The sequence below is a fragment of the Gymnoscopelus microlampas genome (genome assembly GCF_963454915.1).
Source record: "Gymnoscopelus microlampas genome assembly, chromosome: 22".
NCBI classification, from domain to species: Eukaryota; Metazoa; Chordata; class Actinopteri; order Myctophiformes; family Myctophidae; genus Gymnoscopelus; species Gymnoscopelus microlampas.
The window spans coordinates 26,049,673-26,121,761 of record NC_139959.1 but is presented as its reverse complement, the minus strand read 5'-3'; the positions used below and the strand labels follow the sequence as shown (position 1 = coordinate 26,121,761).

The 72,089-nt window shown below is 42.3% G+C and overlaps 1 protein-coding gene across 2 annotated transcripts; it reads right to left on the bottom strand.

Annotated features, from left to right (window-relative positions):
* Positions 1 to 20,658: 20,658 nt before the first annotated feature.
* Positions 20,659 to 55,558, bottom strand: LOC311038503 (enhancer of polycomb homolog 1-like). 2 transcript variants are annotated; one of them, XM_084048067.1, is made up of 14 exons: positions 55,458 to 55,558; positions 42,966 to 43,125; positions 39,942 to 40,087; positions 39,383 to 39,589; positions 39,116 to 39,264; positions 37,498 to 37,651; positions 35,540 to 35,698; positions 34,544 to 34,633; positions 33,906 to 34,057; positions 32,755 to 33,188; positions 28,120 to 28,238; positions 26,280 to 26,421; positions 25,486 to 25,918; positions 20,659 to 24,496 (listed from the first exon to the last, which is right to left on the bottom strand). In XM_084048067.1, the coding sequence occupies exons 2-14, from the start codon at positions 43,063 to 43,065 to the stop codon at positions 24,424 to 24,426; spliced, it is 2,358 nt and encodes a 785-aa protein (XP_083904193.1). In that variant the 5' UTR covers positions 43,066 to 43,125; positions 55,458 to 55,558; the 3' UTR covers positions 20,659 to 24,423. The 2 variants fall into 2 exon arrangements, with proteins under 2 accessions (XP_083904193.1, XP_083904192.1); XM_084048066.1 differs by lacking the exon at positions 55,458 to 55,558 and adding an exon at positions 51,912 to 52,377.
* Between the last annotated feature and the right edge of the window lie 16,531 nt (positions 55,559 to 72,089).

Sequence of the window (72,089 nt, the reverse complement as noted above, 5' to 3'; positions counted from 1 at the left end):
AAAGTTGTAGCATGCTTGTGTGCTTGTAGAACTTGTTAAATGTGCGTGCGCGCGTGTGCGTGCGTGTGCGTGTGCGTGTGTGTGTGTGTGTGTGTATGCTTGCGTGCTTGCACACAAATTAACCCTCTTTCTTTCAGTCCTAATCATCCACCCACTAACTGTGGTGTAATCTGTTAGGAGGTCACAAGAGTTTGTGTTAAACCTTTTAGAAGCTCAGCCATTGGGTGACCAAGCTGACCTAGAGTTCGTGCCAGGACATGATTAGCCTTTAGGCTGAGACTAGCTTAATAGCGTTGGCAGAGTGGAGTTCAAGGTTATAGCGTTACGCAGTTTGTGGTGCATGCTCCTCTTTGTTCCATTGTAGCCTGCACGAAAGTACAGCCCTTTATGCTTCGTTGGTACTGCGGTCTCAATGGCCGAAACATTTTGAAACCATGCTTTCTTGTGTAGCCTGCCAGACCTTCCTCCTGTCAAGGACCCCCAAACCTTATGTATAGTAGATCTAAGCTCGTAGCGCGGCACTCGGTGCCGCGCTATGAGCTTGTATATCTGCTATTTTTGAATAGCCAAAGTGTAAAATAATGCTTTTTTTAAAATCTCAAATCAAAAAGTGACACAGATGCGTTCCAGGTCTTAATGGGTTAAGGAGAATGAAAGCCAAAATGGCCAAAAATGTTGAAACCAGGCTTTCTTGTGTAGCCTGCCAGACCTTCCTCCTGCCCTGTCCCACTGTTGTGTCAGTCTTACGGCCTGTCTCAATAAAGAAAAAAGACCCTAGAAGGACTCGACTGCCGCCAGGGTCGCAGGGGCACAAAGCAAAGATGCAGGGTTAATGGAGAGAGGGGAGATCAAGCCCTATGGAGTCTACACCCCTTGAGAAGGAAGTTGAATGGAAGGGGCGGGGTGACAAATTGAATGGTGTGTGTGTGTGTGTGTGTGTGTGTGTGTGTGTGTGTGTGTGTGTGTGTGTGTGTGTGTGTGTGTGTGTGTGTGTGTGTGTGTGTGTGTGTGTGTGTGTGCGTGCGTGTGCACGCATGTGTGTGAAATGTGTGTGTGAGTGTGTCTGTGTGTGTGTGTGTGTGTGTGTGTGGGTTTGTGTGTGTGTGTGTGTGTGTGTGTGTGTGTGTGTGTGTGTGTGTGTGTGTGTGTGTGTGTGTGTGTGTGTGTGTGTGTGTGTGTCTGTGTGCACACGCGTGGGTGGGTGGGGCTCAATAAGGGGGTTTGGGGAGGATTAAGTATTTGTGAGGAACACCAGCTGGTTCAATTCCAAATCCAATCTCAACAGAGGCTGTGTGTGTGTGTGTGTGTGTGTGTGTGTGTGTGTGTGTGTGTGTGTGTGTGTGTGTGTGTGCGTGTGTGCGTGTGTGCGTGTGCGTGTGCGTGTGTGTGCGTGCGTGCGTGTGTGTGTGTCTGTGTCTTTGTCTGTGAGTGCGTGTGCATGCACTGTACGGTATGCGTGTGCGTGTGCGTGTGCGTGTGCGTGTGCGTGTGCGTGTGCGCGTGTGTGCGTGTGTGCGTGTGTCTGTGTGTCTGTGAGTGTGTGCGCATGCATACTGTACGTGTGAGTTCTGCCCACATAAACAATAACTATCCTGTAAGCAAAGATCTTTATATTGCTCATGACAGTGAGACTGACTAATGAGTTTTAGTAGCCTTCAGCATAAGATGTCCTTATGGAAAAGACACATTCACTACCAGCAGAGGCCTACTGCAGCACATACTGTACAGTAGTGGCATATCTGCACACTGTGGAACGCACATTTCATTTAAGGGCAATGGATGTTGCCTGGCATGGATGCCAAGCAACATCTATTTCTAGTTTACAGTTTAATCACTTAAACCCCAGAATCTATATTCTGAGATAACTTGCGCAGAAAATAGCAGATCGACATGCTCACAGCGCATTGCAACGCAACACTTTGTGAGCTTGTCGATCGGCTATTTTCAGTGAAGATATTTAATGTAGAGCGCAAACCGAAAAAGGCACTAGTATAGAGTCCTGAGGGACCCCGCTAGACACCGTGTGGGCTTTATGTGGTTAACCGCTTCGTTGACTGGGGACCCCCTCCTTTTCCCCCTCTACACCAGATCTCTTTGCCAAAAATAGCAGACCTTGAAGCTCAAAACGCATCATGTTGCAAACTTGCGACGCTTTGTGAGCTTGTATAACTGCTTTTTTCTTCGAATGTTCACTTATCTCCTTCCAACGTTCACCTATTATGACATGGCCAGAAACGGGACACCAGAGTCATGTGGTTAAATTCCAAAGCGCTTAAGGATTAGATTTTTTATTTGATGACTGCCTTTGTTGAATCCGTTTTTGTGTAACTGCTGCAGCTGTTGGAGGAATCAAAGCGGGACATTTTTACTTTAATTTCTGTATCGTTAAAACAGCACACCTGCAGTACATTTAATCGAATCCCTGCGGACACCCTTTTGGAGCTGCTGATATAGCATACTGATTGTCTTTTGGCAGCTATGTTTCATTATGTCGGTTGAATATTACTTTGATCTCAACTTTAGGGAGGGTCTCTCCTTTTAGTCTTTTAAGATAACACGATGAAAGTCTGTGTACGGAAACATCGTTCTCTTGTTCCCAACAAATATCTTTTATTAATGGCAAGTGATAAAAGCATACACAAAATGGCATGTTGTATATTCCCAAACTTTTTAGCTCAAGACCCAAAAGAGAAATGAGTTGTGATTTCTTTGTTCTTTTGTAATAATATATATATTTTAGGAAACGAAGAACAGGGAATATTTACTCGCGAGTCGCGACCCATAAAAAGTGGTCCACAACCCAAACATGGGTCCCGACCCACTGTTTGGGAAACAGCGCTGTATATGATTTGTATCTGGCAAGAATGGACACACATAAGGTGTTTTATCTATACTGTTGTGTTGGATAGCATGTGGTTGGTGTGACTTGTACATCACACATTGGCTATTGCCATAACAGTCTGGTTCCACACTCTGTAGTGGTTGATTAGCCTGGATACCGTGATGAGTCTGGTCATGCCAGGCTAGTGGTCGATATTACATGGTGTGAGGTTGACCTCCTGGATTCAAACCCTGAACATCTACCACTCATCCAAAGGGCCAAGGGATATGTTAGGCTTTAGGAGGGCTAGTCTGAAGCCTAATGTCTCATACTCATAAACTCACTACAATCAAACGCCATTGATCATTACATCAACTGTTATATAAGTTATAAATAACCTAATAATTTCATACAAATGTCTAAAAAACTATAACAGTGTTACCCAGTAGTCTTGATCGACTGATTGAATACTTTATTGGCAGTTTGCAAAGAAAAGCACATGAAAGTACAGTTCAATACAAGGTCTGATATTAAGAGGATTTTAAACCCAAGAAAGCCTATGGCTTGTTTCCATTGGGGTCCTTTGTACTCAATTCATCGAAACATTAATGACAGACAAATATACACTACTATGCAAAACATCATATAAACAGTTTGAAAACAAAAGGGGGGGGGGGCTACACAATAACATCCAGAGTATTAATTAAACTCTAAAGGTCTTTACCTTTAGAGTAATCTCTCAAGAACAGATTCTGCTCTGCGTTTGAATCTGTCGGTAGCCGTGTTGACAACCCGCGCACATTGGCTACAAGTGGGCGTGCCATCAGATCAGGAAGCAGGCCGCGCTTTACCCAATCAAATGTAGTGGGCGGGATTTACGTGTGTGCCGTTCGTTCCCCACTGGAAACAAACCGAAACTCATTTAACGATAGCGTCCTCGAAGCCGACAAAACCACGGAAAGTTAGTAACATTTTAAATTGCTCTTTCATCATAGAAACAAGTGGGCTTACAACCAAAACGATCCATGTTCTTTGGGAGAAATGGTGTTAGTGTTCCGTGGAGAAATAGTTTTAGTGGGAATGAAAACATAGTCGCACCACCGGAAGTGAAAGGCTGAAGGCAGACCAAAACCCCGGCTCGGCTCGGCACAGCACGTCTCTACCCTCATTTTTGGTTAAAGGCAAGTTGAGAGTAGAGACAAGTAACGACGAGGTGAGCTGAAGTGCATGGATCTATATAAAAAGTATGAAAAACCAATCCATGTTATATCAGCCTCAATTATCTTCAAGGACAGCATCTCAAGACACTGTTGCCCATTGATTGAACATGGACTGGCAGCCAGTTGCCCTTGTGGCAAATTGCTTTTCAAAAACCCTCTTGCTTTCCACTCTCACTGATTTCCACGGGAAAATGAGGGAGTCAATAGCAGTTCTATAGTTGTCTTTTCTAAAAGGAGGTGAAACCAGTGGAGGGGAGGCCGGCATTCCTTTTCAAATTGCCACCTAAAATGGCCATTTGTCCAAAAAAGGTTATTTTTGGCAGTCACTTTTCAAAGTGACAACCTGTCCTTGACACTTAATGGATTCTGCGTTTAGGAGTGAAAGTCCTTTCTAAAGAAGCAGTGAGTGTCCCTGCGAAAGTAGACTTGACTGCTTTTTAGACACTGATAGCAGGTGATCTTTGGCGGATAGAAGTCACATTTTACAGGCATCGAGCCGCTACAGGAGGTAGTTTAATTAGAACACTAGAAGTCCTTCAGAAAAGCTGAAAAGGTGCTCAGTCAGTGTGAATACGTGTGATAACGGTTCTCTTTGGTATTAGGGAATGGTTACGAAAGTTCAACAAAGAAAAAAAAGGTCCAAGGCACTCTTCTGGCAAAAAGTTTATATTTCAATTATTTTATGCCAGGACCCCATTTTATGGGGGAAATTGTTTGGTGACCCCAAACTTGACTTATCATAATTTCAATGTTGAAATAAAGCATACATTGGTAGCCTTGAATAGGAATATTTATTAGATTATTAAAATACATTTACAACACTGTGATTCCTGCTGATTGTGTGTCTTATCAACATAGTTTAAAAGCTACAGAAAAGTGTTTCTGTACATTTCTGTAAATGGTAGCATACTGTATATATTCTAGATCTGTTGCGAGAACCAAATAAAACAGACTTTTAATAGAAAGAATATGTTCACTTCCCGTTGTTCCCGTAGTAGTAGTCCCATAGTTTGAGAACCGCACGCACGCACGCACGCACGCACGCACGCACGCACGCACGCACGCACGCACGCACGCACGCACGCACGCACGCACGCACGCACGCACGCCCAACCCCCCCTCTTGAAACGCTCCTTGTGGCAGCTCTAAGAGGGAGGTCTGTTTGAGGAGGGGGAGGGAGGCAGAGATGCAGGTGCTGCCTGCGAACACTGGAACTGTTGTGGCTCATCTGATTCTGAGCACATCTCTCTCCACTCGTCCTCTCCTCTCCCCTCCCCTCCTTTCCACTCCTTTCCACTCCACTCCACTCCACTCCACTCCACTCCACTCCTCTCCTCTCCTCTCCTTCCGCAAACTTAAAGAAGTCCTTATTCTTCACAGTTTTTCACCATTGTTAACACACGTTTCTAAAAACAATAACAGCTTTCTCAAAACTGAAAACCTCACACACAAAATGCTAAACCCTGACACTGCCTTTGCAGGATGACTCTTTGTCATCAAATCTCTTTACTGTTCACAAAATGGAACTTGTGTTTGCATTTGGTACACACAGACATATTTTCAAATGACACACACATACCATTCATTGAGTAGCCTACACACAACAACTAAGCAATTGCTGCACACTACCAAGCATTTACAGCACACTGAAGTGCAACATTGACAACACAATCATAGAAATGGAACACGCCATATGAATGACAATGACTCTGGAGAATGAGACATTTCTCCTTTTGTAAAATGACTCAGTGTAGCCCTTCCACCTCCAAGCTGAAAAGAACTCCTCAGTGGGATTCAGGAAAGGAGAATAAGACGGAAGGTAGGCTATACAACAGAAAAATGTGGGTGGTCCTGGAACCACTCACACACTTGAGCAGCCCAGTGGAAGCTCACATTGTCCCAGATGACAACGTAATCGATTCACTGTGGGTCATCAAGACCTGAATGTTTAGAGATTTGAATATTCGTTTGTTGTGGGTTGATGCTTTGAGATTGTATGTGAGAAGTGTGTGCAACAACTGAACAGTGTGTGTAGTGTAGGAAATAGTGAAGGAAATTCAGTTCAATGCAGACAAGGGAGTGTGAAGTGGTGTCAAATTGGCTCGAGCAATTAAGTACATGAAGTGAAGGGTGTGCAAATTGTGCCAAAATGTTGCTTTTTGTGTGTTAAGAATGGTGAAAAACTGTAACTTCAGCAGAAGCTGATTTTAAAGCTAAAAATAATATGTTCCACTTCTTGAGCTGAATCAACTCAGCAGCACTAAAAGGCCTTTCATACAGTATGCATCATAGGCAGGTATAGTGCTACAGTATGTTTAACTTGAGTGACAGGATGATCACAGCTGGGTAAGATGTAATAATGTCCATACCTGCGTCACACCTCCGTTTCCGTTACCACAGACTGCTGGGTTAGTCATCCACGTTGAGAGCGCTAAATATGGTTGAAAGCGGGTAGCCTACTGTGAGTGGCTTGAATTCCTCCTGTGAGGAAACCAACCTGAGGCCAATCACGTTTCAGAAAATACAATAAAGTCAATTGCTGACTTTAAAGCAATACAAGCAAGTGGGCTAACGACAATCTTCATAGAAATGTATTAGAGGAGACAATCACAGCCACAATACTAGAGCGTGGAGGGAGTGACAACGATCTGGTACAATCCAAATATAGAACAAACATGGGAGAATTATCATTCTAATACTCTGCCTCCAAAATGTGGAATGCCCTGACACTGACACCATCCATTAAAACATGTAAATCACTGGCTTCTTTCGAATCTGGCCTGAATATCAAGAGACTACATGGGGAGATAAATGCAATTTCCCAAAGAAAGGCGGTGTCATTCACTGCCGCTGTTTTTCCTTTTTCTCCTTTGTACATATAGCGTTTTGTAATTGTTGATGACATGTATTATTACGTTATGTTTATGCTATGTTGATTTAGGAGGAGACACTTGTCCATTGTCTGTCCTGATGAAGGTCTAACCGATTGAAACGTCGAACAAAGAGCTACATTTTTGCAAGATTCAGACGGTGTGCGGGTCCTATTATTTGGTTTAACCATCAGAGATCTCCATTTTTTTTTCTTACGCACCTGTCGCCAACCCTTGAGGTGTGCATCGGCCTCCTCCACAAAAATATGCTATGTTGATGAATGGAATACAGAGGACCACAATGTTCAATCTTTTTAGCCCATATTTTTAGACTGTACCTCGTGCTGCTAGCATTTCTGCCTCATAAAGTATTCAATCAATCAATCAAATCAAAATAACAACATTTGTCTTTGAAATGTAGTGGAGAAAAGTCACATGTAAAATGACTTTCATCATGACCCATGATGATGGGTCATGATTATTTGTTGTTTTCTGTACAGCTGTCAGATTGTGTGAAGACTTGTGTTCAGGTGTCAGATGTGTGGCACTCATTCACACTGACACGCACACATAGACACAGACATATCAATACATGCGCACACATTTAATATGATCGATTGTGAGGATTTTCCATTGAGCTCCAAGGACTGCTTGTTCATGACCCAAACCTTGATTCCAATTATAACCATCTATGTTGTATACATAACTTAAGTCATTTATATGCTTGTCACAAATAAAAGCTCCTTGAAAAGTCCGCAAACATGTACTTCACCGGAGTGTCCTTATACCACTCTTATGAGGGCATCTCATCCTTCAGAATCAATGCCTATATTGAAGCAAGATTTTCTTTTCTTTTTTTTGACCAAACCATTGAGAAGCATTCAAGAAACAAGGATGCTATGACCATAAAGGTATAACAAATCAAGGGTATGTTCGAAAAGTATAAAAGGACTTTTTAATTCAATGGGCCAGATACATTAAAATACACTAACACGTGTTGGCTTGTGTCTTCTTCAGGGTGTAGGGAGACATAGACACATATACTAATACACAGTGGGTGCAGTCCTCACAGGGGGGTTACTGTGAGGACATGCAGTATTTATTCTGGCCCCCTGGGGGCATCATACAATAAAAATATGACGAAATACAAAAGATGGTATGAAAATAATGGCCTTCCCCGAGGCTGTTCAAATCTTTGCCTTGCTTAGGATGGTGTAAGCAAAGGGAAATACACAAGTGCATCTCAATTCCTAAAATGAGCAACATTGGCCATTCAAGTATACTGCCTTAAAAGATCCTATTCAAGACAACCCAATTCAGTACATTTCAGAGATTTCTTTAGAACTTCACTCTGAGGGTGAGAGAGAGTGAGAGAGTGTGTGTGTGTGTGTGTGTGTGTGTGGGTGTGTGTGTGTGTGTGTGTGTGTGTGTGTGTGTGTGTGTGTGTGTGTGTGTGTGTGTGTGTGTGTGTGTGTGTGTGTGTGTGTGTGTGTGTGTGTGTGTGTGTGTGTGTGTGTGTGTGGTGTGTGTGTGTGTGTGTGTGTGTGTGTGTGTGTGTGTGTGTGTGTGTGTGTGTGTGTGTGTGTGTGTGTGTGTCTGTCTGTCAGTCTCTGTGTATTTGATTTTTTTCCCCCAACCCTGGCATCAGAGCCGATGACTTCGATACTAGACACTCCGAGGCTTGTATCACTTCCATGTTGGAGTGAATTATACAACTCTTCGGCCATTGAGTAGCATGTTTTTTCCTCACTTTTAAGTCAAACGAACAAAGACTGCTTTGAATGGTCTAGCAACAGGACAAAATGAATGTCCTTGAAGAGTTCCATTATCAGTACTGGCCATTGTGGAGATTGGACCTGTGATATCTTATTTACAAAGCCTTTTTACTTAAGTAAAAGTATCAATACAGCCATGTAGAGATGCTCAGTTACAAGTACAAGTTCAGAATTCTGAAAAGTAAAAGTACAAAAGTATTGGCATCAAAACATATTAAAAGTACAGGTGTTCATTATGCCCTTGTCCCATTTCACAATTTTCAAATGTGTAACATGAATACAAATCCTTTGAAAATAACAGATCTACAAGCTCACAACGTGTCACAATGAGTCGAGACACGTTGTGAGCTTGTAGATCGGCTATTTTCAAATAGCCAAAATGTATATGGGGCTGACGTGGTTGATGTGTGTTTTGAAATAATAACACAAATCTACAAAGTAGCTAGTAACTTAAGTTTTCAAATAATATTAGTGGAGTAAAAAGTACAATATTTGCCTCTGAGATGTAGTGGTGGAGTAGTATAAGTATTGAATATTGGACATACTCCAGTAAAGTAAAAAATACCTCACAATTGTGCTTAAGTACTGTACTTGAGTACATGTTTTACACCACTGCTAACTACAGGAAAAAAGGAATGTCCTTGAAGAGTTGCATTATCAGTACTGGCCATGGTGGAGATCAGACCTGTGATATCTTATGTACAATGCCGACCAGCCCACCACTCACTCGCCTGCTATCTAAAAGCATCATCTGACCAGCGGCTGTTGATTCACAAGGTCCCATGGCAACAGTGCCAAGGGTAGTTGTTTTCCAATATCGGGCATTGAAACGACACTAAAGAGCAATCAAACTCCCATTTAGTTTGCCATTGTCTGAACACCTCATCACAGGGTAATTATTGCCATGACTTTGAGCTAATTGCGCCACTGAGGGTCATTACATTGCTCAATAAGCAAACGCATTCTGTCAGGGACGCACATTGCACACACAACTCTTCATTTTACAGCCGAGGTCAGCCGTATAATAAGCTTTTGATAGATCATTACTTACAAACAAAGGGTAAGGTTTACACGGGTCAGATAACGTTCTTGTGCTCCTAGAATAATAACGCAAAAAAACAGAAACACAAGGGTGTGAGATAGTGGATGACTCATATAGCATGGAGGTTCTGTTAGAAGTGTGTTTGGACCGTATAATTTAAAGGTGTAGTAAGTTATGTATTCTATATATTCTGATATTCATTCCTATAGGGTGTTGGCTCTCCAGCTCTTTATTTACCAGAAAATGCATATTCAGGTGGGGATACCAATTTTATCCAATCAGGAGAGAGAAGTCACACAGGACACAGAATAAACAAGTGGAATTGGAAGTGATGACAAAGAAATGAGCAGACAAAATTGGAACTGGAACACTATCAAATTGAAGTTGGGTACTCTCTCCTGAAAAATATTTTCTGTTTATTAAAGAGCTGGAGAGATTGGGAGACCCCTGTTACTGAACAAACACTTTATTATAGCAATGATTACTATCAGAATATGTGCTTTAACCTTTTTAAAAAAATATATTTTGCCACAGGGTCCAGATGAGATTAAAATATATTTACTTTTTGACAAAACAAGAGAGAAGCCAAGACAACATAAATGTTGAAATGAACGAAACACAACAATTTACAATAGCAAAATACATTAAATAGTTCACCAAACAGGAGAAATAGCAGTAGTGCAAAAGCATGAACCAAGACTATGTACAGATGTAGGTTAAAATAACGGCAGGGAGGTGTTATTTGTGTAAAAGAACAGAGCAGTGGGCTTGAGATTGGATGTTTGCTAGTTCAATTTCCTGGATGCAGAAATATAATGAGAAATACTCTCCTCTTCCTTACAGTTGAGGTGTTGCTTCAGTTGAATGACTCATCTGTAAGCATTGGAGTCACCAATCTGTCACGGACAAAAGTGTCTGTGTGGCAAGACTTGTTCATGTCCATGGCAAATTCTCGATAAAGAAGTAAAGAAAAAAACATGATGTCCTTATTTTGTAATGTCATGTGTGATGAAAGCACGGACTGTACTGATAATAAGAATAGGGTGTACTGTAATTGAAATCCAAACACAGAATGGACTTGCTTCATTGATGCCTGTATACAGCTAAGCCAGTATACAGTGGTTGACTTGCCAGTTTCCAGGTTTTCTTCAGAATGGGTATAGCAATATAGACACTGCGTTTAATTAATGCAGAAATACATCATTTAAGAATGTGTAGCCCATTGAAATAGACACTATGGCACATTATCTAGTATACAATTAAGGATAGTTCTCCTTGTCTGGTAATATTGAATATAGCCCTGTGTTTGCAGACCTATGTCGTGTGAGTTCTGTGTTTTTCCTGCTTATTTTATAATAAACCCTTTGATTTGAACACACCTGCCTTGCTTGTCTGCCTTTGGGTCCTGCCCGACATTCGCACCTAACAACCGCTCAAAAATACAGTTAAATGGGATTTTTCATGAAGCATGGAATTAAAACATTTCCTTTGCAAACTTTGGTAAATGTTTCATTTGGAATGAAATTTACATTTTAATCAATGAATGTACCCAAAATGCACTTCAGCTGCAATTTCAGACCTTTTAATGAATGTGATTTTCTTTCATTTTATGTGGCTCAATTATGACAGCATTTCCCCCATCTTCTCTCATGATGGCTCTCTGCCAGTGAGCCATGTGCATGTGTCCTTGACCTCAACCCTCCTCTTTGCTAAACATTCTAAAGTGACGGTTGTAAAGCACAATGAAGCACAATGAATTGCCTTGTTGCTGAAATGTGCTATACTAATCACCTTGCCTTGCCTTGCCTTGTATGTAACTTGTCTGAAACTTTGTTACAGTGTATAGTTTCAGTTTAATTCAAAAGTGCACATTTCGGTGCTCTCTCGAATAATTAGTTACATGTGTTGCGATCATTTGTGCATGTGTTATGCCTTCAATGGGGCTCTAAATAGGCTTTAACCATTAAAACCGGGAAAGCATCTGTGTCATTTTAGATTTTTTTGCGTTGGATATTCAAAAATATCAGATATACAAGCTCACAGCGCGTCACTTCGTGCCGCACTGCCAGCTTGTACATCTGCTATTTTTGAACATTTAAAAAAAAAATCTTTTAAGTGTGAGAACTACTGATTTAGAAGGCATTTGTAGAATCGGCCTCAGGTCTTAATGGGTTAAGGATTGGGGCGTCTTTCTTATATCATTTGCCAATTTGGCCAATGTTTAACCAGTTTTCTTTCAGTAATGGGCGTTTTTCTTTTCTTTGTTTATTTTTTTGGTATTAAAAAGGTCTTAAAAGTCCTTCAATTGTCACTTCACTGTCATCTGGGGACCCCCCACAAATAATGTGGGGACTCCCCTGGGGGTCCCGATCCACAGGTTGAGAACCACTGCAGTAGAGATGGACACCTGTGCCCTTTTAACCTCCACTGACTAAACAAAGATCACGCGGTCCTCCACAGAGTCTAGATCATCAGGTCTGACAAACACATGTGTGCAGAAGAGACCGCTTGACTGCATCAAGAAGTCCAATCGAAAAGCACCTCGTCTTTCTCCAGTGGCCAGACCGCAAATCTATTTCTCATTCCGCTCTCATTGTTGACACAGTGCCAACTGCGAGGCCTTCGCTGCCTAGCAACCGAACGTAATTCCAATCCTCTTCTCGTCCGTCCATCTGTCATCATCTCCTCGCTGTCACTGGAGGAATGATTGAAGCATCGGCACTTCAACTCCTCAAAATGTCCTCAAATACCATCTGAACAGTGTCAGTCAGTGTGTGTGAGTGGAGTGGTTGGGAGTTGGTGGTGTGCAGTGGTGTAAAAAGTACTCAATTTATTTACTTGAGTAAATGCATCGATACCGCAATGTAGAAATAGCCTACTCCGTTACAAGTAAATTCAACATTTACTTGAGTAAAAGAAAAAACATATAGGCATCAAAATTCCAATGAGAAATACCCTCCTCTTCCTTACAGAGTATGTGTGTGTGTGTGTGTGTGTGTGTGTGTGTGTGTGTGTGTGTGTGTGTGTGTGTGTGTGTGTGTGTGTGTGTGTGTGTGTGTGTGTGTGTGTGTGTGTGTGTGTGTGTTGTGTGTGTGTGTGTGTGTGTGTGTGTGTGTGTGTGTGTGTGTGTGTGTGTGTGTGTGTGTGTGTGTGTGTGTGTGTGAATCAATGCTCTCTCCACCACGTTCCTACACACAGTCACACACGACACGACCCACTGAAGTGCTCTGTTCCAGCTGAGCTCAAAGACCCCCCCCCCCCCCCCCCGCCCAACACACACACGCACACGCACACGCACGCACGCGCACACACACACACACACACACACACACACACACACACACACACACACACACATACTCTGTAAGGAAGAGGAGGGTATTTCTCATTGGAATTTTGATGCCTATAAAAGTAAAAAATGTAGAAACAGTCCGTTACAAGTAAAAGTCCGGAATAAAAACATTACTTGAGTAAAAGTACAAAAGTATTGGTATCAAAATGTACTGAAAGTGCCAAAAGTAGAAAGTACTCATTATGCAGAATGTCCCATTTCACAAGTTTTCAATGTATAAAAATCTTTTGAAAATAGCAGATCTACAAGCTCACAATGTGTCGCATCGTGACCCATTGTGAGCTTGTGGATCAAGATTTTCAAATGGTTTTCAAATAATTGTAGTGGAGTAAAAATGTAATATTTGCCTCTGAGATGTAGTGGAGTAGAAGTAAAACTACTGAAAATTGGAAATAATCCAGTAAAGTAAAAAATACCTCAAAATTGTACTTAAATTCTGTACTTGAGTACTTAGTTACTTAACACCACTGTGCACATGCAGGCAATCATGAGAGCACATCACACATGTTATCATAATATACAACACCTCCTCTAGCTCTGAGGGATTTTCCAGACTTATTAAATAACCAAGCCTTTGTTGCAGGGTTTTGTTTTATAATGTCTGCCACCATTTGTTCTGTTGGGGCAATATTCCATAAGCTCATCTTCCCCCTCATTGCAGTTGACATAATAAAACAATACTTGATATCAACATGTTTGCAGTGCACCTGTGTCTGCTTACACAGGGTTCTTAGCCTGTAGCTCGGTTGTTAGATGCCCACACTCTTGTGTGGTTTGCATTCAATGTCATATACTCTGCCTCACAATCAGTGTCAATAAATACTCAACTTTGATTGGCTCCTACGAAGTTTCCCAGAGGAGTTGGGTTGGAACTATTTGAGAGGTGTTAGTAGACACCTTTATGAACACATTGGTGAAGTAAGCAAAGAAAAGTAAGCAATTATTTTGCAGATGGCAAATGTGATCACTTAAGAATAGTTTCATTATGATCCTTGACCCTTAAAACATAGATCTAGACACCTTATTTGTTCAGTTAAGTGCAATATTGGTTAGATAATGGCATGGGACATGGGACATTTTGACACATTGTTGACATAGCTCACCTTTTCTACAATGTTTTCCAATCTTGAAACACAGATTAGAATTATTGTATTTGCATGATACCCCCTTCTTCCCACTCTACTAAATAAGACAGACAAGAAAAATACAGTAGGCCAATCATAGCACACTTTGAGGTGCTTTTGAAGGTGCTGTGTACATGCGTCCTAGTTCTGAATATAGCTGGGTTTGTCAGTTACATCAGTGGCTCTCAACCTTTTCAGTCTGTGACCCCCCCAAAATAATCATATTTGAACTGGGGAGCCCCCACCCTGACAAGCACTTGGGCATTGTAGGAGTTTAGGCATTACATTCGTTTGACTCAGCTCCAAAGATACATATTGTGAAAATAGCAGATCTGCAAGCTCACAACGCCTCGCATTGCGAGTACTTTCAACAACCATTATAATAATGATAATAACGGAAGGTTCCACACAAGGCAAACCGTGGACCTGCTGTTTCCCAGACTGCCTCAGTCTCTACTTTTCTTTTCTAAAATGTGACCAGCCTCATGCTGTGGTCCTCACAGATGGAAACCACTCACAGAACCCACTCTCAAACACATTAGAAGCTGCATGCATACCTGACATTTTCAGATCTTACCTCACTGTATAATCATTGTGTCGCTCAAGTTAATTATGTGAAAGGCTCAAGGCTGTGCAGTTGGACTGCATCTTCAGCCCAAGAAGGATTAAATCACATAACTTCAAAAACAACTTCTGTTGAAGATAATAATATATCTAACATTGTGTGGTGTTGTTGTTCTTACGTGTGTTAAAATGACAAGTTGCCCCAGACTGTGTGTGGAGGTTATTATGACACAGGATCAGGAGGAGAGATTCTCATATTCATTCGTTCCACTAACACTTGAATTCAATCGTCCACCGAGAGCAGCAGTGGTGTAACGTAACTTAGTACATGTACTCAAATACTAAGTGCACATTTTACTTTACTGGAGTGTTTCCAATTTTCAATATTTTTACTTCAACTCCACTACATCTCAGAGGCAAACATTGTGCTTTTTCCACTAAAATTACTTACTAATAGATTTTGATTATTATTACAAAACATACATTAACCACTTCAGCCCTATGATGCATACTTTGGCTATTTGAAAATAGCCAATCTACAAGCTCACAACAGTGTAGCGACACTGTTGTGAGCTTGTAGATCGGCTATTTTCAAAGCATTTTTATAAATTTGAAAACTTGTGAAATGGGACATTCTGCCAAATGAGTGCTTTTACTTTCAGTACTTAAGTGCAAACATTGTACTTTTTCCACTAAAATTACTTGAAAACTTACTTAGTAGATTTTGATTTTGATTACAAAACATACATTAACCTTAACCTTAATCTTAAATATGTGTCTGTTTTAACTTGTATGTAATTATGGACCCCCTGTGCATCTGGAATAAAGTTTGAATTGATAACCACTTCAGCCCTATGATGCATACTTAGGCTATTTTCAAAGCATTTTTATACATTTGAAAACTTGTGAAATGGGACATTCTGCCAAATGAGTGCTTTTACTTTCAGTACTTAAGTGTATTTTAATGCATACAGTTAATTTTGAATACCAGACTTTTATTTGCGACTGAGTATTTCTACATGGTGGTATCGGTACTTTTACTTAAGTACAAAATGTGAGTACTTCTTCCACCACTGGAGAGAAGACCCAGAGCCCGTCTACAAACACAAATGGCTACAATCTAAGAAATGGGAGGACACTCACACAGCCTGTGACTCAAGGCACCAGATGTCCTTCCTCCAAAGAGCATACAAAGCTTTACCAAAGGTACGTTGTTAAAAGATTATCTTGGAGCGTTACGTCCTCTTGAAACATCATAATTCATATACTGTTATTCTAGGATCACTTTTTTTCTTTTGGCTAATTATTTTTACCCCCTTTTTCTCCCCGATTTAGTCGCCATGCCAATTAATTCCTCCCCACACACATTTCTGTGTTGACACTGCTGTTGAATCCCACTGACTCACCTGCCAGTGAGGAGCCCCCACTGGGAGGACTACTAATGTTATTTTTGAAAAATGGCAGATCTACAAGCTCACAGTGCGGCACTCAGTGCCGTGCTATATGAGCTTGTATATCTGCTATTTTTGAATAGCCAACGTATAAAAGGTTAAAGTGGTTAAAAATCGTTCTGATGCTATGTTAGCTACTTTTGCTGGGGACCCCCTGGAACCCCCCCAAGGACCCCTGGGTGTCCCCGGACCCCACTTTGAGAACCAATGCTATACAGCTCACTCCGCTTAGAGCAGGGGTAGGCAACCTTTATTATCAAAAGAGACATTTTTGGCCCAAAAGATTATTAAAAATCTGTCTCGGGCGGCTTTCTTTGTGCTTTTTCTGGTGTTTCAATATAACTTTTTTTGTTATTGTTTGCTAATTTCCCAAAGCAGATCAAGCATACCAGTAAGCCAGAAACGATGGTGGTGAAAGCAAACAAACCAAGCATTAATAAATTCTTTATTTTCCTTCAATGATTAGTTTCTTATTTTTATCTGGTGTATGGGCGGCACTTTTTTTTTTACTAATAACTTTACTTTAATAACTTAACTTTATGCATAAAGTAAAAACAAAAAACAGAAAGAAAACCTCTTATTCCTTTGCATACTTCTTTGCCCAAGCAACTGGGAGCCACGGGAGAGGGCCCAAGAGCCACATGCCGCTCTAGATCCGCAGGTTGCCTATACCCCTGGCTTAGAGCATAAGCACAGGTTCAAACACTCCCCCTTTGTACTCCTTATCGCATCCCTCCCTCTTCCTGTTTCAACCCACTGGTGTTGATCCCAGTGGTGTAAAGTAACCAAGTACATGTACTCAAGTACTGTACTTAAGTACAATTTTGAGGTGTCTTACAATTTGAGGTAACTTACGTTACTAGAGTATTTCCAATTTTCAGTACTTTTACCTCTACTCCACTACACCTCAGAGGCAAATATTGCACTTTTTTACTCCACTACAATTATTTGAAAACTTTAGTTACTACAGTAGTTACTTTGTAGATTTTGATTATTATTACAGAACCACAGTGATGCGTTGTGAGCTTGTAGATCAGCTATTTTCAAAGGATTTTTATACATTTGAAAACTTGTGAAATGGGACCTTCTGCACAATGAGAATGTTCTACTTTTGGTACTTCAAGTCCATTTTCATACCAATACTTTTATCCTTTTACTCAAGTAAACTTTGAATACCAGAGACTATTTCCACATTGCAGTAAAAAATGTGAGTACTTCCACTCAGCATCAAGTCTGAAACCTGGGGTCGACCACACCACACTGTGAAAGAAAGGACCATCTGTCTCCTGCTATGTTTCCATTCCCCATTCCCCCCCCCAAAAAAAAGAATAGCCTATGAAGAACCTCAAAATAGTAAAATCCCATCCGTAATCCAATGAAATGGAAGAGTGCAGAGGGGCCTCTCCATCACATTAACTTTATGTTGTGTCAGTGTCAAAACCACATGAATGCATGTCACCGCGACAAATAATAATGTGAATGCACTGAGATCTTTTTAAAGGAGCGCCGATCTGGACAGGAAATGGAGGCGAGCCAAGGGGCCCCGTCTCACTCATTGACATTCTCCACACTCACCTTCTATCAGCACTAGGGCAAGGCAATCAGAGAGGCAGAGATGGATTCCTCCGTTTTCTCATTTCAACATATTTCTAATTGCTCATCAACGCGGCAGCTCATTTCTGACACCGGATTGAAGCCAGAGAAAATAAATAAAGTGTGTCTGGTGGGCAGTGGTGGAAAAAGTAGCTAGAAAGCATTATTTTATACTTTGGCTTTTCAAAAATAGCAGATATACAAGCTCATAGCGTGTCACTTTGTGCCGCGCTACGAGCTTGTAGATCTGCTATTTTTGAAAAATCGTTAAAATGTGTGCAAATCTTTGAATATATACATTTTTAAAGCGAACATTTTTGACTCAAGTCTTTGCTTTTGGGGGTCCCTGAAACAAAATACATTAGAGATGGGGGTCCACGGGGGTCCACATATCATTTTGACATGAAAAAGTTTGAGAACCACTGCTATAGCAACATGCGTTTTTCAGAAAACTGTCCTCTATGGTCTTCGTGAGGTGAGGTGTACCGAGAACATAATCGTTCACTATTCCACGCAGTTCCTTATAAACCCAGTAGCACTCATACGGCACATGGCAGACCTTGCAAAATTCTGGTAAGAATGCCGCTCACAGCAGAGGGGGAAGGTTAAGTGATGAAGGAAAAGGATTGCATGCCAACTCCTGCACAGACATGCATTAAAAAACCCAGCAAAAGGTTTCTCATCTGCCCTGACAACACAGTACAAGTCATTCTACTTCGCAAGGGTGCAACCATGACTCATGATTATGGTGTCGACAATAAAACTTCACACTTGAGATAAGACTCAACCAAGGTTTTCTACTTGGCTGTACTCCCTCTGGTCTTTATCTCTCTCTCTCTGTATGAGAACTGCTGTGAGAGAGAGCATTGTCTTGCCCTGCCTCATCTGCCTCCCTATCTCGTTTTATTACACTGTTTCCATGCTCTTCCCAAGGCCTGCTGTTGCCAATACTTGGCAAGTAAAATCCTGAGAAAAAGTCACCCCCACAACATGACAGTGTTCCTCAACGTCAGGTTCGGAGACCACCAGGGGGCCAAATGGACCTTTTACAGGTCTGTAACTCTGGTGAGTGTACACCTGGAACCATGTATTTGTACACTTCCAGACTTAAATTAAAGGGATAGTTCACCCAAAATATTACTTTTTTTCCTATCAATTAGTCAACCCATGGAGACTTGAATTCATGGATATTTTTTTCCCCTAAGCCAATAATTTGATGACCGGCAGCGGTTCCGGATGGACACACAAAGGTCTCCTTTGTATCTCCTACCGGAACCGCTGCCTACCTGTCCGCTGGCTTAGGAATGCGACGGGAAAAAAAAGAATATGCATGATTTCAAGTCTCCTTGAAATCGATGCATCGACTAATCGATAGGAAAAAAGTATTTTTTGGGGTGAACTACCCCTTTAACACTGAGAATGGTACAGCGTAGATTGTGGTCCTAGAGATAAAAATATGGTAACAAACGGAGGTCCGTGGCCTATAATGCCATGCCTGGCTTAATGCACAGGCTTTAGGGTGAGCTATTATTGACATTTGACAATAGTTTTCTACGCCACACTACAAAGCATAAAAGAGGCATAGGCCTAGCTAGCGTTGGCCGCCCCATCCAATCACAACCCTGACCAGGACATTTAATCCAGTGGTGGACAACAGCTGCAGCTCGTTTAACAGGCCAGCCCACTTTCAGTCGTGCTTTTATTTCCACTCTTTGCTCTACTCTGAATGCTTTACTGAGAGAGTCTGTCACCAGAAACCAAAAGGGAGGACAGCTGAAGACTCGCCTCTGGCTGAGGTGGCGTCAGTGGAAGCCTATTGGTGTCATTTAACCATCTACATGAGCTACGAAGCGACCCTGTTGCTCAGCAGTTAAAATTGATAATTATTTTGTCTAGTACAGAATCGGACTACATTGCTAACAATTAAAGTACTAAAAGTACGTCTTACATCATGTTATACATTTGTATTCTTATTTTTTTCTCCATGGTCTCTTGTGTGAACATTTTCCTGGGTGCCTGTAGTTTTTGTTTTCTGAAATGGTTCTTCAGGAATTTTGGCTTCATTTTGACAGCACAGTGAAAGGAGATCAAAGTTCAAAGTATCTCCTGAACTGAAAGCTGAACTGTGACCTTGCGGCCATGTGGACTGGTTGAACCAGAGAGGGCAGCCCTCTCTACCCAACAGTTTGTATTAGTCTACTCATCCAAGTGGGATGTTGAACACCTCACATACAGTATACACACCTATCTATGATACATACATGCAGTAGATTCTGCTGTTCTAGCAACTACCTTGCATCTATAAATACCCAGACGATGGTAGGTACTAGGCAGAGATCTTATTGTCTAGTATCTATCTAATAACAGCACAGATACCGCTACATTCGTGGTCATGAAACAGAAGCACCTCCAGGACAAGCGCACGCACAGGAAGCTAGACCGTCATGCGTTGGCTTTTGCTTATTTCTTATTTAATTTGTATTATCATTTTATTTTCATCCATTTCCTTTGTGAAATTCTTGTTTTTGTGCATTGTTTGTGCAGCACTTTGTGACTAATGTCTAGAAAAGTGCTACATAAATTATTATAGTGTCTTTACCACTTACATTGTAATTTGCGTGGATTTCTGTATTAGCAAAATCAGTAACTTACTAATCAACAGTTTAATCCAGTACCTGAGGAGGCTATGCCATTAGTCAGTCACTTAAGACACCCCCCCCAGGTTTTCCTTCTTCAGCGGTCTTGCAATACCATTCTTCGGAACTCGCACAGAAACACTTTGATGCAAACATGTTCTGTCTCACACGCACACAGACATTAAAAAGAAACATTCAAACGGTTATCAATTCACATTTAATGCCCTGGGCTTTATTGTCATAATTTTGTGAGAGTTCGGTCACATTTTTTTCTTTTCTTTTTTTTAAAAGTCTTTTCAGCCTCCAGGTGGGACAAGTAAACGTCATCATGGATATATCCTGCCATTGGACTGGGCATTCAGATTCTGACACAGCAGTAGCCCTACTATGTAGGGCTGTCTTTGTGCCCGACTCTTCACAGAAGAGAATACATTTAATTCCCAAAGGAAGGCACCCAATAGAGGCCTGACGCGGAATATTTAACAAATGGTTACCAACACTGACAGAGTGAACTTTAGCCGACGTCATCGTTGCCTTCTACAGACCTGAACACCTGCTTGCTTGCAACGAGGGCTGCGACTATCGGATATATTCTTAGTGATCATTATATTTATTACTTATAAATAATTGAATAAAGGAGAAGCATGTATTTCTGGATATTTTCTTTTTTAAATGTTTTATAAATCAACGTATTGGGAAACACTTTCAAATATGTTTTTATAACGGACTAAATTGATTAGTCTGAATAATGGCGTAAGCCATATTTAGGAGGGTTGAGGCCAATTTACAAGCTCACTTGTGGCCAAGCCACACGTTGAGCTTGTACATCTGCTATATTAAGTATTAGTTTTGATTAACTTTTGCACCCCAACTTGCAATGCTTTTTTTTCATTTGCACAGAAATAAATATGTTTTGAGAGAGAGCAAGTTTTTCCAACATGGCGGCGTGTAGGGCTGAGCGATATGACTTCAAATCAATTTAAAGTGCTATTTTCACTATTTTTATACCTCACCATTGTACAACCAACTATAATACAGGGTGAAGTGGTTATCGGACAGATCTATTTTAGTCCATTTGTTGATATAAGAAAAAAATGAATACAAAAGCCCTTGCTTGTCGATTATAAGTGGGTTATTGGTTTTGATATATTTTCGGTGTGTCAGCCGTCATCATTGGCAACCCATTTCCAAGCATTCCGACGCAGGCCTCTATACTTGTGGTTTTTGGCCTTGCAGCCGACTGGAGAATCTTTTTTCCCAAAATGAAAAACTCAAAATAAAAAAATAAGCAAAACAAAAAAAACAAACAAGACGAAAAAGGGAAGAGGTGGAAAAACACAGCTGTTCTCCACGCTCCTCCCATCTCATTACATTTTTTTCTTTCACAAAAACTGGAATGATACACGTAAAAACAGCAATCACTGCCTCTCGCCTCCCTTTTCAACCTCTGCATGATCCAAGTAACGAAAGAATGAACATCTTTCAAACACGACAAGCTTACAATCATTTTTTAACCACAAGAACGAGAAAATACAAAAATAACTTTTTTTTTGTTTTGTTTTACAAAAAAGTGTGTTGTGTGTGGGGTTTAAAAAAATAAACAATGGCGTGCTCCCGTTGCATGAAAATTGGGGAGCTCCCCCTCCTTAAAAAGACAAACCAAAACACAATTAAAACAATAATACAAAAGCAGCATTGATATTTTATCAAAAATAAAACGAGAACAGAAAGAAATAGTGCTTTGAATCAGAAGCGACTGAGTGCTTCTGGGAGGAGACTTCATCCATGTTTTGTTGCGTTGTCTGGTCAACATTGCCCTACAAATGCAAAGAGCAGTGAATCTTAAAAAAAAAGGTGAAAAGGTCACAGCCCTAAATGCTACTATCACTTTAAACCCCATCCACCTCTGTACCACTCGTACTTCTGGTGGGATGGGAGTCAGGTTTTAAATATTGATATTATTTTCTTTTCTTTACTCTATCCATTACTTTTGGATTAACCAAATAAATTGTTTTTTGTTTTTAGATAAACAAATAGATAGGAAAAAATCAAATTGTTTAAAAGCGTAAGGTCCATTTTATACTTCATCATACACCAGTGTATCGCAAAAATAGCAAAAACTGCTGATCTACAGCTGTAAGATCTACCTTTTTCATAATTTGTTGTAATTTTATTTTTACTAAATGATCCCCCCCTTAATTAATTATTATTCTTTAAATAATGGATTAAATTGATTAGTTTGATTAACAGTTGCACCCCCAAATAGGAGATGTGAAGTGCTTACATGCTCACTTGATCCTTTGCTTTGTAGGGCAGAATGCAACAGGGTGCTACCCAGGAAGAGTGGCGTGCCCCCCCCCCTTCCACAACGCACCCTCCTCTTCCAGAGAACAAGACCACCACAGCTACCCCAATCCTGGCTCCTCTGCTCTGGAATTTGGATGGATGTCACCGCTGGTTTCTACATGATTTCATAGATGAACGTAGGCAATAGTCTCGCGTGGCCAAACAACTATTCCACAATCTCTGAATGATATAGAAAGTCTGGAACTAAACCTCCCAAAAGCAGAGAAAGGAAGCCCGTTATCCGTTTGTCATTTACGTTCACGAAAATATATATTAAAATATTTATTTATTTAATTTTCAAATTTCCATTTCTGATAAGCAGTAAGCTTAACACATTGAGTGCCAAGAACGTAGATCTACGTCTTTTATTTAGAATATTTTACAAGAGGGCGCTCTAACGCAATTTAGGAATAATCCCTAGACTCTGATGGAAGGAATCGACCGAGGTAACGTAGTCCCAAAAAACGTTGCTTTCGTCCATTTTTGTTGGTGAAAACGAGCCATTTTCAACGGGCAATAGCAACAAAATGGCTCATCGCGGTAGAAGTGTTTTTGTTCCAGTGGATAGACGAGACCCTCCCCCACCCCCACCCCCTGGACACTTTTTGTTTACAGCCGCGTGCACGTCGTGGCTTCTGCGGCTCTCCAAAGATCGTCAAAACAAGGTAAAAAAACGGATACATAGCACCTGGCACTCAATGTGTCAATAGGCTTCCGTTTATTTTGCTTTAAATCGGGACAAACTTGCACGACTGTAAAGACGAAACGGAAGCGGGGAGGATGCGTCGCATTCGCTTTATCCCCGGATAATTTTCAGCGCTTCCGTGCTCCAGGCTGTATGACGTAAGTATTTTGAAAAGTGTGGGAGGCAACAGTCTGGCACGCGAGACTACGTAGGTGATGGGTGCAGGTTTTTTCTGTGTGGTGGTGGAGGGGGGGGCCTGCATTGTATTCACCGTGTAGATGTTAACCAGGAGTCATAGCTACCAATCATTTACTACCCATGAAGGTACAGTGTACAAAGAAAACAAAACCAACAAAAATAATATGAACAAGTGTAAACACAGCACAATAAATAGATAAAAAACCAGCAGGCTCCGCACCATGCATGTGATAAAAAAGACAATTCCCTATTTAAAAAAAAAACCTCACAGCTCTCACACTCTCCATAAGTTACTGGTTTCTTTAAAGTTTGACTCCCAAGTGCAAAACATCACAAATGGACAGGTCTGGATTCAAGTAACCTATATACAAGGCGGGGCTGGGGGGGGGGGGATTACAAATATGTAGCCACTGTACAGATTCTTAGAACTTTTGCCTTTTTTTCTCATAATGTACAGATTTCAATCTTTTTTTTATTTTTTTACTTTTGAGTTATGAAAAAAAAAGAGGGAAAAAAAGACAAAACCCTCAAAATAAAAATGCGAAACAAAACAAAATGGAGAGATGAGAATTGCAACCGAGTCCCCCGTGGGCGTTAATGTCGAGACTAGCCGTTCTGTCTGTCCGTCCGTGTGTGTGTGGAGTCCTGCTGTCCCTTTTCTCTTCCTTTTTTTTGTGCATTTCTGACGGGACGACGCGCAGCACCTGAAGAGGGGAGGGGCCTCTGGGGTGCCTGCTGGGGTGTCACTACGTCACCTCCATGGCCATTGTGTTGTCTGCTATACTGTTGAGAGACGGCGTGTCTTGGTCGTGGTTATCCCTGTGGAAAAATGGGACGGGGGGGGGAATTTTAAACCCTTTGCTTACTCAGACCCATTTTGACCGATATTTTGTTTAGTTAATGAAGTATTAACTGCTTAACCACTTAATTAAAAATCTTTGAAAACTTTCCAGTATAATGACAGGCCTATAATAGGGATGCCAGGTTGACCGTGGTGAAAAATCGAGACATCCGACCGCATAAAGGCTAATACCGAAGTCATAAAAAAAACAAATTAAGAGTTAAATTATTGTTAATCATCTGCATTACTTAATTAAACAATTGTTATTTTGATTGACGTTAACGTCATCTCTCCTAGGCTACCACCAGTATGGAATTGTGTACAAAATCGTATCCAACGATAACAAAATATTCTAAGTTTTGGATCTTAGAGGCTAAATCTCATCAAATGGTGGTCCGTGGCTCAAATGCTGAATAAATAATGGACCTCGATATGAAAAGGGTCAAAAACCACTGTTCTAAGTCAGTGGTTCTCAAACTTTTTCATGTCAAGGACCCCCAAACTGACACTTATTAGCCCGCGGACCCCCATTTGGAAAGCTATGCCAGGGACCCCCATAAGAGAAGATCTTTACAGCTTGTTTAATTTCAAGGACCCCCAGTTTGACATGAATTAGGGCTACGGACCCCCATTTAATGGCATTTCTATCTCTGGGACCCAAATTTATATTGTAAAATCAATGTTAATTTAACTCTGAGAGTGTACAAATGGAACCAAATGGACCCTAACGAGTCCATTTGGTTCCATTTGTACACTCTCAGAGTTACAGACCCATAAGGGTCCATTTGGTTCCTATCCATCATTTAGCTGGGGACCCCCTGGAACCCCCTCAAGTACCCCTGGGGGTCCCCGGACCGCACTTTGAGAACCAATGTTCTAAGTCATTCCTAGACTAAGCAGAATCTCACCTTCTGCCCCGTGGATACAACCAGCAGACTAAAACCTGCCGTCAAGTCAAACATCTCACCTGGAGCCCATGTCCATGGCTGGCGCGGCAGAGACCTTGGGCATCTGCAGGCTGTTGGTGGCGGCCAGCTTTAAGGCGGAGGGCGGCACGCTGCCCAGGGCCCGTGGGAGGTGGTGGTGGCGGCCGGCGGCGACAGACGGCGGCAGGCTCAGACGGAGGTTGTTGTTCCCGATCAGGACCTGAGTGGCGGAGGCGGCCGTGCCGGAGTTGGGGTTGCTGCAGCCCAGGAGGCCCCCCAGTGCCGCCGCGCTGGAGTTGTGCGTGGCGCTAGAGAGGGACGTAGGGGTGGCGATGGTGCTGTGGAAAGGAGGAGGGGCCACGTTGGCGGAGGGCTGGAGGAAGGTCGGGGTCGCTGTGGAAGTGGTGGTGGTTGTCGATTGATTGTTGTGGTGGTGGTGGTGGTGACTGGGAAGGTGGAGGCCCTTGAAGACACCTGTGGGAGGGTTTAATTGACCATTAATGTTACCTGTGCATCATTGTAAAATATGAAAAATATGATAAACTGATTCTAAGTGTTATTATGCATAAATACTGATTAAAAAAACATTTTGTAGGACCAGAGAAACGCGGGTGATGTTTAGTAGAGTCACCTTGGCTTGTTTCTCAGCACAGAAAAGTTGTCTGCAGTCTAACTTCTGGACATCACCGTCTATCTCCATCATCACATTTATACATTAATGCTGGCAGTCAAGACTGCACGATATAAGCTTTTTGTTGACTATTTCAAGTTCTCCCTTCTATATAAAATGTGTGTTTGATGTCATTTGACTTCTGGTAGCGGTCAGTTAACTGACCTGTGGGCGGCAGGACCCCGTTAATTCCACCCGCCAACACCAGCTCCTCCTTGGACTTGAAGGCCAGCAGTTGGTCTGTGGTGACCAGCGCCGACGCGGCAAACTGGGCACTTGCCTGGTCCAACGTCTTAGACACCAGACCCTGCAGGGAAATCAAGCAAACGTGAGTAATACTGCAACCCCATTGACTGAAACTTATAAACAGAGCATTTTTTTTAATGCCAAGCCAGAATTGAGTCAGAGTCGCCCTAAAGGGTTCAGGGAGAATAAGGCAGTAGCCCATTTCCCACTGATGTGCAAACTGTGATTTCTTAAATTGACTCATCAGTACGATATAGGTCCCACGTGAGGTGGAAATTACCTCACTGCTGCTCGTGTTTTGCCTACGTGCCTGACGGCATGTTTTGAAGAAGACGGGGGAGACTGAACATGACTACATGTGCAGCCTGTTGAGCAACAGCTGAAATCTATAGGAGCCTTTACAGCCTACCTCTTTTCAATTCTCCCACTATTACTCTACTACACGGTCTCCTTTGTTCAGACACGGCTCAATCTGTGAAGTGTCACACCGAATAGTGGGAGACTAACACAGGCCATCAGCCAAATAAATGTGATTTGCGGCTGGTATATGCGTTCGCTCAGACACTGTGACAGGCCATTGATCAGTTGCTGTTCTTTTCTACAGGCCATTGATCAGTTGCTTTTCTTTTCTACAAAGGACTCCGGCTGGTTAAATAACCAACGCACTTGTTTAGCAAAAGGACAAGACTGAATGATGAACTTCAGGTAATGACTTTATTCCAAAGTGCACACTTGAGTGAGACTCTTTGTGGGCAGCAGTACAAATGCCTGCATTGGCCATTGTGGCTTTCTGACTAGTTTCTCCATCTTTAGAAGCTTTTTAGACAAAGATAATTTTGCAAAAACACATAATGCCAGTGCATACATAAAGCTCATTGTACGAGAACTCTTGGCACGTGTCCATGACTTAATAAAAAACGGTGTGTTGGGTGTCAGTGTGGGTTTATGTTCAGCATTCAAACTCTGGCTATACATGCCATGTACCATTCTGGAGCACAAGCCTTGGCATGCATCTTCTCGAACCAACCCAAACCCGTAGATGTGTACACTTGCATTCAGCAGTGTTGGCATCCATCGTTTACCATTCTGTGTGTTGTGTGTTGGGGTATTTAAATTGCACGTTCAACCTTGATGAACATTAGGGCTGTTAAATAAACGGTTTCCGATTCAGTCATACACCTCTACAAAATTGTGTAACAAAACATTATATTTCGTCAGATCCCTAATGAACGACGTTCAATAAGTCATAACTAATGTGGCATCCTCCACATCACAGTTCAATATTGTGGTCTGAATAATGGAGAATGAAATTCATTTCATAATGTCCTTTTTATCATGATCCGAGAGGAATATAGTTAAAAAAATATCCATACTCCCAATTAGAATTTCTTTGAGATCACAAGATTCCATTTTCAGAATATACTTCTAAAGTGTGGGATAGGAGTAGACAGGTGACTTCCAATAGATACATTTTTCACTTCATTTTTACTTTCTGTATTGTATGTGCAGGTATGTATCAATTTATGTAAATACTATGCTGTTTATATTCAAGTTGTATTATGAGTTGCAATGCTGGTTGGATAATACACCTGAATGTTTAACTGATGTGTCTGATAAGCCCATGTGTGAGATGGGTCAGGCAATTGTGCCGAGACAAAAATGTAATATTCAATCATTCATAAGCCTTTTTCAAGCTTCCCATGTGCAAGGGGCGTTCTCTGACACCCAGGCAAGGTGTGTGTGTCCATCTTTTACCAACCTGTGTGTTGGTTGTGTTGGCGTTGTTGGCCTGCTGTTGCTGTTGGAACTGTTCCAGCTGCTGTTTCTGCATCAGGGCCAGCTGTTCTTGGTGCTGTTGATACTGCTCTGCCGTGAACACTGTGTGGACACAAACAGGCGATGTTGTGAAACCCCTTTCTCTGGTGTTGAGACACCAGGCCTGGCATGGATCATAGTTGATATTTGATGGCAGCAGCATTAACCACATAAATCCTAGGCATTCGTTGTACAACAAATGATGAAAATAGCTGATCTACAAGCTCACATTGCGTCGCCAACTTGTAGATCTGCCATTTTCAAAATGTATCTTTTGACAATAAATATTGACCTGCTCAAAATAGGGACCCCAGGTTGAAAGTGGTCAACTATTGTCCATATCACACTAACAGACAGCATTTTATACAAGGAGTTTTTGTATTGCTTCCTTAATACAGTATTATTTATAATATATATTGTCAATATTGTACAACGCTATCAGACACTGAGCAGGCAGGATCACAGCCTAAACAAAATCCACACTACTATTCTGTAGGGTAGACGTTATGCAAAACCAGAATAATACCATAACACAACACTGACAGACCTCACCGTGTCTGATGTGAACAGTATATAGGAGACTCAAATAAAAATATTGCTCCAGGCTGAACTTGAATCTAAGATAAGAGGAAGATTCCTTTCATTACATCCTTCTGTCGCTTCAGGACTTCCCTATATTCACATCTTGATACAACTCGTTTATGCTTCTAAATCGACTTGTACTTGTAGGGATATATATACACATCAATGCATTTGTACTGTAGCCTTCTTTCTTTTCTGCTGTTTAACAGCTGATGGTGTGGTGTTGGTTGGTGGGGTAGGTGGGAGAGGGTGAGCAAGCTATCAGTGTATGAATGCAATCTGTGTACTTGTATTGTATGTATCCATGTTTGTTGTTAGTGTTTTTATGGGACCCCCTCGAAAATGGGGGCTACCCCTTCAATAAAATCTACGATCTGAACTATAAACATGGAACATGAATAAGAAACCACCAACGCAACTGCTTTGACCCCCGTTCAGTATTAGAATCAGACAGGGATGCAAATGTTTAGGAATTTCAGTATGTTAACCTTATCAAACAATCATTGATTATCGATGATTAAGAACCTGAATTTCCCTCAGGATCAATAAAGGTCTATCTATATCATACAAAGCTAAATACAGTCAAATTAGTAAGGCTGGCGTAGAAGAGTCAACTTAGACAAAACTATTATGCAACTGGAGTCCTTAAATCATGATTACATTTCACACAAACTCCTGCTGATACAACTGCAACAGAACATCTGGGCGGGGAAGTGACCAACCAACATACAGCCCTGCCTCATAACACCCATAGTGCCCTTGAGCAAGGCACCTTAGGGCAGTGGTTCCCAAACTGGGGGTCAAGACCGGCAGGGGGGTCCCCGGATGATTAACTTAATGTCTAACATTATTTTCTCACTCAACAGTAAACAAACCAACATACAGTATAAGCGTATACCTACAGGGTATCTGCACATTTCTTAAGTTACAATTCAATGACTTTTAAGACCTTTTTAATACCAAACGTGTGAAATCGTCAATTATGTACGAAAGAGGCAAACATTTTTAAAATAGCCGATCTATTATAGATCGGCTATTTATAGCTAGATTACCCACGTTCAGAGACGCAACGTCTCTCACACACCAACACACCCACTCCTCCCAACTTACAGTAAGTAGCCTACACTGTTCAGATTTTATCTTTCTTTACGCAAACTATTGTACAATAGTACAATAGTTTGCGTGTTATTGAATATGACAAGGGCTGGTATAGAAGGAAATGAGGGGTAAAAAAAAATGTATGTATTGTAAAATGTATATATATTGTTGTCGTTATGTAAACACAGGGCAAAGTTGCATAGCATACCAGTAAAGTTATCAACTGTGGCTTCCGCATGGCATTCTACGATGCCGTTCGCACTAGTCGTGAAAAGTTAAGGGTAAGTGATATTTGTGGTTAAAACTAAATGTTTTTTGTTAAAAAGGTTCAAGCACTATATTCTGATAGTAATCATTGCTATAGAATGTTTGTTCAGTAACAGGGGTTTCCCCGTCTCTCCAGCTCTTTAATACACAGAACATCCATTTTCAGGTAGGTGACAACATTTCAGCCAATCGGGAGAGAGCATACATTTATCAGCTTCATTTTTATAGTGTTCCAGTTACAACTTTGTCTGCTCATTTCTTTGTGTCATCACTTCAAATTTCACTTGTTTAATCTGTATCCTGTCTGACTTCTCAATCCTGATAGGTTAAAATTGTTATCGAGGAGAACATAGTTTAATAAAGAGCTGGAGAGACAGTGACTCCTGTTACTGAAGGACAAACACTATAGTAACGAGTACTATCAGAATATAGAGCTATTTAACACTTATTTTACCCAAAGAAAAGCACCTCAACTTGTGTTCTGATCCCTTTTTTAATCTTGGCTGCTTGTCTGCTGTGTGTCAGATATTTCTTGCACAGTCATACAATCCGAGGCACCAAGACAGGGCTGTCTAAAAATGTTAGTGGGACGATAGAAATGCACACAGACCTGCTGAATATTAGGTGCACCAGTGCGACCAATTCAAAATGTTGATAACCCCTTAAGTTTCTACACAATGCAATTTATCAGAACTAAACTTGGTCCAGACTAGAGACACATCACTGATTTTCCTTCATTTGGGTTAGTAATTATTAGAGTTTGAAGCAACTTTGACAGGAGAGGAGGTTAGGTCTGATTAATTTCATCTGACACATGTATTTAAGGAGATGAGAAAATCATCAACAGTTACAGAGGGATACCCCAAGTCTCTCTCTGGGGGCAAATGTGCCTTTACTTAGTCTCACTCACACACACATTGTTTTTTAACAACACCACTTGTGTTGTGTGGGAGTTTCCTGGTCCATTCCTCAGGGGTCACAGTATTAGTGACCCCCCCCCCCCCCCCCCCCCCCGAACTCAACAGGGCAGGAGGCCTTCAGTTTATACAATATGAAGACAACTGGTGGCTTACCAAGCTTTTTCCTACAAAGAGAATAAGGAAACCTAGCCATGTTGTTGGGACCGGTTTTATACTCATTTTCTGTAATTGATCTACTGTGTCTGGTTGCCCTTGTGTCTTCTACTAACAAATCTACAAACTACTGTTTATTTGTGAATTGGTACTAGACCTAGAATCAATTTGCCTATTTTTTTCCCCCATACAGTTTGAAAGCAATGTAGGTGGTGTAATGCGGCTACCACCTTTACACATCTACACATTGATGCCACCGGTGAGGATATACAAAATTACATCTAGAATGAATCCACCAAAATGATTCAAAGGTCCTACTCATGGGGTTTAAACGAGGCTGGACTTCGGAAACAGATTTAGAGCCTGCGCCTAGTCTCCGACATCCTGAACTGCCGCTCTCCATCCTGGATGGCGTGTTTTTTTTTAATTCAGAGCACTCCGTTAGCAGCCAGCAGTACTGACTCAGTTCTGCACCTCTCATATATCTATTTATACAAGACCGTTTCTAATCGTCTCCCTCAAGCCAAGAGAGAGAGAGAGAGAATGCAGGCATTAATGTATTCTAGTAACGAAAGTGGGTCTGCAAGCAAAGGGCTCATTTGATTTACCATGTGTGTGTGCCTCAGTCTGTAGCAGGGAAAAGCACCTTTGAAATGCCTCATCAGAATGCAATACAAAAAGGCAGACGTTGGCCAAACAACAGCAGGGGTTGGCTTTAAAGCAACTTGTTCCCCTCACACACGCACATGCCAACACCCCCCCCCCCCCCACACACACACACACACACTTGGTGAAACAATGGCACCTTAAATAATTTCATGCATGGAGACATTTTCCAATTATGTTGGTTCCTCTACACGGCATGCAGTCTATAAAGGTTACTCACTTTTTCAATTTGGCTTTCACACTAATAAGAGCTTCAGAGCAATGCCGGGGGGGGGGGGGGGGGGGGGGGGGGCAGGGGGTGCTCTAATGAACTGCCAAACTCTCACCTTAGAGGCAGTACCCTGCTGCTGCATTCATATGATTGACTGCTCAATGTCTACACACTGCTTCACAAAGCCAATACCTCAATGCCCAGTGGAACTTAAAACTTTTGGTCCAGTTTGCCTGTGGATGGTGCAGGTCTTACATGCTTCTTCATTGCAGCTATTTTAGCATGTTTTGAAACCAACTTAGGTAACGTATTTGTATGCATGGGTGATCGGGTGTCCAGGTGACATCGTTTTTCCAAAATAGTGAAATTCGTGGCATTTTGGGCAGGATTTGTGTTAGGTGTGAACAATTAATTGAAAAATAATCAAAGTTAAGATAAGTATAAGGTGGGCTTATCACTTGTAAGTGTGAGCTTTAACATATGGGACATCTGGTAATTATAAAAGAACTGTATAGTTTTAAAAAATTGCAAATTGAATAGCAATATTGGTCTTTCTAGATAGCCACTGTCATTCTTATGGTTTCCTCTGTCTCCTCCGTCTTTATGTTCTTATTTGTATTTGTGTTGCCTGTAAAAGGACATGATTCTGGATTTACACAAATGAAGATCACGATGAACTCACAGTTAACGGGGGTGGGTGGCGGTCCGGCACGACTCTGGTTATTGGCTCCTCCCGCGGCCTGAGTCCGGGCCATCCCCGACCGGCCAAAACCCCTAAATCCTCTACTCCCCGAGTCTCCTCCACCCAGGGGGTGGTGAGAGAGCGTCCGTGGTCTAAAGTGCCTCCAGCGGCATGTTTTAATGTTCAACAGAATCTGACTGAGGTCCACGGATGCCGCCGCCAAAGGGTTGGAAGAAGGACGCAGGGTGCCGGCTGGGTCCGAGGTATTTGTTTCTGAGGTACTGGCGTTGGAGTTTCCGAGCTGACAGCTTGGAGCTGGAACGGGTGACAACGAGGAGGAGGGATCGGGCAGTTGTTCGGGCTCGGGTTCCGGGTCCGAGTCTAAACTGTGAAAGACGCCATCCAGGTCTGTGTGAGCCCGGTCCAACAGGACCCTGCAAGAGAAGAACACAAGCGTCATTATAGATTAAGATGGAAATGAACGTTGTTCCTGTACTCGTGGTGGTGTATTGGATCTCACTGGATACTCTGGTCCATCTACACAGCACTTTTAGATATTGTCAATAAAGAAAAGTTACGCTAGAGTGGCCTGCCTATATCTTTTTCTATTGAGACATCGGCTGGCAGTAGCTAATGTCTGGTGGCTGTACACTTGTTTAAACGCATCTGTGAACCACTTTAACCATTACTTTATACTTACTGGCTATTAAAAAATAGCAGATCTACAAGCTCATAGCGCAGCGCTACGAGCTTGCAGATCTGCTAAGATTTGTGCAAATCTTTGAATATATAATAAACATTTTTTAAAGCGAACATTTGTAACTCAAATCCCTGGAACAACATATTTTGAGATGGGGGTCCGCGGCCAAATACATATCATTTTGGGGGCCCTTGATATGAAATGTTTTGAGAACCACTGATTATAGCAATTTTTTTTTCAAAAAACTGTTGATTGGAAACTGGATTTAGAAGACATTTGTAGAATCCCTAGAAGCTAAGATACAAATGTTGGCTTAAAAAATACATAAAAAAAAAAAAAAAAATTATATATATACATATACATATATACATATATACATATATACATATACATATACATATATATATATATATATATATCCAACGTGAGAGCTGCCACGCAACGCACTCACCTGCCCCCCCTGCCAACGCGGCGACGCGCCAGTCCCACACAGCGCCTCGGAGACATCAACGACGTCAGACAGTAGCGGAAGCGGCGGTCGCCTGTGCCGCCCTCCGACGGACAGACCCAGGGCCAGCTGCCTCCGCTCTGGTCCACACGACACTGGAGAAGAGAGGAAGGTCAACGATCCAGGGAAGAGAGGAAAGGAAAAGTGAAAGGAACACAATTGAAAAGCCAGAAGAGAGGCCAGAAATGATAGGAAAATCAGAGGAGAGTGTGAAGTGAAGAGAAATATTAAGAATTAAGATTAAGGACAGAAAGAAGGGAACAAAAAGGTAGACATTTGTTAGAAAACGGCAGGAGGATAAATAAGATAAGTGAAAATACAACAGAAAAACATAAGGTCAAGACACAAATAAACAAACAGGGAGGAATATATTGATAAAGTATTATAAGAAAAAAGGGGAAGCAAGGAAATTAGATTAAATAAATACAGGGGACGTCTCCGGCACTGCCATTGATTTGAGGATCAGAGGGTGTTGGGAGTAATGAGGCAGGCCAGCCAGACTGGCCAGGCAAGGGACCTGGGGCTCTATAAATAGACCTTTGTGTGTGTGTGTAAAGGGAGAGAGTCACAAATGCACTCACAGTATAGTACTGACAGCCTGCCTTCCTCCTGAACGCGTAGCAGCCGTCTGGGTCATTCTCCTCCTCTGCCTCCGACGAACCAGAATGGATCTAACAAAAAAAAAAGGGAAAATAAAATGTTGAGTAGTGGTTTTCATTCTAGCTGTCAAAATGAGTAACCAATACACAAGCTGAGCTCGACGATTCGAGATGTCTGCCTACTAAAATGTCTGGGGAAATCTAAATTCAACGCTCATGCTAAAACTGGGTGGGAAAAAAAATAAAATAATAATATATACACACACACACACACACACACACACACACACACACACACACTACAACTACATAGCAGAACCATAGTGTGATCCTTCATATTAGGATGGTTTTATGATGACTTTTTATGACTTGCTAGCCCTGCTGTTCTAGCCAATACATTGAACTTAGATTTCGCCAGATGTGGAGATCTCTGATCATCCTATCAATATTACATTAGCATCTACATGAATTTAGGCCCAGTCCAAATCGCTACAAAGATCAGATGCCCTGAAATACATATTTCAGCACATTGAGATGAAATGACTGTTGACAGAGCTCAGTCCGGCCCAATTGCTTTATTTGTGCTGTGAATGGACCTAAATTAAATGATGTCACAATAAATAAAGTGATTTGTGTCTTGTTCATATTTATATTGAATATGATTCAGCAAGATGTTTTGGTATTTTGAGAAAACCCAGCCTCTGTGAAAATCTCATTCAACTCATTCAGAATGCACCTGCTATAGGTACAGTATAAGAAAGAGTAAAGTATCATCACATATTGGTCCTTGTCTTCAGATTTGATCATGATTTGATCATGATTTTACATCTTTTATATTATGAACCCTCAAGAAATCTCGGGTCATACGGGACCGATCAATGTACTGTTCCTAGAGGAAACAAAACGTGGTGAGGCAGCGTTTAGTCATTATTCTACTAAGAAGTGACACGCTAACCAATATGACATTTTATTCTTTACCTGAGAGAAGGCTTCGTCGTCTGAGCTGGGGAAGTCATACTGGTTCAGGTCCTTGGGGTTGAACACTGAGGGGCCTGAATGTTGGGGTGCCACCAAAGGAGGGACCTTGGGCTTCTTCTCGTATTTCCTCTTGGTTCGGACCACCTCCATCTTCTCCGGCTGGTTAGGGGAAGACGAAACAGAATAAAGTTTACTATCATGGCTGCCCCTTCACAACGTACTAATTTGAGACACAAGGAAACCTGACAACAGAGGATGGAGGGAAGCTCTGGTTGGGTTTAATCCAGAGCCAACAGGGGTGCATTTGTCTCCAAATACACGGACCACTAGTACTATATCAAACTATCTACACACTAAAACAATTAAGGTCCAGATATTAAATGTACTTATTCACAATGTTTCTGATTTTCGCCAAGTATCCTGGTGAAGGACCATTGGCCAAAATGTTGTAATTAAGTGAGCTACGGGAACTATGCAAGTTAGGAATGTGTGTCCCAGCCTGTTATACCAATGTCCCTTTGCATGGTACCCGTAGTACCCGTTTGTGTCCCATATATGGATATCTCTGCATCTGTCTCCCCTTGTCCCTTTTATGCCCATGTATGGAGTTCCCTAATGTCTTCAGTATACGCCAATATATGGGCATATCAGTTGGATTAGCGATTCTGGACAACTTCTGCTTTATTTGATATTACAGTGGATAAGCACATTCAATGCTGTGGTTGTGCCCACTTGATCTGTGTGCGTGGTATGCAGGGCAACCAATGGTATTTTCAAGGCCCCAAAAACATTGTCCTGTGGAGATTCTTTTATTTATTTTTTGCCTGGTGCTTGTTGTCCATGTTCAGGCGTGTGTGTGCATGTGTGGAAACGGCAGCGAGCAAATAGTCATTGATATGCAGATGGCGGCACGCGACAGATGCCACTGCCAAGCCAGATGGCTGCAGAGTTTCCGACCCCACCCCTAATAAACACAAACGCCATCCCGTTATGGGAAAATCCCCCCTCCCTGACTGAACTCAATCTCTCGTTCTCTCTCGTACACACTCCAGTGAAGCCTCTATACTTTTGTATGCATGTGCGGAGGGGGGGGGGGGGGGGGGGTAACAAGAGGCTAGGGTGAGTCAAGTTACAGCAAGAGAAGAGGCAGTCCTGAAACAATAGCCAGGAGTCAACCAGATGGTACAGTAGGAGAAAAGGGAAAAGGGGGGGTTTGTGTGTGAAAGAGAAACTGGCGTTATAAGTGATAATAGTTGGTGGTGACGTGGGAGTTTGCCACTGCTGTCAGCAGTCTCTAAATGAAGCGCAAACACCGAAACATGCATCGCATCAGTTGACTCCCTTCAATAAGAAACATCCCCACTTTAAGAGACCTCAACGAGGGAGACGGCAGCACACCACTGCATCCATTACATGATGCGTTGCTTGGTGCCTAACTTATCCCATTTAGACCTGAGGCCGATTCTAAAAACGCCTTCTAGAACCTAACCTAAGATTTCTGAAAATGTTCAAATTCTTACTAAAAAAATTTATAAAACATGATGTTGCTATATGTATAGCAACAACTAATGAGACACAGAGGTGGCTCCCGGATTCAAAGGTATAACAACGTATAGGTGGCAGCAGGTCTAAATGGGTTAAGATTATCAAGATTCCAGTGTCAGGATATATATCGCTACGGTTTCTTTCCACTCCACAGTATTTTTTGGACACTAGAATCTTGACCATTTGGGGTTTTGACGTTAAGCATGCCATTTGTTGGCTTCCACAACATGGGCGCCTCAGCTAATAAATTCTACTAATACAGTATATGCGTATATTCTACTAAGTGGGTAGCAAGCTGAGCCGTTATTGGAAAGTTCCCAGGTCCCATCAATCGTCTTCAAACTGGACTCAATTAACCCCCTGCATAGTCACTCGCTCGTGAATAGATAGATGTAGATGCCCCCCAAGCTTACTTTATTATAGTCCTTCATGTCCATGTGGTCCTGGTGACGGTACTGGTTGTTGCTGGGCAGGGGGAGGATGGGGATGGTGTAGACGGGCTTCACCAGGGCCCGCTGGACCAGAGCTTCAGCCATCACCTCGCTGCCAAAGTCAGGCAACGTGTTCCTGATGTGTGGGAAAACGGCATTTACTACACCAATACATCGGTGGTTATTCCACAAAAACAAAAAAAAACAGTACCATCCAGGGGTTGACAAATGGCCCTCCGTGCCCCCCTCCCCCCCCCCACACACACACACACACACACCCCTTCATATACCCGTACATAATACACACACATCAACTCCACATATTAACACAGAAGAGACATAAGGGCCGCTTGGGCGATGCAGTGGATACAACAGCAGTGACAACACACAAATGTGTGTGGGGAGGAATCAATTGACATAACGACTTAATTGGGTAGAAAAGGGGGGCAAAAAGCACCCTGAAAAAGAAGAAGGAACACGACTTGGCTGTCTGCAGACAACACATATCATGGAGGTACACCTGGCTCTCTCAGCTACAGTGGAGCAGCATGCGGGCAAGAGGAACAATCTGTCAAAAATAGAGCAACAGGCACAGTGTGGAGGTAAAGGTGGATTGGGATGCGCCGGCACAGATTCCCCGCCGCCGCTAACAGGAGGAAATTGAAATGTCACTACAAATCAAAAGCACTTCAAGGAGAGGACCTTCAATTTGGGCTTGGCGCTGACAGCTACTTTCAGAGGAAACTCGTTTCTATTGGGCCTGTCATGTCCAGATGGATTGTATGCTCGGCACTTGGGAAAACGGAACAATTCAAAAAGGAAATGTATATATAAAAAAAAAGGTGAGGGCACAAACACAAAATAATATAAATGCTACCACCTGGTTTATTGCCCTGCCTAGCAGTGAGCAGTCCAAGTTTGTGGAGGGAGCTCAAAGTCAATGAGCTCATTTCCTTTTGACCTTACTGCACAAATAAGGTGAACTCAATAAATTGGTAATGCATGCCAAACGATGTACAGAACGAGAACAGAATTGCCGCCACCAATTAACACGACCAACAGTGCCAGACTCCATTAAAACGACATGGTCCTCTGCTTTACGAGCCATCGTACAGACAAGGAGAACCAACCCCAGTGGTTCTCCTTGGGCTTTAGCTTATTATTTTGTTTAACCCTTATTTACCCAGGCAATGTGGATTAAGCACAGATGTCATCCACTTTTAACACCTAGTTCATACCCATGACATTGACACATGGGAGCTGTCCAGGACAAACACAGAGTCCAGTGTAGGTGCCGTGGTGGACAACACCACCCATTCAATCTTACCCCTGTGTAATACTTTGTTCAGGGATTAATCTCCAAGCTAATGTCTTCTCTTTTCTAAGCTGCCACCAGCTAATATGCAATCAGCCATCTATAGACTAACAAAGCAACACGTGTCCCACCTTGACATTGTCTCTATATGAAATGTGTTATTAAAAAATAAAAGTTGGACTGCGTGTGGGGCGTCCTCTCTGAGGAGAAGCATCACTAATAGGACCAGCAAGTATATGTATGGTTGGTAGGTACTACTGTCTCATTGCCTGGTAATATTCATACCTCTTCTCCACGATCTCCAATGTGAGGTGCAGCAGCTCTCTCTTGCTCTTCTCCCTCCTCTTGATCATCTCCAGGACGGTGACAGCTCGGCTCAGGTCCCGACGCAGCTTCAGCATCTTCTCGTATGATGCCTCGTCATTCTTACGGTTCTGCAAAAGGGAATCGGACCATGGAATTGAGTTAAGATGCTGTAAAGCGGATTCCCCTAGAGGGGACAATTCTGCTGTCTTGGTAAGCTGGTGGGCCAGAGCCTACGGGACTACGCACCTTCCTGGTCTGCATCTTCTCTGTACGCCGGCGAAAGGCCACATAAGGATCGCTGGTGCTGGAGCCATCCCTCTTCTCGTGCTTGACATTGGGGGCGAGGCGGCCTTTCTTGGAGCCTTTCCGTTTGCGGCTCCAGTAGTCGAAGACCTCCTTGATCAAATCATCATCCTCTTTCAGCAGTAGCTTGGCTTCCTGCAGGCTAACCAGCTACAGGAAGGGAAACGATGGAAAGACAAGACGTCAAGCAAACCTGGACATCCTTGTCTATTCTCATCCGCAGGATTAAAAATAAGAGCAACAATGACTTAAACTTTCACCTAACAAGTGTAGTGAGATTGTATAGCTTATCAATCCAGATAATAAATTATGTTCTTTATCGTGCAGCTCTAGTGTGCGCCCTCTCCAGTACTTTCCACCTAGACTCTTTTTTTTTCCTAGGGGAAACCCTGCAGTCATTGCAATCTACAGTGTGTACTCTACTGGAAATATTTTTAATCGATTAACTGTGCAGCCTTTTCTAGCAACTTGCAGTTAGTCCACCGTCACAAGAACATGTTACCTGCTGCCCGCTGCCTTTCTCCAACCGGTCGACCATCTCCTCAAACTGCAGTGCCGTGATCTCGATCTTCTTTTTCAGCTTATTTACAAACGTGTCGTCCTCCGAGTCCAGGTCGTAGTCGGGCTGCTCTGTGTCCAAGCTGAAAGCTGTGTTTGTGAAAGAAAGAGACAGAGACGGATGAAGAGGGAAGTTCTTAGTGGAGATAAGGGCCTTAGCTTGCATTAATTCAGCCACATTGTCGGGACAGCGCCGGTCCCCTGATAACAGAGTCCTCAATCCGACAGAACATGCTACCAGGACAGGCTGTGCTCATGAATTCTATGAATGAATAATCAGGTCCCTCCGCAAGTTAGATAATTAAAAACTTCACTGTGCGGGAGAAACTCTTTTTTTTTTTAACCATGCAATTTCAACATGAGCTCACAATATCCAATATCGAACTGCCGGAGAAATAGTCACTGTGCTGGTGTTTGGAATACACAGAAATAATTAAGTGTTTTTTTTTTATTAGGCTGTCAAACTAATATAATTGGAGACGACGCCGTATGGGTTCAATTTTATGCACAAGTGTATCACAAAATCATATGGTAACTCATCACTAGGGATGTGTGTGACAATATGTCGACTCAACGACCGACTTTCGAATCATGCCATTTAATCATTTTACTTTCTTCTCTCTTTTCTTGTCTTTATTGATAGTGTAGATACAGGAAACGGGGTTGAAAAAGTTTCAATTACCAGTGGTTTTAATGACATTTGCAACACATTTGACTGCAAATTAATACCCCTCTAACTCTAATATGGTGTCGCTGCAGGCTGTTGTGAATGCGGGAGTGAGCAGTGAACTGCAGGTACACAAGGCTCCCTTTAAACCAACTATGAGACATCAGACCCATGAAACACTAACAAGAAATGTGTCACTTGACATAATCATAATCATATATGCAAATATATAAATAATAGAAAAGGCTTGATAGGGTCGATAAGGTGATCATTATCAATACAAATTTACGATTCCCATCACTACTCCTAAACCATCACTAATCCATCCAGAAAAGCCTCCAAAACAAATACAGCTTTCCTTGATCTCCCCATGGGACTCAAATGCCAAAATGTCCCATCTTCAAGGAGATACAACTGAGCTGAAACGGCAAACATATGTTTTGTGGAGCAGAGTGTTTGGTTCCATCAGATAAATAGGTTGCTGGCCCAGAGGGAGCGCCTCTAGTCTGGCTCAATTTCTACAACAGCCTGACCAATAATTCACCTCCAGTTTTACCAGTCTCTCTGCAGCAGTTTGCTCAAATGCTTTCAGAGCCCTCAGGGATCACAGAGATGCTAAAATAGACCGCAGGGACAGCTACACTCCCTCTGTCTCTGTTTCTCTCACTCACACACACACTACTAGAGGGAATGAGTCGATGATTTTGTAACGGTTTCTTCCCCACCTCTGTTATGAAGTACGACAGACACATGTTTTAAAAGTAGCCTAAATAACAGTAGGACAGTACATTACAATTACATTGCCTTTGTCAAAAGGCATACACTGCAGTTGGTTTTGGTTTACACAACATAACTGAATAAATGTGTAGGCCGGGGTCACCTGTAGGCTGTATCACAACAGAAGTTATAGTGAAACAAACAGCCAGCTTGTTAATTTTGTCTGCCAGCAGACCTACAGTGCTTGGTCTGTGCACAGAGGGATGTAGGTTCTTTCTAGGCATTAACATTTGCTCCATTTTGCATATTGTGCATGTACTTTTTAGTGTATAAATAATACTAATCAAATTAATGTTGGCCGCTTCTCCGAATTTTAATGCAGCCTTTCCTGTCATTAGTAACACACTGCTAGTGATGCAAAGCTACCAATTAGCATCACTTGTGGTGTGTGCAATCCTTTATTCTTTATTCGGATCCCCATTAGCTTCCGCTGCCACGGTCGCTAGTCTTCCTGGGGTCCACATAAAACATCACAACATAAAACAACATACAATATACATACAAACAACTACTGACACTCGTCAGTCCAAATCTAAGCTAAATAAAAATGCCAATGATAATTAGACACTACAGGAGCATTGGTTAAACATCATGTACAAAAACATATTGATCATTCTACCACCTAAATAGTATGACGTTCAGTTGATCCACATTCAGTTATTCCACCTCTGAACTCCTTCGACTGAATCTGCAAACCACTCCAGGATATCTATCCGGAACATTAAACTTTTAAACTCGCATCACTGAGCTTTCTGCAGTGCATGTGGGGAACCTGGTTTCTATTCACGGCTCAGTGCTTAGATACTGTCTAGAACCCGCCTACTGTATCTGGTAATCTGCCAAAAGACATAAATGGATATTCTCTAAGCGGGATGGCTAGCCAGGTTTTTTTTTTTTTTTTACAACCGAACATCTTGACCTTTATAATTCCTGAATCTTAATCTTAATATAACCAACACACCTTTGGAGCAACCCCGAGCAGAAACGCAGGACACGTCTCTAGCATCACCGAAAGTCTCACACATCCACAGCACAAACAACCACACAAACAAAAAGGCAGCTTCTGGCTGTATGTAAATAGGACAATCCTTTTATTTTGACACAAAACGCATCCCATCTCTGAAACTAGCCCCATGAAGCTCTCTGGAACCAAATTGCCTGGTGGATCCAAAGATAAACAGCACACCCACTGAACACAGCAGAGGATGTAATTAATCTGTCGTCTCCTCAATACACACACACAAAAAAAAGAAAAGCAAATTCAAGTAATTTCCAAATCACAACACAGGCCGCAAGTATGTTTCTGTGGGGAAAAAAGTAATCACAAAGTTTCTGCTTTTGTGTAGTTAAAATTGGGCAAAAACACTGAAATGTTTTTTTTTTATCAATGACAGCTCTCATGACTAAAATAATGGAGGACACGCATGCATGCACACACACACACACACACACACACACACACACACACACACACACACACACACACACTGACACAGCTAATGGAAGAGCCCTCCCTCTACTCACGCTGTAAGTGAATGAGCTGCTTTGGCATCTTGAAGTCCCCGGGGTAGAGCGACTCGTAGTAGGAGATGTTGCTCTCTGCCTCGGGGACGGGGATGACCATGTTGTCCCGCTTCTCCCCGTACACCTGCTGAGCTGAGATGGCCCGCTGGAGATGGTGTTCCTGACAGGAGAGAGAGGGGACAGACGACAGGCGTTGAGGACCGACTGGATTGAGCTGCAAGGTATTATCAGCACAGCGTCAGCTTGTGGTTTAAGTTTACAGCAGAAACGTTTCAGGTCTGTAGCGCATGACAGAATGCTCAAAGTTTTGTGGTGCACTACACCATTGTTTATCACATGATTTATTTTGGGGGGGGGTGCCAGATTACAATTGAAGGGCTTTTAAGAAAAGGGAAAAAAAGAAAGAAAGAGAAGAAAAAGACCATTACTGCATCAAAGGTCATCAACAAACTATGCTATAACAACAGGTGAAACATTGGCCAAATTGACAAATATTATAAGAAACAGGCAAAATTTGTGAAAATGGCCAATCTACAAGCTCACAACGCCTCACGTTGCGAGGTGTTGTGAGCTTGTAGATCGGCTATTTAAAAAAAAAATCACACCCTGTGTGAAGTGAGTGGTGCCTTTGATGAGCCCCGTATTGATGTTGTCATCAATGTTTGTTTATTGGACAGACATACATACATACATACGGACAAAGCCAGATATAGGAGTGGTTGGCACCACTCAAAAATGTATCTATGCAACAGAGTCAAACTAAATTGAATGCCTCAACTCCTACTTTCCATGTTCAAATATGATTGTTGTGGGGGTCACGGCCTGAAAAGGTTGAGAACCACTGAACTACACCAAAAGAGATTACAACAACAAAGTGACCAGCAGTCATTCATTCATATGAAATGGGAGTGAGAGAGACTGAGAGAAAGAGAGCCTGAAACAGACATACATAGAGAAAGAGAAATTCCTAGGAACCTCAAAACTATACAACAACATGCTAGTGCTAATTCTGTCTGTGGCTTATTGTTCTCAATCTGCGACAACTGCATGGACATCTTCGATGAGAAACACATGTGTTCTAATTTCGTATCACAGTGAAAAATAACAGATGCTGGTCAACACTGTGACATCAGTTGATTTCCTTCGGAGATGTGATACTGCTCATGCAACATATGGACGTTTAAATGGACTGCATTTGTATAGCACCTATGTATAACACACTTTGCAATGGATTTCCCTTTCACACAACGACTGCGGGGGAAACCATGCTCCAGGATACTTCGACATGCAGCCAGCCCAGGAGTACCTGGTTCAATCCCCGGCTCGGGGATTGAACCAGGAACCTTCCAATTCCAATAAGGCCGCTCCATCTCCTGGGCTACTGCTGCCACCCCAACAAGAAGACTACATGGGGAACAAGCATGTGCTTGTGTAACAATGTCATACCCAGGACAGGTTTAAATGCCCCCATGGGATGGTCTTTGCCGTTCAAGAGGTTGAAAACATCCACCTTCTGGTCTCAAACGTTCACTTAGCCGGGCCTGGGGTTTTAATCACTCAGTTTCTCTCACAGCTTTCTAAATCACCTCTCCACAAAAATGACTTATCACCCCCTTAAACGGTCTGGACAACCATACACTGCCCCTGACACAGCAGTGAACTCAGGAACATTTGTCTGATGTATGATCAGAAGTCGTACATAAGGAAACAGTTAAGACCCGTGCCTGGATTCTCATTTTCATGGTTGGCTGGAGGACGTCAGCTTGAACAGCCGTGACTGACTAGGCTAACCCTAAACCAACTCTGACACAAGAGTACTTTTTTCCTCTTCCACAATTTTAAGGTATAACTTTTTTCTCCTGACAAAACAGATAACGTCAGGAAGGATAATGTTCAGCAGAATGAGGGAAAATGCAGAGCAGGGCTCCAGAGTGCACCCAAATGTGCAATAAAAACAACATTTCTATTCAGACACATTCCAGTATTTTCTGCCTTTCATTATTCAAGGAAAATAAATACCATATATCGCTGACCTATTATGCTCAAGGCAACAACAAAAATGCACCTTATGTCACTATGCCTCACACGCGTGCAGGGAAGAGCGGGATTCAATATGCGTCACACGTGTGCAGGGAAGAGCGGGATTTTTTTACGGCAATTAAACATCAGATTTTAATCTCTGCATAAGGATTTAAGGATGCTATGCTTAGAATGCTTACAAGAAGAGTTCCCATCTACAGCCATGGAGTACCTTGTTGGAAGTGGTCTGATTGAAATAACTTTTAATGAGCTCCTACTACGAGTGGAGAGCACAACAACATCACATAGGCTAATCATTACGCTCATTTATTAATCCGATGGCGCTGCCCAGCGAATATAGACGATCTAGAGGCTTCCAATGTGTCGTGATGCTTGTGGATCGGCTATTTTTAGCAAGCAACACCAGCTGGATTCACTTGCGGGTCGCGGGGAATCCCTGGAGTGATTTATTTTCTTTTACTTAGCAAAACTGAACACCTGCAGTTCGTAAAGGTGTATGGCGAACCGTACAGTTTGGTTTTAACCGAAAACTACATTGGTCGCACCAGTACATTTAAGAGGCCTGTTTATGTGTGGGTGCACCCAAATTATATTTGGTGGTGCACCATATGAAAAAGTTTGACACACAAGAGCAAGGACCTAATAAGAATGACAAGTCATATTTACCAGCTTGTGTCAAGCTAAAACCCTTGAGAGGTAATGTCATGATGTGAAGTAAGCAGTGCCTCACACCCAGGTGTTGCAAGTAAAATAAATCAGGCAGGCTGCTGCTGTCTCTCTCCCTCCATCTTCAATTGGTGTAATAGTTATGTTACTCATACATACACATTAAGTCAGAAGCGGTCTAGCACTGCTTAAAACAAAAGAATAAATCCATCTATACGTATACAGCGATAACTCCACAGCTCTCTGTACATTATGTTGCCGTGTTAGTGCTGCTTCTGTGCTTGCCTCACTGGCACAGATGCACGCCTGAGGAGACAAAACGTCTAAATCAATATTTTCACGCTGCCACACGTTCCTTCTTTTTAACGTTACCCTGAAGAGCAGATGACTCCAATAAAAGTTACCGTGGCAACCGACGTGAGGCCCCCACTGCCCCCAGTCAAGTGTTTTCAGCTCATACAGATTGTACCAATTCAAGGCTAGCGTGCTCAGGCTCGGTCAGGAGATAAAATTCAGAGACTTTTGCTTTGACATTTTAAGTCTTTTGAGACCTACCCCTACAAAACGACTGATGGCACAAATGTTTTGTTAATTCATTTTCTAATATATAATGCCACAATATTGTGTAGTGATCTGGCCAATCTGATATTGGCGTGGCAAACACTTACACTACATTCTCATCATCGTCTGAGCACCCATGTTCTCATTACATCTAATGGTTCTTTGGTGACACACCATTTTGTGTTGAGCACAGTGGAATCAAAAGTTACTCCGGCTATACTCTTAGTAGTGCCTATGACAGCTATCCAACCTTTGAGGGTAATGTTCCATTCTAAAACTCTATTTTGGCTGAGAAAATGGTGCAAGCAACTCAATGTACGCAGCAATTAATTTCACTGACATACTAGTTTAAATGATAGTATTTAGTTAACGACTAATTTATGGGCAGCACCGTTAATAGCCTAGTCGACTAGCTGCACACATACATACCTATTACCTAGTTCAAGCCAGTGTAACCCGTGGTTAAATAATTCTAGGGCTGTAGCGAGTAGCGACTCAGGATTTATCTTGTCAAATCAGATTTGGGGTTTTTATGTGAATATTAGATTATTCGTTTTAATATAAGAATAAATAGGTCTTTATGACCAAAAAGGAGGCTACACTTGCAAGCGTTTCAGTGCTGATTTAGAGCACATTACATAGTTAATTGCAAAAGAGCCATACGACAGGCCTATTCAAGGAAAAGAGAACATGGGGTAGTACAACCACAGGTCCATGCACAAAGTGAGACAACCTCTCACACGAAAGTTCAAAAGGACAGATGCATATTATTATTGGCCATCATCCTTTCACACATTTACAGCTGGTCAAGTGTAAGGTTTGTAATCTACAAGTTTGCAGTTCATTCTAATATCGCCCTACTATTGCATGTCCCTCTGAAGGTGTCAGTAGCCAATTGCAACAAATCTTAATGGCGATTTCCAACAATTATGTGCAATGTTAGTGATCTATGAGTTTAATTAAGATTGTACTACCGCAGCGCTCATTGTTAAGTCACAGACAGTTATGTGGCCACTCAGCCAGCTTAGTACAGATCTCATTGTGCCGGATGTGGGTCAAGAAGCTAAGCCGTGCATAGACCTGTAGTAAAACTGCCCTCTTCATCTTGTCTGTCACATCGTTATGCAACACTGCTGTGTGTATGTGTACAGCTGGTAGGGGGGAGGAGGAGGAGGGGAGGCGAGTCTGGCGGGAAGCTGAATGACGAAGACATTCTGCTGACTTCATTGTGATGTCCCCGTCTGTGCCCAGCCGGTGACAGTCATTTCAGAGGCCCCTCCTCATTCTCCAAAGGGGTGGGAGAGTATCTTACAGGCTAGTGAAGCATGCTGAGCAAGCATCATCAAAGCGTTGCTTTGACAAATTCCAAATGCATGTTACACAATGTTTACTTCCTCCATTTAACATTGAGAGATACAAGAGTGCTATACATAAGTAAAGTCACTCTAGATAGCAACATCAGATCAATCTAAGAAATTGCAACAAATGTGGCACAAGAGGGCCCTCATCCAGTAAATATTTCATTTAACCACAGGCTAATAATTCCTGACGAGCTGTGATGTCAAATCAAGACTGATGAATAAGTTCTGTGATAGAAAATAATGTCTGTGTGGAGGGTTTGCATCCTCTAGTCTAGTGAGCCATGTTGGACGGTAGCCAATCAACAATAAAGTAGCAAGGGAATTTGAGTACAGCTGTTGTGACTGGGGCATGACAAAATTAACTTCTCTACAAATCAGGAATGACCTCTGTGATGATGTGCAGCGCCAGTGTTGTAAACTATATGGGAAAGCCAACAAGAAAATGTTACATGCGTACAGAATACAGATGTCAAAATTACACTTTTTATACAGCCCACTTGTGTTGCCATTATAGCAATGCAAAAATGAATAAGATTCTTTATGCATTTCGAATATTTAAACTCCCAAGATGGATCTTTCATGCTGTATTGAGGCATTTTATGCATAGATTCATGTGTAGACTGATAGAGTCAGAACATGTTAAAATAATGGCCCTAAGAGAGATCACACAGAGTGATACAAGGTTTTCCTCGTGCTTCTGGAAAAGCTCGAGGCAATGTTTATAGGTCTTTAAGTGATAGGTCTTTTTCTTAATTGGAGTGTAAACGTTCTGGTACTTAGGCTACTGTATGTGTTGTATTTTTGCTTTATATGGACATAGTGTCTGAAATAAAGTTGATCTACTACCACCTACTAGAAGCATCCATATAAGCTAGTAGATCTGCTATTTCTGCTAATCTGACGCAAAACGTATACATCGTTTTTTTTTCAGTTAAGGTCTCACGGTCAGGTCATTGTTTTGTTTTGCCCTTTTGGCAACACCAGTGGTACAGCTATAGTACCTGGTCATTAAGTGATCTGTTACAACTGTGATTACCGCAAGTCCTTTCACAACTAAACTTGTTTAGTTTCCCTAACAAATACAGCATGGTTTGACCTGATTACAGGGCTCTGGGCCCACGAGCAGACACGCCGCTACACCACATCAGAAACATCTCTACCAGTAGGGAGCACCATTTTGAAAAATCTTATCTTTAATGACAGAATGACATGGTCCAAACAGGGATGCCAAGGTTAAAGCGGTTAATAGCAACTTGTACATAACAAAGCTTAACTAAGTGCAAGCTACTGTACATCAAAACTGGCTAATGCCACAAATCACCACTTATCTTCCATATTTCAATCCTTGGCCTTCTTGCCATCCCAACACACTAGCCTATTTATGTACAACTAGAGTTTCGGGGGGCTACGCCCCCCTCAACCCCAGCCGCGCACGGGGCTTGTAATGTAAAAGTTACAAAATGATGAAAAATAAGTAGAAGAAATTATATTTTGTATGTGTCGCGGACCACCAGGGGGTCCGCGGACCCCCTGGTGGTCCGCGCGGAAATCGTGGGATGAAAATTTGGAAAAGGAAAAAAAAAAAAAAAAAAAAAAAAATATGAAGGTGGTTGCTTGTTTTTCTGAAAGCTGGCGAATGGCAGCCCTTTCTGCAAGATGGCGGCCGCCTGGTGTTGTTGTGAGTACGTGTATTTGGGGGGGGGGGGGGGGCTGTGGAGCTGTGGAGCTACATAGTTCTCCAGAAGACACACACAAACATACACCATCTACAATGGACGAACTGAGCAGCAATATAGACATTCACCACACGAACGTGCATTGTTGACAAAGTGATTGCACAGCCGCTGCAGGCATGACAACCAGGTTAGCGTTAGCGACATGGCAGCTATCACAGCGCCCTGTCCGTCGTGCTGCAACTGCCTGTGATGGCTACAGCAGTAACAGCAAGCTGTCTGCGATGCCATTGTCTGGAGACTGCTCTTAGCGTGACACGACCAATGAGAGTGAGCGCTGTAGTTGTTGCTAAGATACGGTGGCGTCTCTGCCCCATAGCTTGTAGATCTCTCACACATGATTGGCGTAGGCTGCGTTGCCAGGTCGGACTTTGTGTCTAAGCAATGGTCGGCTTATTTTTGCGCGCCTTTGGGCTCGTTTGCATTGTGCGCACGGCAGCGCTTGTTTAGCGTACGTCAGCGCGACGTGGCAACGTGAAAGGTGATTGGCTGGTGAAAAGAAACACCCGACGTTACACCAGAAATGGTGCCTGGAGAAAATGGTGACCAAAAAAAAAGTTTGGAAAAAAAGGAAAAAAAACCCGCAGCGGCTGCCTGCTGTTGTGGTGATGAGGTCGTGCGCACGGTAAACGGTACGAAGCTGCCTCCCCTTCCGTTTTGTCCGACATTTGGTGAGTAGAATTAATTATGTTGCGCGGTGGAAAAGGTGTAGTGAACAGTGAGATGTCCCCTACGCGAGGCGTAAATTCAGTGCGGCCGCCGTGGCGAGTCAGTAGGCGACATGTGGTCTGGCGGTGCGTTGTTTATCCGATAACAGAGCTGTGGGGTGTCACCACCGAGGGTGCGGAAGTTGCTCGCCATTTATATAGTTAGATTGGTGGCCTGGTGAAAAGAGTACTTAAAGTTCACAGGTTCAATCCCTGAAAGGTCACAGTAATACTGTATGCTCGGTAAGGTTTCACAACTCAAGCTTGCCTCAGAACCGCAAACTTGCTTGCTCTGTGTCCATCTTTATGCTCATCCTGTTTTTGTACTTTTTCCCCCCCCGTTTTAATTTTAGGACTGTAGCTAATCAAAAGTGGTACATTTTTAACTGTCTTGACAGGGGGAGGGGAAAAAAGTACAAACTGGGTAGACATTAGACATGGTCTAATACCGGGTTCACACTTTAAGATTCTAGCCCCCATTATCCGGTTGCTGACCTATTTTGACACTCACAGACAAATCCCTGACTATTTGGGCTTTTTTGGGCTTCACTCCGCGAAGTTTTGCTCACTGTGTATGAACAGCTCACATAGGGTGATTCCAGTTCTAGGGAGATGGCTTGTGCAGCGTCTCCAGACACCTGGCATGTTTGATGTCTGGCACTGTCACTGATTTGAAACCATACAGTATGAACTAGGTTACGTTGCAACGAGCACAGAGGTGTGCTACAGCCAATGAGAGGACAGCACAGGTGGACATGGGTGCTCGTTTGATTGTGTAAACATGTTATTTTTGTTAACAGACAGATCTGGATAAATGGATATCCATCCATAGACCTGTGTTTCCTGTGGGGAAATTCAGGTGTCATAAATATTGGTAGCAATGTTGAAATTCCAGACAAATACATTCTATAAAATGATTGGAATCGGCACGCATGGACCACATTAACCACTTCAGCCCAATATATACTTTGGCTATTTGAAAATAGTCAAGCTCACAACATGTCACAAGGAGCTTGTAGATCTGCTATTTTCAAAGGATTTCTATACAATTGAAAACTTGTGAAAAACTTCTGCAAAAAAATCTTCTGCATAATGATTAGTAGCCTACTTTTACTTTTGGTACTTAGGTATGTATATTTTGATGCCAATACTTTTGTAGTTTTACTCAAGTAAATTTTGAATTCCGAACTTTTATTTCTACAATGGGGTACTGACACTTTTACTAAAGTACAAAATGTGAGTACTTTTTCCATCACTGGTAAGGAGATGCTAAGTGCACCAGCAGACACACATGGCTGTCATTCTCACAGCATCTAGCTGTCAAACCACGTCGGGGGCTCAGTGGCGCCCCGTGGCGTCCATTCACAGCCAGTGCACCCCCGCCCCCAGGCCCGTTGCCTTTACCAAAGAGAAAGTCAACAAAATGGTGGCAGCGACATCATGTCACGTGACTCCTTTGTGCTTTCGGGCCGCGAGTCCAAGCGACGCAAACGTCCACAACACGACGTGTCAACCAAATACCACTTTAACTCAACCCCACAACGGCAACAACGGCACAACGTAGCCGTTAAACACAGTATTCGCCGAGATCCGTCGTGTGCGCGGAAAAACAGCAGACATGGCGGCCATTTTCCACTATAGCTTGCGCAGGCAAGATAGAAGAGGAGAGCCTCTTTACTTGGTGTTTCGATCAGGTGGGCGTGGTTGTATGCCTAAAACTAACCCAAACTTCACAACAGCAATGCCTCAAAACCACGCCCACCTGGTCGAAACACCAACGAAGGAGGGAGTCCCAAGATAGATAGTGGCACCCCTCAAAAATAAAATATGAAAAATATTTCACTCCACGTCGCAGCATAAGCAGCAATAAAAACATACCGATTCCTCCTCTTTCTCCATGCCGGTCGGCATCTGCGGCACCGCCCGGTTGATGGAGGCGTACTCGTGCAGGTCGGGCAGGTCCTCGCAGCGGAAGACGGGCAGGGGCTTCGTGGCGTCCAGCGCCCGCGCCCGAAACGACAGTTTACTCATTTTTATAACGTAATAAACGGCATAAATCTTAGTTATGTCGATCTGCCAAGAACAACAGCGGCGGATCTTGCGAGAGGAGATCTCATGGAGGAATCTAGTCCCACGCTTCTCTCAGCGAGTCGCACACACCCGAGCCGATCTGAAGCGCTCTGCGGCGGGCAGCAGAGCCGGGCCTCGGCCGGGTCTCAGTGGCCCTCGGTCGGTCGCTTTTCCTCGCAGGCTCCGCTGATGCTCCGCGGCTCAGTGCGCCATGGCCAACATGGCGGACATTATTTTACAAACTCTCGCAGCAATCCTAGCTCGCTCCTGGCGGCCCGGCCCCAGTGTTGCCAGGTTTTGCGAGGGAAATGAGCAGCCAGGTCTGGGAAAACAAGCCCAAAAGAAGCGACTATTTGGCACTTTAAAACATTAGCCACATGGATCACACGACGCTCGTCCGTCACGAGCTGTCATGATGTGACAGTCATGTTTCAGGGCTATTTAAACATATACATTGGCTATTTGAAAATAGCCGATCTACAAGCTCACAACGCGAGCTTGTAGATCTGCTATTTTCGTTTTTTTATTAGGAATATTTTTTAAACATTTAAACACAAATCTTGTATGGGAATCCCTGGCATAAAATGTTTTCAGATGGGCGTCCGCAGACAAACAAACACATTAATTTGGGGATCCTTGACATGAAAACATTTGAGAACCACTGGTTTAAACAACATTTAAGAAACAAGCCTAAATAAGGAACTACTCTTTAGAAGCAAGCCATAAAAAAACGCAACCACCAATATTTATATAATAACTTTATAGAAAAACAAGCCCAAAGTCGCGTGTGATAAGCGGACATGGCAACACTGCCTCGATCACACTATACAGCCATTCCCACGCATTGGCGCGCGCGTGCGCGCTCGCGATGCCTCCTCCGGGGTGGGCGAGAGAGAGAGAGAGAGAGAGAGAGAGCGCGCGCGCGCAAGGTGCAGATGAATGAAGGTATGTCCTACAGCGGTTCCTAAACTTTTTAGCTTGAAACCCAAAAGAAAACTGTCACGTCTCCCCGGGACCCCAAAGTAGTGAAAATAGCCGATCTACAAGCTTGTAGATTACTATCCCCCCCTCTAATTAATGGATTTGTTTAATTATTAAAAAGTATGAATTATTAAAAAAAAAACCTTTGAAGGATTTTTTTGAAAATCTTTTGAAATAATAAATAATTAAAAACAAAAATGTAGGAAACAAAAAACAAAGGGGTATTTTATTTATATACTCGCGACCCAATAAAAATCGGTCCACGACCCACATATGGGTCCCGACCCACTGTTTGAGAAACAAACAGTTTCCTATGATGCCCAAAGTTGATACAGACCTGCACGTGCTGGGTGCCACATTTATTCTCTCCAGGGGAAAAGAAATGCACAGAAAAAACATCAAACGACTGCAACGTTTTCTACTACGTGGTGGAAAAAGTACTCCATTTTTTAACTTAAGTAAAAGTATCAATACTGCAATGTAGAAATACTCTGTTACAAGTAAAAGTCCGGAATTCAAAATTTACTTGGGTAAAAGTACAAAGGTATTGGTGTCAAAATATACTTAAGTACCATAAGTAAAAGTACTTATTAGATTATTACTTGTTAGATGTATTCTTTTTAATCTGTACAACTAATGGCAGTTGTTTGAAGTATTGTTACAACCAAAGCAAAACATCACTCTGCCAATTCAAATCTATTGTGTGCAAATGTCGCCACCCTGTGGTATACAATTATCAAACTACAGCTCATAAAAACTTGATGGACAACAGTTGATCAGGCTAACAATAAAGTTCCACGTTAATCATCAGAAAGTGTATCTTAATCTATGAATAATACAATAAAAATATGAATAACATATTAAATAGTAAAAAAGAAAATCAACTAAAGTAATTACTTTCCAATCAAAATTCATCTTGAATGAAAATACATTTTGTGGGGAAAATACAGTAAAACCTCTAAAGTATGAATGACATGACCCCTACTTCAAACAGTGACTGAGATTATTAGTCCAGGGCTGAATGTGACAATTAGACAAATATTGGTCATTTGCCAGTATATTATTTTGGGGATTAAATAGATTGCTGTATTCATATTATATTATATAGTCTACATTTCTATAGCGTCTAAAGGCACATTACAGTACAGAAACCAGTCACACACACAGCCGAGGCAACCTACTTGTTGGGAGCAGATAGGGGTACAGTGTCTTGCTCAAGGACAATTCGACCTGATGCCAAGAAGATATGGGGACTTTGGGGAACCACTGCCATGGCCGCCACAAATAGGCCACTGGCATCTAGACCACATGACTTTCAATTCACCTCTGAAACAATTCTAGCTGACATTCTCTATGCTAAAAGGAACTTGTACATATAACAAACATTCTGTATTACAACCCCGGAGATAACAGGGTTGTACTTCGTCATACGGTGGTGTCGCACGAACAATGTGAGCTTGTAGATCACAATTTTCCGCACGTCACTGTTGTACAGCGAAGTATAAATCCAGTATAAAGCGTAAATACATCATCCGAAGGGAGTCCCGCTCTGTAAAAATTCCCGCTCTGTAAAAATAAAACACCAGACCAATAAATAACGGTGCAAACATAAATACTTTTCTTTCCTCTTCTCCGAAAAGCTCAGTTCCGTCTATTATTCGTCCCTCTTCACATAGCCTTTGTCTGCCTTGTTCTTTACTAGCTCCTAATCCATCCCAATTTTCTGTTTGTAAAACATTCCTCAACAGTGAACCCACAATGCAAAAATGAAGAAAAACATGATGTAATTAATCAGAGACTCCACTTAACAGCAAAACGATATAAGAATAAGTGTTCCTCGGAGCACAGGTCTCCGCCAGGTCAGGTAGGTTATTGTGGGCCAGCAGTGTTCGGAATTCTGCCCACTGCCCAGCGCAAGTGATCTTCATTGTAGGTTTTGGCCACGTATGGAACCGCAGCGGGAGATCGGACACCACACATCAGCCTTCATCCATTAATGTTTACGCATTCATCGGTCACTGCACGTTCATATGATGACAGCCCCAGGCTATCTATCTCTCATAAATGTATTAAGTAGCCCTGGATTAAGTAGTAATCCAGGGTAGAACAGTAAAGTTACAGAGGGCAGCATATACCCCACCCCCCTCCCAAAGTGCATAATCCCCCTTATAAATCCCCCCCCCCCCAATTTAAAAACATGAATTTCAGGCCATGTTTTTACACTATGTTTGCATGAGAGGCCGGGCCGCATGGAACCTGGACCGCCTAGCCCTGCCATATGAGGCAATATGGTACCAAAAAAACAAGTGCAGAAATAACATTTTAAAGCAATGTCTGAAAATAACAATAAAAAGTAAGATAAAGTGCAATAACCTGTGAGGGTAGGTGACAACTGCCGCCATGGGAACCGGCGATTAATCCAAATAAGGTATGGGTAGTCCATGATGGCCATCATCCACAGGGGAGCAGCTAGGCTAGCTAACGGTCCGATTCCTTAACAGTTTCCTTTAACGATTCCTATCGGAGGTTCTAAATGGACCCTAACAGGTCTGTAACTCTGAGAGTGTACAAATGGAACCAAATGGACCCTTACGGGCCCATTTGGTTCCATTTGTACACTCAAGAGTTATGGTGGTCCTTGACATGTAAAAGTTTGAGAACCACAGGTAATGTAATTGTATAGCAGACGTCCACATGCCAGCTCTGTCAGTGTGATAAAAACCCGGTTCCAAATGTGATGGAACCGTTTCCGGTTCCTCAATGTTAGATCCGTTTCCGGATCCCAACCCTAGGAGCAACAGGGCCTTCACTGTAGTGCACTGTACAGCCCTGGAACACGATCACCTGTGACAAAGACAAAAGAGACATTTAAAAAACAAACAGTATTTTACTACATGGCTTAATGAGTTTGTATCACTGATACACCTGGAGAGGCTGCGTTGCAACAAACAGGAAAGTCTAGCAACATTCGAATACATCTGGGGTCTTATCACGGGGTCATCTCGAATCTGCTGTGTGACTGCTCTGTTTTGTACAAGCCCAATTGTTAATGTGTCCAACTGTTGTATTCTGTTGGCCTACACCAGTGGTTTTCAACCAGTGGTCCTTGAGGGGGTTCCAGGGGGTCCCCAGCCAAATTAACAATTAGGAACCAAATTGACCCTTATATGTCTGTAACTATGAGAGTGTGCAAATTTTGTACACTCTCAGAGTTAAATGAACACTGATGATGATACTACTGTGTAGATTGGGACCCCCAAGGAATCAAAATGGTTTAGTCCCTGGCATAGCTTTTCCAATGGGGGTCCCTGGGCTAATATGTGTCAATTTGGGGGTCCTTGACGCAAAAAAGGTTGAAAACCACTGGCCTATACAGTACCTTATGATAGGTTAATTACTCATGTTTAACATGCATCATAGTCTGGTGTTTGTTTGTCTTATTGTTGTCTTGTTGATGTCATGTCTTATAAAAAACTAATACATTTTTTAAAAACAGTACATTATTACCCAACTGGACATACATTGTATAAAAGCACAGGGCCATGTTCATGCAGCCTAGTAGTCTGAACACAGTGAAAACAATAAGAACCCCTATGAGACAATATTACTAAAACTGCTTCTATGTATGTAAGCCTGTGTGCAAGTAGTTTTAGCAAGAACATTCATTGGCAGGAGCACTTTTTATATCATGGAATACAAGACAACCGAGAAAGAAAAAAAAAACATGGACCACCAAAAGAAAACTAACAAGCTAACGTTAAGGGACAACGACCACCAACGTCTAACCAGCAGTGCATAAACTAGTGAGCTTTTCCCTTGTACAGACCGTGGATTATTTGTCTTTTTACACACAGCTGTTTGTCAAGGGAACAGCGCCACCGAAGACAGCTGTATGACGTTAGCCATTTAGCCCTGTGTTAGACCGAGATAGGTGACCCATTGAATTATGTGACGCGAGAGGTCGCTGCTGCCCATAATGCAATGCAGAAATACTCCGTTACAAGTAAAAGTCCAGTAATTCAAATGTACTTAGAGCATTAAAGTACAAAGGTGTTGGCATCATATTATTCTTGAAGTACCAAAAGTAAAAGTACTAAAATGTTTGAAAATAGCATTCTACAAGCTCATCACGACGCGTTGTTGTGATCAGCTATTTTCAAATAGCCTAGTAAAAGTACAATATTTGCCTCTGAAATGTAGTGGAGTAGAAGTAAAAGTATTAAAAATTGAAAACAGCGATACCTCTGGCGGCGACACAGAATTCAGTAGGTCGCCGATTGCGGGTGTAACAGCTGACCCTGCAGCGCCATTAGCTTGGGCAGCTAACACGTTATAGACACTAGACAGAAACATGTTCATCTGAATCACACACACCACGAACTTTATCTAAAAGTTAATTTCAACTCCCCTTTATGAACGGAGGGGAAACGAGCTGCTTGAGTTGAGTTGCAACTTACCTGCTGCTGGTCCACACAATCCACGGGGGATGAGGAGCAGTGTTGCCAGGTTTTGAGACAGAATTAAGCAACTAGGTCTAGTAAAACAAGCCACACTTTCTATATCATGCATCAGCTATTCTAAAATAGCAGATAAAATCTCACACCACGTCGCAACGTGACACGTTGTGAGCTTATAGATCTGCTATTTTCTAAAACTTTTTGCAATAAAATGTGGAATATTTTGAATATTTATTTATATCAATTCAATTCAATTCAATTCAAAGGGCTTTATTGGCATGAGAAAACATACGTTTACATTGCCAAAGCAAAAAGCACAATATAACAATACAGCAATACAATCAAAACAAAAAATATGTCCCTGGCAGGCTGGCACAAAACATTTTCATGAACATATTTGAGAACCACTGGTTTAAATAACAATTAACAAGCCTAAATAAGCAACTACACTTTAGAAAAAAGCCCCCAAAAAACACAACCCGCAACTACCAATATTTACAAGCGACTTTACAGAAAAACAAGCCCAAAGCCGCTTATAATAAGCAGACATGGCAACACTGATGGCGGTTCTTCGTCTGGCTTAGTGTTGCCATGTCCGTTTATTATAAGCGACTTTGGGTTTGTTTTTCTGTAAAGTTGATCGATTGAATACTTTATTAGCAGTTTGCAAATAAAAAGCACAGGAACATTAGCGGATTTTGGGCAGATTTTGTTACTTTTCCCCCTGGTTTTTGGTTACTTTATTTCGGTTTTAGGGTTATGTTATTTAATTCTTATTTTTGCCTGATTTTACCAATTTAATTGAAAATATGTTAATATATTAAAGCTAAATCGATTGGGTGGGCCAGATTGGGTGGGCCCAGCCCCCAGCCCCCAGCCCAAACCACCCGTGGCTACGCCCCTGGTGTACAGTAGATCAAAAAGAAAGCAGTGAGAATGAGATGAAGTGGTTAAACTTTTTGTTTACCAACATTGAGACTACAGGTGATTGTTTTGTGCAATCAATTCTCAACCTGTTAACCCCTCTTGTTAGCCCAGGCGTTTCGGGCCAGAATCGTGCACTTTACGATACAAGCATGAAATTTGGCACACAGTTAGAGCATGCCATAAGGAACATTTTTGGCTATAGGGCCATCGCAGATTTGTCCTGTGGTAACCATGGCAGCCATTTTCCAAAATGGCCTCCATCTGCTGTTATTTTACCAATAACTCAGGTGCTAGGCCACCTAGGATCTTGATTCTGGTGACTAATCCTACATTTTCAAGGATGAGGAATACAGCGGTACTATTTACAACATTCTACTACCTAACTACATATATCTGGCATTCAGTTAATTAAATAATAATAAACCCATCCAAATATGTAATGATGTAGTACAGTAGATGTTTTCAAACTGACACGTGAGAGTCAAGAATGCAGTACTTCACTGTTTCTTTTATTAGTAGTAGTATTGCATAATTATTTTCAATGGACTATAAGACACAACAAAGGCAGAGTACTCATGAGTCATAGCCTAATGGCATATAGACCAATTATTTGTTTACCAACATTGAGACTGGACACACAGGTGATTGTTTCACGCAATCAATTCTCAACCTGTTGTTTTGGGGTGCGCTGATTTCAGCACACCCCAACCCCCTCTTGTGTGTTGGCTAGTGAGGCACGTCCTAGCGAGACCTGATAGAATGGGTTTCATTGTGCGGATACTGGTTCCGCGCAGACTGGTTCTCATCAGTGTGACGTCGTCTGTTAAGGGGTCTATTCAATAAAGCCAGATAATCTACACAATGTTAGTTGCACAGTCCACCACAGTAGCAAAGGGCAGTACACTGAAGTGCTGCCTTAACACATCTGCATTGTCCACTGCATCCCTTTTTGCAACCACAGCGGAGGAGTTCCCGAAAGGCCAGGCTCGCTTCTGTGTGGTCCAGTGCACTTCCCATCCTCCTGTCAAGCTTTATTGTCAGATCACAGGTTTACAAGTGTAAAGAAGTGGATTCAATTATTTGTATTCACCTGTCCCCTTCCTCTTCCACCCCCATTCACCTGGGGATGGGAGTTCAGGGGCTGCAACCATCGCCTGTCCCCAACAGTGGCCAGCTTGGTAGGCTGCCCTCTTTGTATGTTGAATCAGTGCAGCTCGTGTTGGGGGGAGTCCATCAATTGTTCTGCCCTTCTGGGTGAATAGCTGCTTCCGTGCCCGTTCACTGATGCCTCGCCGCTAGTGCGGTCATAGAGCAATACCACAAAACGCTCCAGAGTCTGGGATGGCAGCTAAGGAACTGAAGGCACGTGTGACGTCACCATAGGTTTTCCAGGTCTCCCATGCCGTCTTCTTGCCTCTGCCTCCAAAAGATGACACTGTGTCACATCCAGTAAAGGCATGGAACATGGGTAAGGCTAAGCATCGATCTGGGCCTAATGCCCTTGCCATCTCATGAGCTGCTAAGTTACGGAAACTTTTCCCAGTTCCACAAGCAACCCACAGCTCAGTCAAGTGGAGGGCTGACGTTACTGCCAGGACCAGCACATCCGTGTCTACTGTGCGTATTGTCACCTTGCTATACCCTTTCTTCACAGCATCTCACTTTGCCAGCCTAGGCTGGCTCAGGGTGGAAGACAGGGTTATACAATTAAAAATGGGACTGGTCTTCAAAATTGTAAATGCAGATTTGCCCGAAATGCCCCCTATACCTGCATATCTGTATAAGTACCTCGAAAAAGTTAGTGACACCCACAGTCACAAAACTAGAGGGAGCGTAAACAACAATCTGGTAACACCCACCCATAAAACAAACATGGGCAAATTCTCCTTCTATAGCACTGCCACCAAGGAATGGAATAGTCTAACCGCATCCCTCAAAAAATGCAGTTCGCTGGGCTCATTCAAAACAGCCCTAAAAACTCATCTTTCTGGAGGCCTAAAGAGGAGCTAGTACCAGTTTCCCTGTAGACAGATGACCCCCCCCCCTCCCCCTTTTTTGTACACACTTTTTATTTTTATTTTGATCATGTTTTGTTTTTGTATATATTTCATTATTTTCCCATGACCTTTTTTGTACATAATGGTATATATTTTTTTCCCTCTGTATTCTTATGTTGATTTTTGAACTGTTTGGTTGCTACTATATATGTCTATGAAATTAATTCAAGGACCCCAATGGACACAAGCCCGCAAGGACTTTTTTGGCCGGACCTTTTAGACAAAAGCATTATAAATGTAACTGTGTTGTTTTACATTCTTTTGCCTAATAAAAATCTCCATCTCAATCTTCTAGGTGTAATATGACACGAGTATCAGCCTCCTCATGTACTGTAGTTAGTTAGGTAGTTACTAGCATGTTGTGAATAGTACCACTGTTTTCCTCATCCTTGAAAATGTAGGATTAGTCACCAGAATCAAGATCCTAGGTGGTCTAGCACCTGAGTCATTGGTAAAATGACAGCAGGTGGTGGCCATTTTGAAAGATGGCTGCCATGGTTACCACAAGACAATTCTAAATAGTACCACTGTATTCCTCATACTTGAAAATGTAGGATTTAGTCACCAGAATCAAGATCCTAGGTGGTCTAGCACCTGAGTTATTGGTAAAATAACAGCAGATGGAGACCATTTTGGAAAATGGCTGCCATGGTTACCACAGGACAAATCTGCGATGGCCCTATAGCCAAAAATGATCCTTATGGCATGCTCTAACTGTGTGCCAAATTTCATGCTTGTATCGTAAAGTGCACGATTCCATCAAAATATGGCCCGAAACGCCTGGGCTATGTGTATTGGCTAGTGAGGCGCGTCCTAGCGAGACCTGATAGAATGGGTTTCTTTTGCAACCAGTATGACCCTTGCAACCAGTGTGACGTCGTCTGTCTCCGTAGGAAGCAGGGAGGGTGGGCCTATTTGAGTCCTCCAATTGTCGCGCTCTCCCCCTCTCTCACACACACACACACACACACACACACACACACACACACACACACACACACACACACAGCAAACAAACACATGACAGATGACACATTGTTTGTTATAAAGCTCTCCTTTGTTTCGAAGTAAAAAGACTCAAAGAGTTAAATAAACAACTCGTATTGTAACATTACTCCACATGGACGGTGAGTAGAGTTGTCACATGTGACAAGACTGGAAACAAGTGAATGCTCCCCATTCGACCAAACAGGTGAGTTTTCAGCAGGTGTGTTAGCTAAGCTTAGTTAATTAACTGCTTAGCATTAAGAAGGAATTTACTTTTATTTGACTTGGTAAAAAGCAACAACTAGTCAGGATGGTACATATCATTTTGGGGGTCAATTGACATGAAAACGTTTGAGAACCACCTCTGTAGTCTATACAGTTTGAGGGTCCTGCTGTACAACAGGATTCCCACACTTTTCAGGCCACGACCCTCCAAAATAATCATATTTGAACTGGTGGGGACTCCCCACCCTGACAAGCACTTGGAATTGTATAGGCATTACATTTAGTTTACGCCTCACACTATTAAAAAGGTCTTAAAAGTCCTTAATTTGTCCCTTTTAGAAATGTGCAGATACCCTGCATACACTTATATAGCTCCATAAAGAACCTCTAGTGAGAAAATAATGTTGCACATTAAGCTAATCACCTGGGGACCTCCAAAATAATGTAATAATAATAAACAGTTTGGGAACCATTGTTCTACTACTTGATGCTCAATCTAGGCATTATAATTGTATTTTGTAACTGCTGTTGTTTTATGGCAGTAAGTATATGGCTTAATTTACTACAAACGTTTAAGAAAATTTAAAAGTGCAATATTGAAAATATTTTGATACATCTAAATGCCTCTGCACAGTAGCGTTTGTTGAGAGTCAATATCTCAACTGCTGTTAGACGCAAAGAAGAAAATACAAATCACAAATAATGTTGAGTACTTTGTTGATGCCCCCTAGTAGCACTGTGGTTGAATATCTGTCAGCTCTCCAAGATAATCAAAAGCTTAAGACTTAATGTCACTTTTGTTAACCACAGCATCCCTATTCTGGAGGGGAACGTTGGGCAAAAATAGCCGATCTACAAGCTCACAATTGTAGATCTGCTATTTATAGCAAATCGATTTGTGTAGAGTGAAATAAGAGCGTACCAAATGCGCTCTTTACAGGTCCGTTTTATCAAGTATAGCGTTTAAGTGGTACTGAATTTACAGTTCAACAAAAGCTAATTCATCCTAGTGTATGACGGAGGACAATTTCACGATAAATTCAAATCAACGATTATCGTCCCATCCCAAGTTGTGACAGGATACAGTATTACGTATTCAGTATGTTGGCTCTTCACTGGCTCCCTGTCAATTTTGGAATTGATTTTAAGGTCCTTTTATTTGCTTTTAAATCTTTAAATGGGCTATATAGCTCCACTGTACCTTGCTGAGCTCCTGGAACCATACACCCCAGCCAGGGCTCTGAGGTCTGCCGATCAGTCGTTACTGGTCGTTCCAAACCAAAGCAAAAAGACCAGGGGTGGACCAGGGGTGGCCCCCACACTCTGGAACATCCTACCTCTCCCCATCCCATCTGCCAGTCCATCGAGGATTTCAGATCCTTACTTAAAACCCACCTATTCTCTTTGGCTTTTAATTGCACTCGATCCTCTAATGTGTTTTAACTATGCACATATTGGCTGTGCGCCGATGGATGCCTGTTGATGCTTTGTTTGTCTCAACTTGTACAGCACTTAGGTCAGCTTCTGTTGTTTTAAATGTGCTCTATAAATAAAGTCTGATTTGATATACTAGGCTGTGTATGTTGTGATATATACTCTACGTATGTCTGGCTCTTGTCACTTGAATTAATATTTGTTTCTTTGTTTGTTTCTTTGTGGGGTGGAGACAGACGCCGCTGGAAGGCTCACCCTAGGATGCCCTTAGAGATGGAGATCTGGAGATCTCTCTCTATCCATGGATTTTTCTGCAAGGGGATTCCCCTGGTCTTCGGTGTGTGTGTGTCTTCGGTGGTCTACGCCGGTGGTCTCTGAAGACAGCTCAAAGTAGGAACCTCTTTAGGACTGTCACGATTATGGCGTTTAACTTAGCAATTAATTGACGCTCAATTAATTGACGCTCAAATAATTGCGATTAACTATTTAATTGTGTCGTGCTAACGTTATGAATAAAACTTTGTTTAGGCTTCGTAAACAAAAGCCGAACTACAAGCTCAAAACGCATCACGGCGTGAGCTTGTAGTTCGGCAATTTCCTTTTTTTTTTTAATGGCAGCATCCTTTGCTGGATGCTGCAGCTGCTTAATGCTGCAGTTTGTGTTGGATGCTGCTTGTGGTGTATGCTGTTTGTGTTGGTAGTGTACTTTTTGTTTTCAGGTTGAATCTACGACTATGTTGGTAGTGTAGTTTTTTTTTCAGGTTCTGGAATTGAATTGCCGACGATGAATCTAGTACGACTATGTTGGTAGTGTTGTGGCTGTAATTGGAAGTGTGTGTGTGTGCGTGAGACAGAATTTGCATTAAATATTTTTTTAGAGATAGGGCTCTGTAAATCCGGGCCTGGACCTGGTCATTTGAAATGGTCCAAAAGACCTGGTCATATGAAAGGTCACTTTTTGGTGGGGGAGGGAGGGGTCTTCACACTAATCACATGACCCTGTTACATTTTAATCAAGACTATCTACGTTTTTCATTTAAAAGTTTAATTTCTTATTAAAAAGTATTCAAAAGTATTATAAACGTAACTGTGTTGTTTTACATTCTTTTGCCTAATAAAAATTTCAATCAATCAATTCATAATAAATCATCAATCATCATATATATATATATATATATATATATATATATATATATATATATATATATATATATATATATATATATATATATATATATATATATATATATATATATATATATATGTCTTCCTGTACACTTGATGCTTTCTAGTTCTGGCTATGAAAAGTTCTGTTGGCTATTTAACAAACATGTAGTACACACCTTTCAGCAACAATTAAGCGTTCACATTAATAGTAGGTATAGTCATTTATTCAATCCACTCACTTGCAAAACACACTCTGTAATCTAGAAGCAGTAGCAACAGTGCTTGCAAGCATGTTGCAGTGTTTTATTATGTAATTCCTGTGGTGTAAATGAACTAAGTACATGTACTCAATTAATACTCAACACAATTTTACTTCTTCTCCACTACATCTCAGAGGAAAATATTGTACTTTTACTCCACTACAGTTATTTGAAAACTTTATTTACTAGTTGCATTGTGAGCTCGCAGATCTGCTATTTTCAAAAGATTTTTTTATACATTTTAAATTATTTTCTTTGAATTACAGACTTTTACTTCTAACAGAGTATTTCTGCATGGCTGTATTGATACTTTTACTTAAGTAACAGATGTGAGTACTTTTTCCACCACTGTGTAATTGTCTCCTGGGCTGGCTGGCTGGCGCCCATCCATCCACCCTCCCTCCCTCCCTCCCTCACACCTACCCCCCCATCGCCTTGTTGCGAGGCAGGGCTGCCTCTGCCTATTCCCCTTTCTTCTTCACACGCTGGGATGGGCGAGACTGTGATATTCACAGGCCCACATTTTTCACAGGACAAAGATGAGAGGGAATGCATGCAGGGGGTGAAGAGGCATATGGAGTCATTTTCTCTGCTTCACCAAAAGCACTGAAACCACTGTTAAGAATCAGCATGCCTGCCTGTCCTGTGACACAGGGAGAGGGGATGGGGGGGGGGGGGGGGGGGCTCCATTGGCTAGAGTAAGAGCTATGATTAATTTTGCTTTACTAAACTCCCCGAGGAAGGTCATCAGCAGCCATCTGTGGGCTGCAAAGGAAACCCAAATATCCATTTAGATTTGAAAGTCCCCCACTGTTTCACTGCGCTTACACGATCCGATCCAATGCACCGGTGAACTGCAATTCCATTATATCCCCCCCTTCCTCTCCAAGCCTGCTGTAAATTTAAGCTGTGCAGAGAAGTAACAGTACTCCACATTTGGGATTTCACTGTATGGTAAATTCAAAAGGCCTTCTGATGAACCATGAAGGCACCAGGGTGCACCAGAGGCAGGGTCTTTCTGTTCGCATAATAAAGTAGCTTCTACTATGAGCCACACTATGATGAAGTGAATCTAAAGAGAGAACATGCCCTCATTGCTGTCATATGTGGCATGACGACAGTACCCTCTCCTCTCCTCTAGAGGGCAGTGGTGGTACATCTAATATTTAGACTTTGATTCACCATCATCATAATGCATCATGCGGGGCGTTTGAAATAGCCGTCTCTCTTTTTATTATTATTCGAGACCTGAATAACAATATCTAACCATGTGTCAGCATAAATATGATCATTTTATTTTACAAGGGGGTTGATAAAAGACCATTTACATATTTGTCAGACTAGCACAAAATAATGTTGGGGTTGGGGGGGGGGGGGGGGGGGGTTATATTTAACATACACTATAGGCCGATGCCCGTTGGGAACTATGACCATTGGGAACGCATACCCCCCCTGGTTATACAACACTGCTGTAGGCCTACCCGTTGGCAGAGTAGCAGTTGTACCCATTGTCAGAGTACAGAGTAGCGTACCGAATCCGCATTATAATAGTAGCCTACTTGGAGGCTATGATGTCAGTTATATGATGCAGCGAAGAAGGAGAGGACACTGGTACAGATGGACATTCAAGGATTTTTTATTTTAAGGTGAAAGCAAGGGTGACTGGCGCTTCGATGTCTACGACATATGATGTCGTATTGATGACATTAGACAGATATACAGACAGACATATGGCAAGTTTGGCAAGTCAATCGGTTGGACGGTTCTTGAGATATGCAGGGGACAGACAAACAGACCGAGATTCCATGCATTTATAGATGAAAAATAGCACGTCATAGGATCAAAGGAGAATGAGTCAGATGTAATATCCTTCTTCCATCCTGTCAAAGTAATGACACACTGCTGACAATAGTTCAGACAAAAGGATGCTGTTTCATTGTTGTGCTCTGTTGCATGTCAGTTGAAAAAAGAAAAGTTTTCTCCATTCCCATACTATTCTGTCAATGTTCTTTGTACTTTGGGTTGACTGTTATTGTGATGCGCCTTTGTAGATTGGGTTGTCCTTCTGCAATAGAATGAAAGCAAGTACCATTGTGTTTGGGTAGATGCTGGTTTTGCTCAGCTGCGAGGCGTTGTGAGCTTGTAGATCGGCTAGGTTTGGCAAAGAGGGAAAAAAGAGCAGACTAAGTGAAAGGTCAGGTTTACTAAGTATTGATGGTTTAAGTAGTTAAATGTCTGAACATTAACATCAATCCAACACTGATGATAGTGCTGTCAAACAAGTGTATGAAGCTATCTATGAAATCTATGAAAAAGGTGAATCTGCAACACAATTTTACAATATGTTGTGGGGGTCCCACTTAATCTCTGTCTCAGCTAAGGGGTCCTTGGCCTGAAGGACGTTGAAGACCACTGCCATAGCAACAATTAAGACACACCCAGGCCAGAACCATGCCAGACGCCGACATGACCACGGCCTTGTCAGACACTCTGGGGAGGCAGGCACAGAAAGCCGTTGAAAGGTTACTTGGACAGCAGGATCGGTTGCTTATTCTTTTTTGACTGGTCCGTTGGGAAATAACTTTTATGTCATGAGGTTGTGCCTGATACTCGGTACAAGACCAAAGGTGACAGAGCCTTCGTGGTGGCCGGCCCCAGACTCTGGAATACCCTGTTACTCCCCATTCACTTTGCTCAGTCATTGGCCATTTTGAAATCCTTAAAGAATTCATTCTTTCTCGCTGGCTTTCAATGCTGTTTAACCACATAATTGCCCTGGCCCTCACGGCATACATACCTTTGATGTGCTGCATATATTGATATGTTGTTTCGTTTTTTGTTGTGTTATGTTTTTTGTTTTCCTCCGTTTTAGTTTCTTTTCTCTTTTCTTGCCTGTCTGTATTTTAATATGCTCTGTGCAGCACTTTGGTCCGACCTTTGTCATTGGAAATGTGCCATACAAATAAAGTCTGATTTGATTTGACCGATTCACAAACTTGCCGTGTTTGTGTCGCTGATGACCATGGGATGAAATTGAATGAGGGAACAGCGTGTTTGTGGGCCACATGAACATGGACAAAGAGTCCCTTTTTGTCCCATCTGAAGCAGTAGGCTTCTGCGTCCATTTCCTATAACTGTGTAGAGCCCTGGCCTTCCCCACCAAGGAGAGGTTCAGCTGTGCACAGCTCACACACCCTGGGAGAAAAGTCTTATTGGACAGCCCTCCACAGGATACATTGTAGCTGGAAGGTCCTCATACTGTACCTGTGCAAGGTTCGCAGTTAGGTCCCTGGAAGTGGCTGACATGGCACATGCAGGTTCCACAGAGGCAGCACATGCCAGCACATGCCAGCACTTTGCCTGAAGAAATAAACTTTGAATCCTTGGTGAGGCGCATAAAAACCTCTGACACCAATGTAGAGCTTCTTGACCCTAGAATGAAAGAGAGCCCATGCAAGTGCATTTTTCTTTTTAGAGAGTCCGAGAGTATAAAGTGAAGGGTAAAATATGTTTTTATATGGTCACGCACATGTTTCACACAGCATGTTATCGCCAGTGCAGATGCACTCAAAAACATATTAGTGTAGCTTATATGATGGTTTTATGGTTGGTGAACCTTATTTTGCCTGCTTGATTGTAAATTGTATTATTGCTGTTTCCTTTAAAAAAGAAGAAAAAAGTATATACAGTAAGTCTGTAATACATTGAGAATGTAATGTTTTTTTTAATCGTTCTCTTTAATCGTTCAGAAAATGGATAAAAAGAACCTGTGTTCCATTGGATCCAATGCAGTCAGAATATCTTGTTAATACTTTTGATTGGTAAAATATTTCTTTCATTTAAAAGAATATTAAAAAATAACAAAAACAAATAGCAGATCTCAAAGGAGGGGTCAAAGAATAGTGAATGTATCTCCATTGCCCCAGGAGGATTCACTTTTGGATGAGAGGTAGATGTTTGGTTTCCCATGAAACCAAACACACACACACACACACAAAAATCAATGATAAAGTAGGGTATGCTTCAAGGGCTTCTACTGGTTCTACCGAGTGAAGACCCGCCCTCGCTGTGGTTGCACCCAATATAAGTCATTTCCAGTTTATTTTCGGGACCGGAAGTTCAAAGATGGCAGATTTGAATTTGCCAAAAAAGTGGCTTAAAAATGTGTCTGTATAAAGTAAACGAATGGGGCTCCCTTTGTCCATATGTTTTACAGTCTATGGTCGAACCCATTGGTTGAGTCATGAACTCTTCTGGGTGTGAGCCCAAACATGCAGTACCAAAGTTGGCCACTTGTCAACTTTTGCCCTCAACCAGCCCTCTCAGTAATGTGGGCTTGGTTGTCAAGGAGATTGAACGTCCCCACTGCACCCCGTGTTACACCTGTGAGGGAGAGACAGTCAGTGTCCATTACTTGCTTTCTTTGAAATGTCTCTTTGATGTTTCAGCATGATCAGCGGGAGGGGGCCGGGATGACCCGCCATGCCAGTTTACTACAAGAGGCACCGCGTGGAACCGTGTCCCTTTGACACAAGCAGTCACGTAAGGGCTGCAGTAAGGTCCACCTCCTCGCTGTAGCCTTGGGGCTTAATAAAGACTGAGGACAGACCGGACATGCCAGCCACACTCCGAGATAGTGATTGTGGCATTAAAGCTCACCTAGCGAGAGAAGGGAGGTGAAAATGCCTCGAGTACAATCCTAATATCCCAGCTAACGAGCTTAAAGTACCAAAAGTATGAAAATCTTTTGAAAATAGCCGATCTAAAAGCTCACAACGCGTCGCATCGCACAATAGGGTTGAAGTGGTTAATGTAATTATATTTTTGTAATATTTTTAAATAATATTTTGTAATAATATTCAGTAACTAGTAACTCATTTTTTCAAATAATTGTAGTGGAGTAAAAAGTACAATATTTTCCTCTGAGATGTGAGTAGAAGTAAAAGTATTGGAAATTGTAAATACTCCTCCAGTAAAGTAAAAATACTTCACAATTGTACTTAAGTACAGTACTTGAGTATACCACTGGCTGTTAGACACATAGCACTCAAGCACCTGGCTGCCCCGCTGCACATACGGATAGGGTATACACACGTGAACATGCACAACCACACACGCACCTGATCACTGATTGTGATACCAGAGCAACTCCTCCCATTCTCACCTCTCCTTGGCCTGCGATACTTACAGTTTGAAATGTTGGGGTTTCTGAAGCTTGTGACAGCTCGCTGTTCTCCGACCTCGGAGGTCAGTGCCTGCAGATCAATAACAACAGTCAACCTCTTTTTAAACCCAGGAGGTGTTGCCTCATACACGGCAGGATAATCACTTTTGAAGGAGAGAGAGAGAGAGAGAGAGAGAGAGTTCTGCCTCTGCTTACATTATATACCTCACCTATAATCCGCAGGGTTGTTGTGAGAGTTGTCGGAAGGAAGACACTTCTCAGTTCCCATGTATGCAAATAAGACCACAACACCGCACGCTGGGGAAAAAAATGCATACCTGTGTTTTTGTAGCATCCCCGAATCCCAGTGGGTAACCAATTAGAGGAGGGGGGAAATTGCTTCACCTCATATGATGTGCGTGACATCCTTAGTCATGGCAAATTATGAATCTGGATGTGTATTTCAGTTTTGCAGTAAGGTGAGCCACACTGACAGGGGAGGGAGGAAGGGGGTAGAAAGAATAATTTGTTTCTTCTTACAGCATCATCATGGCCAGTGACAGGCCCTCTGCATTTTGTGTGTTGCCACGAGGCTCGACTGCACCACCCGGTTGAATATGCACTGCATCAGCTCCTTCACCCTGGGATAAAGATACACTTTAATCAACCCGGAGCAGTGGCCATATTTTAACTGGCACGGAAATGCAGAGGTTTGGTTTGGGTACTTTGCATTGTACCGGATACGATATTCTATGTAACAAAAAAAAATCTATATATATTTATATTTTACATTTAGCTGACTTGCACATCCAGAGTGACTTACAGCAAAACAACTGCAGAGTAAAGGCTGCGTCATACTCCAACCGAACACAATTACATCATAATAACTTGGGAAGTGCCTTTTCGACATACTGTTTGGCAGTTCTTTGCACCTCCAACAATGTCTGACTTTCCACATTCTGCCCAAGGCTTGATTCTGCCAGTAATGATTTTTGTTGTTGTTTTGAAGAGTTGGGTTGGCTGAGGGGATTAGGAGGTACAAACACCTCTATATTTGGCAAAGCCCTGCCCGAAGCCGAATAAAAGTTGTGGCTTCGTTTGGAGACTATGCTGCAGGTTTTACCCTCACTTCCCGGATTCCAAAAGGTGTAAGAGATCAATAGTACGGTGTAAAACATAAAGAGCCAAATAGTTTGCCGCCTGACAAGGCTCCTGTGACCCAGAAAGATCATGAAATAGGAAAGAACTAAAGCAGGGCGGGGTAGAATGAAGGTTTTTCTTTTTCATATGAAGCAGCCTGACGGATTGGTTAACCAAAGCACCTTACGAAATGAGAGCACAAACTTCCCTTGAATTCACAACACGGAGGGCTGCACAAGCGCAGAGGATCACTGCACTGCAAAACACCAGCAGACAGGCAGTAGAGGTGTAATCAGTGTTAATGCACTCTCCCCCGCAATCGCTCTCCGTCTCTGTCCTCCCCTCGTCCTCCCATCCTACAACTCTTTCTCCCGTCACTCACTCCTTCACTTTCCCTCCCTGACAGGGGTCCCATTTCCGTCCCCAGAGGTAAATAAATACCATTTAGAGAGGGGTTGGGGGTGTGAGACATCCACAGCTCAAGCCTCTATTTCCCGCCTCGGGCGGCCATTTATCCAGACAGAAATAGATTAATAATGTAGCTTAAACCCGTCTCAAAGCCATGCATGTCTAACTACAAACAGCTTATATGGTGAAACTGTGGTAATTCTAGAGCTAATACATGCAAATGGGAGCTGACCTTCGGGGATGCGTGCATGTCAGATCACTGTTTGAAAAATTGCCTCCTGAGTAAGTATCAGGGAAAGAATAACCCAGTTTTTATAATGTGTCATCTGTGGAATATGTGGAATCTATGCAATGTTGTTGTGTGTGTTAAAGGACAGGTCCGGACGAAAATAACGTATAGCCTTTTTCCCTACTTATATTGATCCCAAATGACTGGCTATGGGGTCTATTTGCAGAATTGCCCCTGTCATCCAGTTTCCCCAGCAGACCCCATAGAGTGGAGCTGTATGCCATAAGCATATCGCTACTTACGCTATTTTGTTTTCATGAATCTGTTATTAGTTGTCATTACACACGCATCCATGCCTTGGTTGTCCCACACGAATGGCCACAGTCTCGCAAATCATGTTTTGGGGTGAGCATTCGGCACAACTGCCAGTCAAAGTGACTACTGGCCAATCACAGCGGGTCGTTTCCGGGACTTGTCTGCTCATTTATTTGTGTCATCACTTCCAATTTCACTTGTTTACCCTGTATCCTGTATGAGTTGTCTCTCCTGA

Bases quoted from the DNA above. Each gene is read 5' to 3' on its own strand.
- LOC311038503 (XM_084048066.1), bottom strand. From the start codon at position 52,064: ATGAGTAAACTGTCGTTTCGGGCGCGGGCGCTGGACGCCACGAAGCCC. The intron at 35,699-37,497 runs GTAAGCTTGGGG...TCCCCTAACCAG, and splicing joins ACATGAAGGACTATAATAAA to CCGGAGAAGATGGAGGTGGT. The intron at 28,239-32,754 runs GTGAGTTCATCG...GTGTCCACACAG, and splicing joins GCCACCCACCCCCGTTAACT to TGTTCACGGCAGAGCAGTAT.